General features: G+C 46.8%; 1 pseudogene; it reads right to left on the reverse strand.

Annotated features, from left to right (window-relative positions):
- Positions 1 to 30,294: 30,294 nt before the first annotated feature.
- On the reverse strand, positions 30,295 to 33,553 carry LOC146195824 (uncharacterized; annotated as a pseudogene).
- Positions 33,554 to 72,089: the final 38,536 nt, after the last annotated feature.

Here is a 72,089-nt window from a genome sequence, read left to right on the forward strand (position 1 = left end):
CACGCGCTTGAGACCAATCGCCACTAAAGCTAATGTGGGATAATCACTGCTTTTCTTTTCTTAGTAGCTTCAGCCACCATTTTGTCATTCCTTTTTCCTTCTTGTTTGAGCTCCTTTAACAAAGCATACGGCACATCGCTCTTTCTGCGCGCGTGGTTGGTACCTCCAGCGAACGCTACCATTTCTCAGAGGCATTTCAAGGTCCAAAAATTGCAAACTGTTTTCCTTAGCAAATTCAAAAGTAATATTTAAATACTCTTAGCGGATTACTTGCTTCCCGCACCTGATAAAATATTCTGTCGACAACAGCGAGGTGTATATTTGACAACACCGGAGCGACGCACGACAATTAGGATGCAGATTCCATTCATCAGGATGTAATCTTGACCTCTAAAGTATAACAGGTTGAATACCTCTATACAGGTAATAGAAATTCAGCTGTTAAAGTGTCAAGAAATTGTCAACAGGCACCGGCACTATTGTCGAAAAACACCGGACTGTCAGTTTTACAGCAACTCCTAACAGCCGCCAGTAGCTCGCTCTTTTGGATGGAATAACATATAGTCACAATGTCTAGAGACGACATACGTCCTGCCTACTTTGTGTAACGCAAGCATTCAATAAATTTAAGGATATTGTTACACTCTAAGAAAAAAGAGTGTGCGAAAGGGGTAAAAAGGGCATGGCGTAGAATGGGCGGTTAACCCCTTTAGAAAGCCATGGGGGTAACTTTGCATCTGCTTGAAGGTTCCTTTTCACTTACCTCCTCTTAGAAAACTTGCACCCTACTGTAACTTTACTTACCCTCTCTACCAGCGTTTGTAGCTGTGTGTGCGTTCCTGTCCCTTAATCAGCGGGGTGATTAGTTTGGTTGGTTGGTTGGTTTGTGGGGTTTAACGTCCCAAAGCAACTCAGGCTATGAGAGACGCCGTAGTGGAGGACTCCGGAAATTTCGACCACCTGGGGTTCTTTAACGTGCACTGACATCGCACAGCACACGGACGCCTTGCTTTTCGCCTCCACCGAAAAGCTGCCGCCGAGGCCGGGATTCGATCCCGCGTCCTTGGGAACAGTTTGGGTGCATGTCCCCGCACGGGGCACCTTTTAAAGCAGGTGTTTGTGTGTACTGTGCGACACCACGGACCCCGAGTGCCCACGTCTAGCCGTATGTGGCATCGCCGTGTCTGTGGAAAAGGGGATCCTGGTGGTCGAGCCGATGCCGAGTGTTTGGACTTTTAAGGCCCCTCGGCGGAGGCAACACACCACTTTGGCCCACGCTTCCTATAGACGGCACCTCCGGGCTGACCCACCCGGGGGAAATCGGCAGTCGCCTCTTACTGTCCTCCCCTCCATCTTTAACTTTCCTATCTTCTTTTCTGCACCGTTCATATCCTCTACTCTCTTCTTGGTTCTTGCTTACTTCCCGCGGCAAGGGTTCACCTTGTGTGGAGTAACTACACTATGTTGCCCCATATTATGTTATAAATATGGTGTACAGCTGGCAGAGGCAGGACTTGTTCGCAATTGCCTGTCCCGTCGTCTGGTGGGGCTCCGTAGTGGGCGGCTGGCACCATGACCGAACAGTATACTTTATTATGGCATCCTCAGCAAAACCAAATTATCGCCTTAAAAAAGGTGGACCGATGTAACAGCCGAATTCTTTTCCCCAAAACAAGAAACCTTCCCCAAGTACCATGTAATCCACAGTGAAATCACTGGTAAACGTGCCCGGATAATTTCACTTTTTGTCGTGTCAAAGTTCCTAACATCCTAGGCCCCAGATACAAAGTAAGCAAACTGGCCAGCGGGGATCTCCTGCTCGAACTCCAAAGCAGAGACCAGTACACAAATATTCATAGCCTTGTCATATTTGGGGACATCCCAGTAACAGTTCCTGCCCACAGACCGCTGAACGCTGTTCAAGGTGTGATCTCAGAGAAGGACTTACTGTCTCTCACTGAAGAAGAACTACTAGAAGGCCTTTCCGAGTAAAATGTAATCAGAGTGCACAGGATCAAAATCAGAAAAGACAACCAAGATGTGCCGACAAAGCACATAGTCCTAACTTTCAATTCCAGCAAGCGCCCTGACTCCATAGAAGCATGCTGTATCAAAGTAGACATCCGACCACACATTCCAAACCCTAGGCGTTGCTCCAACTGCCAAAAGTTTGGTCATGGCTCCCAGAGCTGCCATGGCCGAGAAGCATGTGTCAAATTTGCTTCAAATGACCACAAACCCGAGGAGTGTGATGCCACACTACATTGCGCAAACTGTGCTGGTGTACACGCCGCGTACTCGCGGTCATGTCCCTCTTGGAAGAAGGAAAAGGACATAATACCAATAATAAAAGTAAAGGAAAATATAACATTTAAAGAGGCACGTCAGCATTACCTTGTTGCAAGGGCACATTCTTTTTCACTGCTAAACCAAATTATTCCAATGTTGTGGAGTGTGGGGGTGGTGCACAACAACAGGACCTGGCCTCTGCCCAGGCACAGCCTAGGGCAGGACCATCGCTGCTCCAGGCAGGAACAGCAAGAGCGGTCGTGCCATTGCAGAAACAGGGGCCGCAAGCCTCTCAGGCGGTAGCCCACACGGCTTCCCCCAACAGGAGAAGCCAGAACCCCCTCCCCCCTCCCCTTCGCGTCTCATTCGCGCACCTCCATTGCCATACAACCCCACCTGCGCTATTGCTGCAGAGGCGGAAGGCTCTTTCGAACGAAAAAAAAGAGACAAAAATGTAATAACTGGACCAGACAAACCACGAATTTGTTTTCTAATCCAATCATCATAACTTGCTAAACATGGCGTTCCTCATTCAGTGGAACTGTCGTGGATTTCTTAAAAAACTACAGAGACATAGAAGACCTTATAGGCTCACTTTCCCCAGTATCATTATGTATACAGGAGACAAACTTATGATCCCAACAAAAAGGTGTTATGAAAATCTATTCAGTCTTTCGGTGCGACCGAAAGCAGTCAGGAAGGCTCTCTGGAGGCGTTGCAATTGTTATCAGGAGTGATGTTGCAAGTAGCGAAATCACCCTAAAAAGCAAATTCGAAGATATGGCTGTAACCGTCGTTCATTTTAAAACATTAACAATATGCTCTTTGTATCTACCACCACATTTAACCATAACCCTTGCTGACTTGGAAGAACTTCTGCAACAACTTCCAGAACCACATTTAATATCGGTGATTTTAATGCCCACTCACCAATTTTGGGGAAGTGAACAAACCGATACTACAGGTCGTATTTTAGAAGATTTTATTTCATGTAACTTCTGCCTTCTAAACACGGGAAAGAAAACATACTGTTCGGCAAGCTCCGGAAAAATGAGCTGCTTAGACTTGTCATTCTGTTCACCCTGCATTTTTAGCAACTTTAAATGGGATGTTCTAGACAACCCTTATGGGAGCGATCACCTGCCTGTGGTCATTAGCCTTTAATGTTTCCCAACAATCATCTGTACTAAACCACGCCATTGAAAATTGCCCTTGGCGGACTGGTCATTATTTAAATCAGAAGTCGTTTAGAGAAAACATCTTCAGACAGCCTGAATGTCGATGAACTCAATGACATATTTACATCCTGTATTCTCGCTGCCGCGCATCTTGCCATTCCTCAGAGTTCGGGTGTGGTAAGAAAAGATAAATATTGGTACACACAAGAATGCAGGGAAGCAAAGAAAGAACAAAACAAGGCATGGGGCGTCTTTCGTAGATACCCAACACACGAAAATCTAATCATTTATAAAAAAAGCCAGAGCGAAAGCTCAGCATATCCGGCGTAGCACTGAAAAAACATACTGGCAAAATTACATATCCTAAATAAATAGTTCAGTCACATCGAAAAAAATGTGAGGCAGGTAAATGAACTAAATGGCACCTACTCTCCCTTCACACTCCCCCTGCTGACAGCCCCAGGTGTACAAACCAGTATGGAGGAGCAAGCTAATATATTAGGGGAACATTTTTTCACAATTTCAAGTTCCAGAGGCTACACTAAATCCTCCTTACAGCACAAAACAACAGCTGAAAAACATAGACTTCCAACAAGTGGAGGCCAAGACGAGGAGTACAATAGCCTAATCACAATTCAGGAATTAAAAAGTATTTTATCTGCAGGTAAACAAACTGCACCCGGTCCTGAGCGAATACATTATAAAATGCTCGCCAATTTATCCCAATGTTGAAAGGAAGCACTTTTGAAATTTTTAAAGAAAATATGGATTGGCGAAATACTCCCAGAGGCTTGGAAGAAGGCGATAATTGTACTATTCCTAAAGCCAGGAAAACTACCGACATCCCCAAGCAGGTATGGGCCATTGTCTCACCAGCTGCCTAGACAAATCTTTTGAAGCGTTCTCAACATCAGAATAATGTTTACTCTTGAATCCCGTGAACTTTTAGACACCAACCAATGCGGTTTTAGAAAAACATATTCAACAACATACCATCTGGTTCACCTCGACAACACAGTCAGAAAGGCTTTTATACACAATCAGCACTGCCTTGCCGTTTTTTTTTTTGACCTATACATAGCGTACGATACAACCTGTAGGTTCAGGATCCTACGTGACCTAGTAGACTTAGGGATCCGTGGCAGAATACAGAAAGTTCTGAATGATTTTATATTCAAACGCACATTTCAGGTGCGTCTAGGTACTACACTGTCAAAAACCTTTGCCCGAGAAAATGGTGTTGCGCAGGGATGTATTTTAAGCACAACGCTCTTTATAGTTAAAATGACTTCCATTTCCAAAGTAATACCAAATTCTATTATGTACTCGGTCTACGTCGACGATCTTGAAATAGCTTGCGCCTCCTCAAACGTAGCAACATGTGAGAGGCAAGTTCAGCCAACAATTAATGAGCTAGTGACACAGGCAGACAAAAATGGATTTCAGTTTTCTCCACAGAAAACAGTGACAGTTATCTTTTCACTCAGACGTGGAATACAAACTGACCCCACTGTGCAACTGAACGATACCGAATTACCATTTAAAAATGAGCACAAATTCCTGAGGATAACTTTTGACAGAACACTCACTTTTTTATCTCACGTCAATACTGTTAAAAAGAAAGCTACCAAATCCCTAAATATACTCAAGGTCCTTTCAAGAAAACACTGGGGGTCCGATAGAAGATGCCTCTTATGCATTTATCACTCTGTTTTACTGTCTTGTTTGGATTATGGTGGTGTAGTGTACGGGTCTGCAAGAACGTCATACCTAAAACGACTGGACCCTGTGCACAACATGGGCTTGCGTCTCGCATCTGGTTCATATAGAACCAAATGAACCCTCCCTCGAATACAGAAGAACCATGCTTACATTTTCATCTCTCCTCAAAATACGCTCATTACCAAAACATATATCTACCCTCTTGTTACAAAGTGCAGCTCCAGAATGTTGTTCAACAATAGACCGCAGTGAATCAGACCCTTGCTACTCCGGTTCGAGGATAAATGCCAAGATCTAGGAATACTAAATTATCTCCCTGATATTGAATCAAGGCACGATCCACTACCATCATGGTACAGCCCCCCCCCCCCATTTTTTTGTCATTTCACACTGACTCAGTTTTGTAAACAGAAAACACCACATGAACATATTTTGCAAGAATTCCTAGTTCTTAAAGAAAAGCACTCAAACTGCACACAGTGTTATACAGACGGCTGCAAACAATCAAGCATGTTGGAAGTGCAGTACTGCAAGGAAAATGGGAAAAAAATTATAGGACTACCTCAGTGTACGAGCATTTTTACCGCTGATTGTTCTGCACTTGCTATGGCAGTATGAAAAACAGCCAATGGGAACATCACAAACAGTATTATTTACACAGACTCTCTAAGTGTCTTAACAGCCCTTCACCACAAAAACGCAGTTGCTCCACTACTTGGAGACATACATAGTATATCAGCAGCTTCTGCTCAAAGACATAACATTTTGTTGGGTCCCAAGTCATGTCGGCATTGGAGGCAATGAGAGAGCAGACGTTTGCGCTGCTCATGCTCATGACAAACAGATCAAGAACATACATATTCTATACAGAGACTGCATGGCACTAGTGAGCTGTAATGGAAGTCGTCGTGGTGTAGAGAGGTAAATAACAAACTGCAGGTGGTGAAGCCGATTTTGGGGGGATGGAAATCATGTCATCATCAAGAGCGGTTCATAGAAATGATTTTTGCCGACTCCGCATTGGCCATTCACACTTGACGGATATTTTTTTGTTGAGAAAAGAAAACAAACCATTGTGTCAACTAACCATAAACCAAGTTTTATTTTTGTGCACAGGACTTGAAACACAAAGAAAAAAGTATTTTACTACATTTTATGATGAGCACATTCCGTTCCATCCAGCATTGATTTTAGGTGAAAATGGTCGTGCTGATCTGTCATGCGTTATTGGTTTTCTAAACGAAGCAACTGTTTTAAAGAAACTGTAAAATAAATGCTTATACTCCACTAAATTTAAGATACAACCTTGTGCCCGGCGCATGATAGCCTGAGCCGCTTATGCGCTACTAAACCCAATACAATACAATACAATACAATTGTTTGGGCGCATGTCGTGATGGGGCGCTTGGGCAGAATTCTGTCCCATCATGTCTCGATCCCGCACCATCGCTTTCACAGTGGGAGCGCCTTTTGTGCCATCCTCGCCACCGTGTTTCAATAGCGGTGTTTGGGTTCCTCCATGTTTACCCCTCCCCGGTCACAAACTGCAGGCTACAGATGTGTCGGGGTTTCTGTGGGGTGACGTCTTGAGTGCAAAAATGTGTAATAAAATTTTATTGAAACAGCAGATACTTTTGTTGTGCTTGTGGGAGTAACGCTCTGGCAGCGCACAGCCTGTTTCACGCTTTATTATTTATTTATTGGTACCTCAAATGCTCACTAGGAGCGTTACATGAAGAATGGGCTAACAAATCATATAAATAATTTGGTGATGAATGTCTTGAAAATTCGTGGTCAGGATGGGTAAAAGCTTCATCTGGCAGGTCGTTCCAATCTCTTGCAGTCTGGGTAAAGAATGATTTGAGATGTGCAGATGTGGATGCTCGAGGTGTGTGGACGGCGTTCGTGTGACTGGTGCGAAGTTAAAAGCGGTGAGCAGGGGTGATAATGGAAAGACTCAGAGGGGAATGATAAAACCTGTGGAAAAGTGAAAGTCTGGCTATTTTAGGGCGGGGTTAAAGGCTGGGAAGGTTAGCTTTTGCTTTCAATGATGTTACGCTCGTATAATATGAGTAATCCGAATACACAAATCGTATGGCGCGGTTTTGAATGGAATCGGTTGCTTTAGAAAGGTCATTTATTTATTTATTTATTTATTTATTTCCTTTACTATTAAAAAAAAACTGGCCACCCTGTATACGAAGTGCCTGGTGTCATCGACGGTACCGGTGCGGATCAAAAATAGGATTAGCATACTCAAACTTGGGATGCACAAAGTGTTGAAAAGCAAGCTGTTTAATAGGGGGAGGAGCGAGTGAAAGGTTACGGCGTAAATAACCTAGAGCACAATTAGCAGAATTTATTATGTGATTAATATGACAGGTCCAACTTAGGTCACGCGAGATATGCACACCAAGATATCTGAATGATTCGGATGTTCCAATCTGCAGGTTATTAATATTATAATTAGGCGCTACATAATTACGACGACGGTGAATGGACATTAACACGGTTTTAGAAATATTTATTGACATGAGCCATGTTTTACACCAGTCCTGTATGCGAATAAGGTCAGTTTATAATGCGAGATGGGCGGTGGAGTTAGTAATGCTTCGGTAAACGACACAGTCATCGGCAGAGAGTCGGATATGAGAAGAAATGTTACACGGTAGGTCATTAATATATATCAAGAAAAGGAGGGGCCCGAGTACCGTTCCTTGAGGTACCCCTGAGAGCCCAGGTGTTAAGGATGAAGAGTGTGAATTGGCATATACGAACTGCTGACGGTTAGATAAAAACCCTCGAATCCAGTTCGAGTTCGAATCCAGTCATATTGCTGGAGTTCCGAAATAGAGCATGAGTATTCCAGTTTAGGGCGGAAAAGAATCAAATAAGCGGAAAGGTTTACTGCAGCCGGTACTAGACGCAAGTTGCGTTTCAGAAAGCCAAGAACACGGTTAGCATCGTTTGTTATTGTTATAATGCGGGTGTTCCAAGAAAGATTCTGTGTTATGCTGATTTCTAAATATTTATATGTGGATGCAATAGATATCCATGCGCCACAAATATTGACGGTTGAGGTAGGGTAAGACTGACGGCGATGAAATGAGATTATAGTTGTTTTATTAGCGTTTAAAGACATTAGCCAATTAGCGCACCACTTTTCCACAAGTTTTAGGTCGCATTGCAGATGGTCAGCGTCTTTGTTGTTAGTGATGCTCCGGTAAATGACGCGTTCGTCAGCGAACAAACGAACAGTAGAAGATAGAATATTTGGAAGATCATTAATATAGATTAAGAATAGTAGAGAACCTAATACGGTACCTTGCGGCACTCTTGAGGTAACAGGGGACATGGACGATGTGTTGTTGTTAGCCAATACAAACTGTTTGCCGTTAGTCAGAAAGCCGGAAGGCCAATTAAATACCAGTGGGTCAAGGTTTAGGCTAGAAAGTTTGAATAAGAGTCACTGGTGGGCAACTTTGTCGAAAGCTTTTTTAAAATCTAAGAATGCAGCATCTAACGGTGTGTTAGAATCCACGCTAGAACTGATATCGTTAGTAAAGAGAGTTAACTGGGTTGGTAGAGTAGGATAGGTTTTTCAGGAATCCGTGTTGACAGGGGTGAAAAAAGTTGACAGACTGCAAAAAGTTCATGATGTGTGAGTAAATTACGTGATTCATTAATTTAGGGGAAACGCAAGTGAGTGATATGGGTCGGTAATTCTTACTAGACGAGGAAGGGCCTTTTTTGTGCACGGGGATGATTTTTTCCACTTTCCAGTCGCAAGGTACTACACCGGTTTCTAGTGACTGCTTGAAAATATGGCAAAGAAGGGTAGCTACAGCGTGTTTAGTATTCCGGAGAGCTTTTGAGTTAATTTCGTCTATGCAAGCAGATGAAGTTAGTGTCAGGGAATCAATTAACGCTATAATTCCGTCATCGTTAAAATGTATGTCCGGCATAGGGGGTTGATCAAAACAAGGATAGTCAGGAATGTCGTCTTCAGGTTTGATTGTAAAATTAGATGAAAAAGCACAATTTAGTGTTTCGGCCGTATCGCTGTGTGGGATGGGTGAACCATGTATGTCGCATAGTAATATCGGCAAGGATGGTTTGGGATTAATCCCCTTCTAAAATTGTCTGGTGTTTTTATGAAGCATAGCAGGTAATGTAGATGCGAAAAAAGTTTTTTTAGCCTGCTTTGCGTGGAAAAGAAACTTTTTTTCGGCAGCGTGGTACTTTGCCCATACTTGCGCGTTGTTAGAGCATTTCGCATTATGAAACAGCCTTTTCTTTTTGTTAAGCAGCCTTTTTAGTTTTCGGTTGAACTATGGTGATGGTGACCGTATGGTGATGGTTTTAGTGGGGATGTGCGTTCGGATCAGTTCGCACATTTTATTACTGAACAAATACCAGTTAGATTAGACTGAGCGATTTGAAAAGTTTGAAAGAAAAGAGCTATTGAATTCCGTAAGGCTCTTATTCATGGCATCATAGTCCCGTTTGTCGTAGAGTGTCAATATTTTCGTTAATCTTTCAGGACGGGACAGGTTGCTGTGATGTGTGCTGTAGATTATTGAATGATAGCTCAAGCCTGGTAAGTAGATGAGAGGTGAAATGTTCTCAGGATGGGTTGCGAGCACGAGGTCAAGAACGTTAGAAGAATGGCTGTCTTCCCTTGTCGAGTTGGTGACTAGCTGAGAGAAGCCAAATCTGAGGCATGTATTGAGGAAATCACTTTCAGTGGTATGCTTACTTAGTGCCGTTGCCAAGTCTCTCCATAATATGAAAGGGAAATAAAGTCGCCAAGTATAACCAAAGGTGCACGCGTATATGATATGGCTATAGATTGGAGTGAATCGTGAAACTGTATAACAAATGACAAGACGCGTCAGGTGGCCTGTAACACGAGCCGATGATAACGGGGTGGTTGAATGCTTTAGATGCAATGAACGTGATTTCCAAACACGAGGCGACGTTTATAGGGTAGCAAAGTAAGCTTTGATGAGTGGCAATGAGAATGCAGCCGCCACGCCTGTTCTTGCGATTGTGACGAAAAATATAATAAGAGAAGGCTGCAGATAGTTCAGACTTAGAAACAGATGGATGAAGCCAATTTTCCTTTAGTACAACTATTTTACTTTCTGTGGTGTCAATAAGGCTGCGTAATGAATCAGATTTTGGTAAGATGCTTCTAATGTTTGTGTATATGAAAGGTACATGCTTAGAAACGGGTTTGGGGTGCGAGCTGGCCTGTAGCTATGGCTGGTGTGGGACGGGACTATTAAATGGGATTATAGTCTGTGAAGAGTGGTCGAAAATGTACGTGATGTTATCCATGATAAGCTTGTTATAACGCAGTTTATAAATTTAGTTCTCAGATTTGGCGAATTCAAAAAGACGTTTGCGGACTAGTCTTCAGATATTGCGTATGAAGAGCCTTTCAGGTTCTTTGCACGTGACATGAAGGATTCTCTATTCTTGAAGTGAGTAAATTTTACGATTATTGGTCGTTCTTTATTATTTTGTTATTGTCCAAGCCTGTGTGCGTGTTCGATATCGGATGGTTGCATGGTCATGTCAAGGTTTTCTTCGCCAAGTTTAATGACTTGATTTTCAGATTCGTCCAATGTTTCCCCTGGTGTACCTTTTAGGTTGAAGAAAAGCAGTTTTGAACGACGGGCCCTGTCTTCAGCATCGCCGATCCTGGCCATCATGATAGTGATAGGTTGGGCGCTGTCTTCGGCAAGCGTCTTCGTGTCCGCCGCAACAGCCTTTATGGCAACTAAAGCGGAGTAATCTTCAATTTTTGCAAGCCTTTTGTTGATCTCATTGACCGCCTTGTCAGTTTGCGCAAGCTTGGTTTGAATAGTTTTCACTTCATTGAGAAGCGCGTTTTGGCCAGATATAATTTCATTCAATGCGGTCAGTATCTCAGAAGACGCTTGCGTGGGCACGGGTGCCGGGAGGTCCGGGGTTTACTTCGATATCGCCAGATATAGTAAGAAGACTAAAAGAGTATGAGCACAGTCGTGGGCGATAGTTAGGCAGTAGCGTGGGCTCGGCCGCGCTAATACACCACGATAACGAGTACGTGGGGCATATAAGGAAAGCTTGTTATTTACCTGCGTAAGAAGCAGATGACTGGAATTAGCGCGTGCCATCGTGCGCGCGCTGCCAAGCCCACTGAAGGAGGAGGAGGAGGTAAACTTTATTTAAAGAAGAGGTCGTAGGCGCGGGGTGGGTTGACGTTCCCGTCCACGTGGTGGGCTCCTCTTCTAGGCCGGACGCCAGGTGGCCGACCGACGATGTCGTTCGGCGACCTCTTCGGCCCGCTCCGTGACTCGGAGTTGAACCTTCGGGTTGGAGCTGAGCAGCGCGGCCTCCCACTGAGTTTGGGTAGAGAGCTGCAGACTCTGTGATGGCTTGTCTTGATTACATGAGTATATGATGTGTGGTGTGTCTGCCTTTGATGTCCACAGAGAGAACAGACAGGGCTGAACTGCTCTGGGAACCATATGGAGTAAATGTACGGATTAAAGAAAGTCTGTTTGAAGCTGCCGCCAGGTGAGTTGTGTTTTACTTAGAAATCGATGTGGTTCTGGGAAGATTTGTCTTTCTTTCTTGAAGTGGGTAGTAATTTCTTTGTAGGTTGTCATCCGCTCCCTGGCCGACCTGAGCTCAGGGCGGCGCACCTCCCGGTTAACTATAATCCTCGGGCAAATTGGTGCGCTGCTTCGTTCCCAGGATGGTCCGAATGGGCTGGGACCCAGGTCAATGTGATAAGGCGGGTATGGGAGATTTTTTGTAAGATTTTGATGGCTGCGGACTGGGCCCTTCCTTTTGCAAAATTTCGAATTGCGGTTTTAGAGTCGCTAAGGATGTATTTGGCAGTGGTGGAGGTAATGGCTAAAGCTATGGCAGCCTCTTCGGCCTCCTCCGGAAATTTTGTTTTATTGATTGTCGCCGATGCGAGGGGAAAACCTCGATTATCGACAACTGCCAGGGAAAAGGCATCTCTGTCCGCATGTTTTGCCCCGTCCACGTGCGCCGTGTCTTTATGTACTGAAAATATTTCGTGTAATTTTTGTGGCCTAGCCCTTCTTTTGTCCGTATCGTATCCTGGATGCATGTTTTTAGGCAGAGGACGGACTATTAATTGCTCGCGCACGTGTCTTGGAATCGGCAAAGTGTGGGCCCGGGTCCCTTCATATTGTATGCCTGCTTTTTTTAGGATGAAACGTCCCGTTTCAGTGCTTGATAGTCGTTCGTGTTGTGCGGTGAGGTGTGCTTCCATCATTTCCGCTAAGGTGGTATGAATTGCTAACTTTAGTAGTATTTCATTTGGGGTATGACGAGGGAGATTAAGCGCAATTTTATAGGACTGCCTAATTAGTGAATCCAAGTCGTCTCTTTCTCTAAATGTGAGGGTGACGTATGGTGTAGAGTAGATAACTCTGCTAAGAACGAAGGCTTCTACTAGTTTCCTGGTCTCAGCTTCTTTAACTCCTCCACGCCTATTCGCGATTCTTCTGAGAAGGAGGGAAATTTGGTTGACGGTGTTTTTCAGTTTCTTAATTAGTGTGTAGTTTTTTTGGTTTGACTGTATGAGCATTGCCAAGATTCTTAGTGTTTCCGCTTCTTGGATGGCTGCACCTTCAGCGTAGATTTTGATCGCTTTATTTTTTCTTTGATGCTTTGGGTGTAGAATGAGTAACTCATATTTCTGGGGGGGAACACGCGAGTCCCGCGGCTTGCGCCTCCTCTATGACTACGTCTACCGCTTGTTGTAGCGTATCTTGTATCGTGCCAATACTCCCCTTGGTGGTCCAAAGGGTGATATCGTCCGCGTACAAAGAGTGTTCTAGGTCTGGGATTCTTGCGAGTTCGTGTGCCATTTTGATTAGGGTTATATTGAATAAAAAGGGGGAGAGGACCAATCCTTGCGGAGTTCCTCTATCTCCTAAAGTGAAGGTGTCGGATTTGATAGTGCCAATTTGAATTTTAGCCGTCCTATCGGAGAGAAAGTCCTTGATGTAGTTAAACGTTCTTGCGCCTACATTCAGCAGTGAAAGAGATTCTAGGATTGCTTTGTGTTTAACGTTATCAAAGGCTTTGGTTAAATCTAGGACTAGGATTGCCCTGGTACTGCTTTCTTGCTCATGAGATAGGACTTCGTTTGCTAACCTTAGCATCGTGTCCTGTGTTTATAAATGTGGTCTAAAGCCGACCATAGTGTTTGGATATAAATTCTCTTTTTGCATGTGGGACTGGAGTCTGTCTAGTATGACGTGTTCTATCAGTTTTCCTATGCAAGAAGTAAGCGAAATAGGTCTGAGGTTTCCAAGCGCGAGCTTTTTGCCAGGTTTTGGGATGAATTTAACGATGGCGTGTTTCCAAGACGCTGGGAGTTTTCCCTCCCTCCAACACTCGTTCCCAGAGTCCACGAGGGCTGTGATAGAAGCGTCGACTAGATTTCTGAGTGTCTTATTGTTAATGCCATCCTCTCCTGGGGCGGATGTTGTGTGTACCTTAAAGAGTGCTGCTGTTATTTCCGCCATTGTTATGTCAGCATCCAGGATGGAGTTAGGCTCTTTTTTATAATCGGGCAGGGACTTCTTCTCACCGGTTGTGCAGAAGTATTTCTGCTGTAACGTGTCTATGATATCTTGATCCGTGCCTGGGTCTATGTTTAAAATTTTGGTGATTTCCTTTTGAGTGGTAGCTTTGTTGGATTCCTGATCAAGGAGATGCCGCAGAAGATTCCACGTCTCCCTCGTGTTAGATTGCCATTCACATTTTCACAGATATGGTTCCACTGCTGTCTCGCTAGTTCTGTGGTGTGGTGTCGAATTTCTTTCGTGAGTGTGACGATCCTGTTTCTAAGCTTTTTGTTATATTTTTGCTTAAGCCATCTTGTTTCTAGGCTCTGCCTTGCCTCCCACGAAGGTACGAGCATGCTGGTCCTTAAATCGTGATGTGTTGATCTTGCTGTCAGTGGGGCTGACGGTGGACCCAAGAGTGACGATGCCGGATAGCAGGGAGGTTCTTTTGGGGGCGCTGTAGGGCAGAAGTCTTGAGGAGCAGCTGTCGTTCGATTGGCGGTAGATCCATTGCCGTCCACGGGTGGTAGACAGGCACGGATGGGTAGCGATTTAGGAAAGGCGTTATGAGCATGCATGAAGAAACGCCGGAAGTACGGGGATGGCTTTCCGAAGCAAGCATCAGCATGATAACCTGCGTAAGAAGCAGATGGCTGAAATAAGCGCGCGTGCTGCCGAGCCCTCTTAGTGGAGCCGGTCCGACTGAAGAGCGAACTGTCACGGGCCGTTGTGCAAACGTATTTCAAAGCAGTCGAATAATAATATTGTCACGACTGAAGTCAGAGGGTGCCGTGAAAGTACCACGTAGCCAAGGACCCGAGAATGAGGTCGGCTTGTCGTTTCGAACACAGAGTCACAGCGTCCAGCACCAGCGCGTCGCTCGTGCCAACCACCGCTTCGTTGTCGTCGGCACCAAACACGGCTGTCGCGCGGCGCTAGGCACGTGGCATTATTCCCCCCCCCCCCCCCCCCCGTGAAAGAAAACATCGTCCCGATGACAAGGTGAGAGGAGAAAAGAAAGAAAAAAAGATTAGGCGTGAGGTGAACTGTACAATGACGCAAGGTTTCACTTGCAGGGAACGCTCAGTCACGCGAAAAGTACGGCTTTAAGCGCACCACATGCACAATTTCAGGCCGCTGGCGTCGAACACTGACGGTCACAGTTCCATCTGGAATGACTTCGTAATTAACGTTGTTTAAGCGGCGCAGGACTTTATAGGGTCCGAAATAGCGGTGGAGTAGTTTCTCGCTCAAGCCTTTGTGACGCACGGGGGTCCACACCCACACTTGGTCCCTTGGTTCGTAGTGGGCCTCCCTGTGCCGAAGGTTATAGTGTCGAGCGTCGGTGGCATGCTGCTCCTTGATGTGCAAGCGGGCCAGCTGACGGGCTTGCTCGGCCTGTTCTGCGAAATGGGCGGCGTCGGGTTCGACCGCTTCTTCCCCGCACGGGAGCATCGCATCCAACATCGTGCGGGCCTCTCTGCCATATACGAGACGGAACGGCGTAAACTTCGTGGTTTCCTGCGGCGCCGTATTGTAGGCGAGGGTGACATACGGCAGGATCTCGTCCCACATTTTATGCTCAACGTCGATGTACATGAGATCATTTCGGCCAAAGTTTTGTTTAGTCGTTCCGTTAATCCATTTGTCTGGGGGTGATACGCTGTTGTTGTGCGATGCTCGGTATGGCTGAGAGTTAAGGTGTCCCGCAGTAGCCGAGCTGTAAACGCCTTTCCTCGGCCAGTAATGATGGTAGACGGTGCACCGTGTCTGAGCACAATGTCGTTCATAAAGAATCGAGCAACTTCGCCGGCAGTACCTCGGGCAAGGGCCTTCGTTTCAGCGTAGCGTGTTAAGTAGTCTGTGGCGACTACGATCCACTTGTGTCCGTTCGAGGATAAAGGAAATGGGCCTAAAAGGTTGGTTGGTTGGTTGGTTTGTGGGGTTTAACGTCCCAAAGCAACTCAGGCTATGAGAGACGCCGTAGTGGAGGACTCCGGAAATTTCGACCACCTGGGGTTCTTTAACGTGCACTGACATCGCACAGCACACGGACGCCTTGCTTTTCGCCTCCACCGAAAAGCTGCCGCCGAGGCCGGGATTCGATCCCGCGTCCTTGGGAACAGTAGTCGAGCGTCGTAACCACTGCGCCACCCCGGCGGGGTGGGCCTAAAAGGTCCATGCCCACTTGCTCGAAGGGTGTGAGGGGTAGTTCAATAGATTGTAACATACCGGATGGCTTGAGCGTGGGTTTTTTTTCGCCGCTGGCATTGTCGACAAGTCTGTACGTAACGTCTAACGCTCGGAGAAAGATGTGACCAGTAGTAGTTCTGCCGGACTCGGTTTAGGGTGCGTGTAAAGCCAAGACGCCCTGAAGTTGGTTTGTCGTGGCAGGCCAGGAGGATTTCGTGCCTTAGATCAGCCGGTATAACTAGCAGGTATGTTTTCGCACTCGACGTAGAATTCTTCTTATAAAGCACCCCATTGCGGAGGCAATACGACGACAACCCCCGAGCAAGGTACCGGGGTATTGTAGGATGCCCACCTTCAAGATGGTCAATAATCAATCGCAGCTCGTCGTCGGCACGTTGTCTGGAGGCAAGATCGGACGTAGTGACTGCTCCGAGGAAGCTATCGTCGTCGGTGGCATCTGACGAAGGAGGGCCGACGGGCGCGCGGGACAGGCTATCGGCATCGGTGTGCTTCCGGCCAGACTTATAAATAACATCGAAATCGAACTCCTGTAGGCGCAATGCCCAACGTGCTAAGCGGCCACAAGGATCCTTTAAGTTTTTCAGCCAACACAACGAGTGATGGTCAGTGATGACGCGAAACGGTCGGCCATAAAGGTACGGGCGGAACTTGGCAGCGGCCCATACTACCGCCAAACATTCTTTTTCAGTGGTGGAATAGTTACACTCAGCACGGGAAAGTGCACGGCTGGCGTAGGCAATTACTTTCTCGACCCCGTCTTGGTGCTGAACTAGAACGGCACCAAGGCCGACGTTGCTCGCATCCGTGTGTAATTCTGTGTCGGCATCATCGTCGAAATGTGCCAGGATCGGGGGTGACTGGAGCCGGCGTCGTAACTCGTCGAAAGCCATCTGCTGCTCGGCGCCCCAGGAAAATGATGCGTCATCTCGAGTCAGGAGAGTCAGAGGGCTGGCCATCTGTGCAAAGTTTTTGATAAAGCGACGATAATAGGAGCACAGCCCCAAAAACCGTCGGACTGCTTTTTTGTGGGCGGGGACGGGAAAGGCAGCAACGGCAGCAAGTTTCTCAGGGTCAGCTCGGATGCCATCAGCACTCACGATGTGCCCAAGAAACTTCACTTCGGTGACTTCAATTCGGTGAACCCGAAGTGGGCCCCGCCGGGGTGGTGCAGTGGTAAGACGCCCGACTACTGTGCCGGAGTTCCCGGGTTCGAACCCGACCTCGGCGGCTGCGTTTCGATGGAGGCGAAACGAAGTGGCGTCCGTGTGCTGTGCGATGTCAGCGCACGTTAAAGATCCCCAGGTGGTCGAAATTACTCCGTAGCCCTTCACTACGGCTCCTCTTTCTCTCTTTCCACTTTCATTCCCACCTTCCTCCCTTCCCTTACGGCGCGGTTCGGGTGTCCACAGAGCAAGTGTGACAGTTACTGCGCCTTTCCCTTCCTGTGAACCAATTAAATTAAATTAAAAAAACCCGAAGTGGCACTTTTGAGGCTTGAGAGAAAGGTTGGCAGACCGGACAGCTTCGAGAACAGTTCTCAGGCGGCGTAGGTGTTCTGTGAACGTCGGTGAAAAAATTATTACGTCGTCGAGATAAACAAGGCATGTCTGCCACTTAAGACCTGTGAGCACAGTGTCCATCATCCGCTGGAAGGTGGCAGGAGCACAGCAGAGCCCGAATGGGAGGACGCGGAATTCATAGAGCCCATCTGGTGTTACGAAGGCAGTTTTTTCACGGTCCCTCTCATCAACTTCAATTTGCCAATAACCACTCCTGAGGTCAATGGAGGAGAAGTACTTGGCTCGGCGAAGTCGGTCGAGAGAGTCATCAATCCGTGGCAGCGGATAGACGTCCTTCTTTGTCATACTGTTCAGTTTCCGATAGTCAACGCAGAAACGAAGTGTTCCGTCTTTCTTTTTAACGAGGACTACAGGCGAGGACCATGGGCTGCTTGACGGTTGAATGACGCCATCGGCGAGCATCTCCTTGACTTGCTGTTGGATAGCGTCTCTCTCCCGAGGAGACACACGATAGGGCTGCTGATGGATGGGTCGAGTGCCTTCATGCGTGATAATCCGGTGTTTAATGACCGACGTTTGCTGCACCTTAGATGAAGACGTGAAGCACACACGAAACTCCAGCAATAGATCTTGAAGTTGCCTCTTTTCAACGGAGGAAAGGCTAGAATTGATGCCGACAGCGTGTACGGCATCATCCGGTTCAGTGCTAGGCGTAGCTTCCTCTGAAGCAAAACATTCGGCGACTTCGTGCAGATGGTCGACGTAAGCAATGACAGTGCCACGGAACAGATGTCGATGTTCATTGGAGAAATTGGTGACAAGTACCTCCGTCTCTCTTCCACGAATGAAACAAAGATATTAATTAATAAAATATTATATTAATATTTATTAATATTAATATAATTAATAAATAAATTATATTAATATAATATATTATTAATATATTAATATTAATAAAAATATAATTATATTATTAAATATAATATTATATTTTTAGTTATATTATAATTAGTATTATATTATTAATAATATAATATTATATTATAGTTATATTATAATAATATAACTTATATTAATAAAAATAACTGGTTTACAAGAAAGGAAAGGCACAGTATATGTCACAATTCTCGGTGTAAGTGTACTGAACCACACTATAAAGGGAAGCTTGGGAAGCTTCAAAGCAAGGTGGATTGAAAGAAAAAATAGAAAGACGTGCAGTTGTGTTTAGTAACAAAATAATGCACATATTTTGTTTTGAAGCGCATACAGCTCGTTCGGCGGAAGAGGCATCGCCACTGCCGTTGCCGAAAATCTCAACAAGTGAAAAAATATACACTGTGATTTATAATAAAATCGTGATAAAACTGATTCTTTATACAGCTTTCAGGGTGGTGTCACACCCTTTTCGCCTCACATTCAGCATCCATCTGCTAGTCATGTGGAAGGCTGGTTTGCGACAGAGATTGGAACCAACGTCATATGTAAAGCAATAGCTTCCAAAATCTTAACTGACGTTAGTGACGACTACATTATCTGTGATTCTGAGCATCACAGAGGAGTTAACCTGCGAAAAGTCGAAGTGCAAGAAAGGGTTCACCAAGCCCTTGCGTAATCTTGATCTTCTGGCAAGTATTATCCGCACTAAGGCGCAGGAGCACAGAAAAGGAGTTCGTCATGCGCGCGTTAAAGATTTGGGCGGCTCTACCTCCTTTTTTATGGCTTTCATTTTAGAGTTCGGCGTTCACCGAGAAGTGAGACCGGGTGGTGCAGTGGTAAGACGCCCAACGAACCCGACCACGGCGGCTGCGTTTCGATGGAGGCAAAAACGAAGTGGCGTCCGTGTGCTGTGCGATGTCAGCGCACGTTAAAGATAACCAGGTGATCGAAATTACTCCGCAGCCCTCCACTAGGGCTCCCCTTTCTCTCTTTCCACTTTAACTCCCACCTTCATCCCTTCTCCTTCGGCGCGGTTCAGGTGTCCACAGAGCAAGTGTGACAGATACTGCGCTTTTCCCTTCCTGTGAACCAAATATTATTATAATTATTAATATAGAGCACCTTCCGCTCCCCCAAACCAAGAAAACTAAAGGCGTTAATTACATTGCCAAACTGTACGCCTCTTAACGGCAAACATTCGCGGAATGAAAACGCGGTGTTAAAGGCGCAATCCCGTCTACAGCTTTGCTGTCATCCTGGCTTTGAATTATTTATTTTTACAGCTTTAACTAGAAGCAGGCTGATGGGCAGCTGAAAGATGTGACATTCGAGAACACATTTTATCAATGGTTGTTTTCTACTCGTTTTTTGTACATCATCATCATCATCATCATCATCAGCCTGATTATACCCACTGCAGGGCGAAGGCCTCTCCCATATTTCTCCACTTACCCGGTTCTGTGCTAGCTGCATCCACTTGACCCCTGCGAACTTCTTAATCTCATCCGCCCACCTAACTTTCTGCCGCCCCCTGCTACGCTTTCCTTCCCTTGGAATCCAGTTTGTTACCCTCAGCGACCATCGGTTATCCTCTCTTCGCACTACATGTCCTGCCCATGTCCATTTCTTCTTCTTAATTTCAACTAGAATGTCAGTAACTTGAGTTATTTCTCTGACCCACTCTGCACGCTTTCTATCTCTTAATGTTACCCCTACCATTTTTCGTTCCATAGCCCTCTGGGTTGTCCTCAACTTAAGTAGAACTCTCTTGGTTAGCCTCCACGTTTCAGCCCCATAGGTGAGTACAGGCAAGATGCAACTGTTGTATACTTTCCTCTTGAGCGATACCGGTAAGCTGCTAGTCATAATCTGCGAGTGCTTGCCAAATGCGCTCCATCCCAATCTTATTCTTCTTGTTATTTCCTTTTCATGGTCCGGATCTGCGGTTACTACCTGTCCTAAGTAGACATATTCGCCTACTACTTCCAGTATTTCGCTACCTAATGTAAACTGCTGTTCCTTCCCGAGGCTGTTGCACATTACCTTAGTCTTCTGCATATTGATTTTCAAGCCTACCTTTCTACTTTTTCTGTCTAGGTCATCAATCATTATTTGCAGTTCATCCCCCGAGTTGCTTAGCAAGGCAATGTCATCAGCAAATCGCAGATTACTGAGGTATTCTCCATCTACCCTTATCCCTAACTGCTCCCATTCCAAGTCTCTGAATACTTCCTCTAAACAAGCTGTAAATAGTACTGGGGAGATTGTGTCTCCTTGCCTAACACCTTTCTTTATGGGAATTTTGTTACTTTCTTTATGCAGAACTATCGTTGCTGTGCAGTCCCTATATATACCTTCCAGCACTTTCACGTACGGCTCGTCTACCCCCTGATTTCGCAATGCCTGCATCACCGCCGAGGTTTCAACTGAGTCAAATGCTTTTTCGTAATCAATGAATGCTATGTATAAGGGCTGGTTATATTCCGAGCATTTTTCTATCACCTGATTGATGGTATGGATATGATCGATAGTAGAGTACCGTTTCCGAAACCCTGCTCGATCCTTTGCTTGATTGCAGTCTAAGGTTGTCCTGATTCTATTAGTGATTACCTTAGTAAATACCTTATACGTAGCAGACAGTAAGCTGATTTGTCTTTAATTTTTAAGGTCCTTAGAGTCCCCTTTCTTGTGTATGAGGATAATGTTTGCGTTCTTCCATGGTTCTGGTACCGTCGATGACACCAGGCACTGCGTATACAGGGTGGCCAGTTTTTCTAGCACGATATCCCCCCCGTCCTTCAGCAAATCTGTAGTTATCTGATCCTCTCCACCTGATTTCCCCATTTTCATAGTTTCTAGTGCATTCTTGACCTCGTCCTTCGTCACTGATGGAACGTCTGACTGTTTTTCCCTACCGCCAATCTCATTACGGTCCTGACTACTTTGGCTACTGTAGAGATCTGTATAGAACTCCTCGGCTACTTTGACCATCTTGTCCATATTAGTGATGACGTTGCCCGCCTTGTCCCTTATCGCATACATCTGGTTTTTGCCTATGCCCAATTTCTTCTTTACCGCTTTAAGGCTTCCCCCGTTTTTTACAGCATGCTCAATTTTGTGCATGTTATACTTCCTTATATCGGCCACCTTGCGCTTATTGATTAGCTTTGATATCTCGGCCAATTCGATCTGGTCTGTTGGATTGGAAGCTTTCATACTCTGGCGTTTCTTAATCAAATCTTTCGTCTCATTAGACAGCTTACCGGTATCCTCTCTAACTATCCTACCGCCTACCTCTACCGCGCACTCAGTAATGATATTTCTGAAATTATTGTTCCTTGCCTCTAGGGTAATGTCGCCATCCTCAGTTAGAGCTGAATACCTATTCTGTAGCGAGATCCTGAACTCTTCTGCCCTCCCCCTCACCGCTAATTCGTTGATGGGTTTCTTTCTTACTATTCTATTGCGTTCCTTCTTCAGATTTAGGCTAATTCGGGACCTCGCCATCCTGTGGTCACTGCATCGCACTTTCCCGATTACCTCTAAATCCTGCACAATGGCGGGGGTTGAACACATTATGAAGTCGATTTCATTTTTAGTCTCTCCGTTAGGACTTTTCCATGTTCATTTCCGGTTCTTCCGTTTGCTGAAGAAGGTATTCATGATTCGTAAGTTATTGCGCTCTGCAAACTCAACTAGTAACTCCCCCCTGCTATTCCTAGAACCAATGCCATAGTCACCTACTGCCTTGTCTCCAGCCTGTTTTTTCCCTACCTTGGCATTGAAGTCGCCCATTAGTACAGTATACTGCGTTTTTACTTTTTGCATTGCCGATTCTACATCTTCATAGAAGCTTTCAACTGCCTGGTCATCATAACTACATGTAGGTGCATAGGCCTGTACAACCTTCAGTTTATACCGCTTATTAAGTCTAATTACGATGCCTGCAACCCTCTCATTAATAATATAGAATTCATCTATATTACCGGCTATATACTTATTGACAAGGAAACCTACTCCTAGTTGTCGCCTCTCCGGTAAACCTCGATAACACAGTACATGCCCATCCTGCAGTACAGTATATGCCTCATTCGGCCTCCTAACCTCACTAAGCCCTATGATATCCCATTTCATGCCCTCTAGTTCCTCTAACAGCACTGCTAAACTAGCTTCACTAGCTAGGGTTCTAGCATTAAACGTTGCCAGTGTCAGTTTCCAATGGCGGCCTGTCCAGCGGAGCCAGGCTTTCTTAGCACCCCCTGCTGCGTCACAGGTCTGACCGCCGCCGTGGTCAGTTGTTCCGCAGCCGCTGGTGACTGAGCGCCGGGGTTTTATGGAGCTTATCATAGGAGGTTGTGGCCAATTACTGCACCAGGGTGGCCAACTCCTGTTCTGGTGAGGGAGTGCGTTGCCGGAGGTGTTCACTGGCATCAGGTCGCGCCCCAAACCTGTGTAAGCAATTCCATCGACACGCGGATTTTTTTTTTTTTAATCCGGTGGAGAATTGCGCGGCAGCGGGATTTGAGCCCCGGTCTTCTTGCATGCGAGGCAGATGTTCTACCGCTACGCCACCGCTGCGCCATACCGCTACGCCACCGCTGCGTTTTTTGTACAAATGCGCCCAGATACACTGAAAATCCAGATTCGTGCACCCTCATTTATCGTACCGCGGAAAATACGCCAGTCGGACATTCTAGTTTACAAATGGACAAGCACGCACGCACGCACGCACGCACGCACGCACGCACACACACACACACACACACACACACACACACACACACACACACACACACACACACACACACACACAAACACATATATATAATATATATATATATATATATATATATATATATATATATATATATATATATATATATATATATATATATATATCTTGTGAAAGAAGGCCAGGTCCGGACAGCAAGGTCGTGAAGGCAAGGCAAGATATGCCGTGTCAGCGTTTAATCTGATTATTATTATTATTATTATTATTATTATTATTATTATTATTATTATTATTATTATTATTATTATTATTATTATTATTATTATTATTATTATTATTATTATTATTATTATTAATCTGATGGAGAAAACCCAAGCGCGCGCCGGAGCTGGCGCCACGGGACGATGATGATTGTATGTACAAGAAGAAGAAGATCATGGTATGTACAAATGAAAGAAGATCCGTGGAGGGCTCACACAATCTGCCCGGTGGGTCGGAAGCGTCCAGCCTGGCCGCTCCTAACTAACCGATGTACCGCGGCGCACAAACGGCTTCAAGCGAGATACATGAACAATTTCAGTTCCACGGTGGCGTCGGTCAGCTAGGGGATCAACACGTGTGACTTGGTAGTTTACGGGGGAAGTTTGGTTGATTACCTTGTAGGAACCAAGATAGCGGTGCTTAAATTTATCACTAAGGCCAGGGGTGCGCAGTGGTGTATAGAGCAGTACTTCGTCACCAGGACGAAAAGAGACCACGCGATGCTTGAATCGTAGCGACTTTTGCGGTCTTGCTGGCACGCTTCTGTCTTGAGGCGGGCGAGATGACGGCATCTGGCCACACGGGATAAGAACTGGGCTGATAATGATGAGGAGTAGTCGGGCGTAGAGAAGAAGGAAGTGACGAGGATTGTAGTGGGAGGACGGCCGAAAACGAGGAAAAATGGGGAGTAACCGGTAGTCCGCTGTACTGCAGTATTATAGGCGAATGTGACAAATGGTAGAACAGCATCCCAATTTCGATGAACCGGTGTGATGTACATGGATAGCATATCCGATAGGGTGCGGTTAAATCGCTAAGTCAGACCGTTAGTCTGGGGATAGTAGCTTGAGGTTGTCTTATGGAGGGTGGATGACGCACGAAGAACTTCGGATACGACTGTCGATAAGAAGGCCATCCCGCGGTCACTTAGAAGCACCCGAGGAGCGCCGTGATGCAATACAATTGACCGCAAAAAGAAATTAGCTACCTCTTCAGCGGAACCAGTCGGTACAGGGGCCGTCTCAGCATAGCGTGTAAGGTGGTCGAAAGATGTTATAATCCAATGATTACCCCCATTGGAGACAGGTAGGGGACCATATAAGTCGATGCCGACTACGTCGAATGGTGTGGCGGGACAGGGAAGGGGCTGTAGGAGACCAGCGGGGGAAGAAGTCGGCCGCTTGTGACGTTGGCACAGGTGGCAGGAAGCAACGTATTTAGCTACGGTGGTTGACAGGCCAGGTCAAAAGAATCGTCTTTTTACGCAGTCGTATGTTTTGTTAAAACCAAGGTGACCTGCAGTAGCGTCATCGTGGAAAGCCGCTAGTATACGTGGGCGAAGCACATGCGGTACGACTGGGAGCCAGCGAGTTCCATCAGGATAATACACGTAGCGGCGCTTCAAGCTTGAAATTGCGAAGCTGTCGGCGAAGCCTAGCGTTGGGTGGGCTCGAAGCGCCGATAAGGCTGTCGATGATGGGCCGACAGTAGGCATCAGCTAATTGCTGTGAGCGGAGAGCGTGCTTGTTCTCAGAGTCGCCAAAAGAAACTGCAGTGATATGCGTCGGTGGAAGCGATGATCGGCAGTGGTCAGAGGTGGAAATGCATTGTGAAGAAAATCAGCAGGCTGATTCCGAAACCGGGCAGCGAGAAAGAGCGTCGGCGTCTTGGTGTTGGCGGCCCGGTTTATAAACGACGTCGAAATGGTATTTTTGCAGGCGTAGAATCCAACGGCCAAGTCTGCCTGTCAAATTTTCAGTGAAGATAACCAGCAAAGAGCATGGTGATCGGTCACAACTGTGAAATTCCGACTATATAGGTAAGGGCGAAACTTTTGAACAGCCCAGACGACGGCGAGACATTCCTGCTCGGTAATGGTGTAGTTTTTCTCAGCTGGAGTCATGGTCCGACTGGCGAAGGCAATCACGTTCTCACGTGAAGTTGCAATTGCGCTGCAGAAGTACAACGCCAAGACCGTGACCACTGGCATCAGTGTGCAGGATGGTTGGAGCGCTATCACTGAAGTGGCCAAGAACAGGGTCTGATGTGAGGGCGTGCTTCAGATTATTAAAAGCGGCTTCGCACTGTTCAGTCCACACGAAAGGGCTGGGTGCTTTAAGTAGTTCATGAAGTGGAGCAGCAATAGTTGCAAAATGTCTTATAAATCGCCGGAAATAGGATGCCAGGCCGAGGAAACTGCGCAAATCTGTAGTCCGTTGCGGACGAGGAAAGTTGAAGGCCGCGGTTATTTTTTCAGGGTCTGGGCAAATGCCGTCATGGCTAATCAGATGTCCTAATATTTTAATTTCCTTCTCTGCAAAGTGGCACTTCTGGGTGTTGAGCTGAAGGCCCGCTGATGCAAGACACGTGAGGACTTCATTCAGGCGCGTGAGATGGTCGGTAAAAGTTGACGAAAAGATAACAATGTCATCCAAGTAACATAAACAGGTTCTCCATTTGAGGCCACGAAGTACAGTATCGATCATTCTTTCGAATGTTGCGGGTGCATTACAAAGGCCGAAGGGCATAACATTAAACTCGTAAAGTCCCTCGAGAGTTGCGAAAGCGGTTTTTTCTTTCTCGTCCTCATGCATAGGTATTTACCAATAACCTGAGTGGAGGTCCAAGGTCGAGAAATATTCGGCACCTTGGAGAGAGTCAAGGGCGTCATAAATACGCGGCATCGGGTAGACGTCTTTGCGGGTAATTTTAATGAGTGCGCGATAATCAACACAAAATCGTACCGATCAGTCCTTTTCTTTAACTAATACTACTTGGGAGGACCATGGACCCTTGATGGACGAATAATATCGCGACGGTGAATGTCATTGACATTTTCTTCAATTACTTTTCGTTCCGAGAGAGAAACCCGATAAGGTCGTCGGCGTACAATTGAGTTACCTTCGGTAAGGATGCGGTGATGTGCAACACTAGTCCGTCCCAGTGGTGGGGAACTGGCATCAAAAATGGCTTGGTGGGCTTGAAGCAATTGCAGCAATTCTTGACGTTGGTGTGACATGAGGTTCGGATTGATTGTCTTCGACAGCATGGAAAGAGAGACTTGCAATGAATCACGTTGCGGAGGTAGCGGAGCAGTGAGTACCGTCATGAATATAGGGTGAGCATCCACTATGCATTCCAGGGAAGTTCCTTTAGTCAGCACGACGGATTCACTGGAAGTGTTCGTGGCAGCTTGTATTGCTGAGCTGCTGCGGAATCGTACAAGACTTGATGGGAAGGCGATTGCACGTGCAAGATGACGATGAGATGGTGTGATGAGTGCATCCCCGTCACTGATGTGTTCGGAAACAACGGTGATAAGTGTTTCGCACTGTGGAGCCAATACAGTATCAGTTGCGGCAATGAGGAAGTGATGCCGTGCAGAAATGTCAGATGAAAAATCACTGTCTGTCATATGGATGATGCGGTCGCCACAAGAAATTAACGCTGAAGTGGTTGACCAAAAATCTCATCCAAAAATCACCAGATGCGAACACGGTGAAAGCACAGCAAACTGCACATGGTGGCGGACGCCGTCTATAACAACTCGAACTGCACACTTTGATGAAGGGTGCAGAGGGACGCCATTTGCTCCACGAAGTTCAGGTCCATGATATTGTGTCGTTACTTTTCGCAAACGGTGGCACAAATCAGCATGAATAACAGAAAGTGCAGCTCCTGTGTCAATCAAAGCTTCGATCGGTAATCCTTCAGCTAAAACGGAAATCATATACGGGCGATGAGGAGGACTTTTTGTAAGTTCGCAAAGTGCAGTTTCTCCTCCGGAAACTGCATCGCTTAGTTTTCCAAATTACGGACAGGAACAGTTGTTACTGGTCGAAGTGGCGAAATAGAGCGGCGGAATGGGGAAGGGGACCGGCGTCGGGATACATGAGCCCCATTTGGTTCAGACGAGGATACCGGTGGTGGAGAGAACCGACGAGGTTGGCTGGGAATTGGTCATCGCTGATAATATGCAGATATGTCACTTTCGAAGGCGTCATAACCACGTCGCTCATTCTGAATGCGTCGGCGACAAAAGCGAGATATATGGCCTCGAATTCCACAATAATAGCACACTGGGCGAGAGGGGCGCCAAGGTGCGTAATAGGGTGGCGTCAGTTGAGCCGTCGTCATGGCGTTGATGTGGTTGTAGGGTGGTGCTTGGGGTGGGGGAACAAAAGGAGGAGGGGATGCAGCGACGTGAGCGTAAGTCGGTGCTGGGCGAGGTGCAGGAGGATCAGGTATGACAGGGTGGTTGATAGTGGCCGACTCTTCTTTAATGATGTGGCGGAGGCCGGCGTCGTTAGAAGGAGGAGACGTATGATCGCACCCGTGCCGGCAGAAAGGGCTGAAGGCTTGGAGCTCCTCGCGGATTATCGCTCGAATCATGGCTCGTAGACCGAGGTCAATAGAGTTCGGGGCAGTAGTGAAGCCGGGCTGCAACCGGGAGGACTGTAGCTGGTCGAGGTGTTGGCAGGTCGTTATAATGGAATCAACACTTGATGGATTTTGGGCAACTAGGGTGTTATAAGTCATTGAATTGATTCCCTTCAAGACAAGGTGTACACGTTCAGATTTCGGCATGGTGGGACTGATACGCCGAGAGAGTGCCAGCACGGCCTCTATGTATGACGCATAGGACTCATCGGGACCTCGACGGCGGGTAGCGAGCTTGTTCCTTGTGATCTCCGTCCGAACAGCCGGGTCGGCGAAGTACTGTCGGAACTGCTGCTTGAAGGTGGGCCAGTTTGTGGTGTGGGGCTCGCGGTTAATAAACCAATTTCTGGCGACCTCAATAAGGTAGAAAGGTACGTTCAGAAATTTCAAAGCATCATCCCACCGGTTGTAGGCACTGCAGCATTCATAAGTGTCAAGCCAGTCATAGACGCCTTCGTCGCGACGACCAGCGAACAGCGGCGGGTCGCGTTGTCGTGTGGGCACCATCGTAGGCGACGGTGTAGCCGAGGTAGAGGGTCCGGCCTGGTCGGGACTGCTCTCGGTTGACATGACGATGGTAGTTGTTAAACGGCGACCGGAACGTAGCTCCAGCGAGAGGCAGGGCACAAGGCAGCAAGGGGATCGAATTTCACCTCCACCACTTGCCTTGTCAGATGGAAGGAAGGATGCACTAGGTGCGATACTCCTGTGAGGGTACAGACCTCAACCTGCGACCATCATCATCTTACGGCTACCCAAGGCAAGGCCTCCCGCACCATAAGGTTTGGTTTTTTTTTTGTTTCGGGCAGCGGGCTTTTCCCAGCCAAGGGGCTCATGCAATCCGGCCTGTTCCCACCGGGGCGGAGTCGCAGTGCATATGCACCACGTCCGCACCACCCCGGTGGGTCGAAGCCTGACGCGAGCAAGTCTTCTTATATCTCACTTCGAGTTTTCCGTTTTCTTCTTTGAAGATCACCATGGGGTGTCCCCATTCTTCAAAAAACTTCTTTCTCCCTAAGTGGCGTCTCTCTCTTTCTAGGTGGAAGCATAGTTGTTTTCTGATTTTGGCCTTCACTTCATGGAGGCTCGGAGTCTTGTTCAAGTAGGCCGCTTTGCAGCGAGCCAACCACACCTGATAGTTGACCTCTGCCAGTGTCAAAGCAAAATGCTTGCGCCGCCGGCACCGTGGGACGATGATGATGGTATGTGCAAGAGGAAGAAGAAGATCATGGTATGTACAAATGAAAGAAGATCCGTGGAGGGCTCACAATATATATATATATATATATATATATATATATATATATATATATATATATATATATATATATATATATATATATATATATATATATATATATATATATATATATATATATATATATATATATACACCTCGTCCTGTAGTTTTTTTTTCCAAAATGATGACATGCTCGAATGTAGGCACCTTTATTTTTTCATAACGTTGCTCCTGCTGCAATGAACTCCCAGCTAAAACGTGGAATCCTCGCAGCTCAGATATCCAGCATATATGGCATTTTGTCGTTAGCATGGTTTTTGCCTGATTCGATCAGAAGTCGGATGTTCCCATCATACGCGGTAGCTATGCTAGTGCTATCGCTGAGGCAGCGCCGCCGCCGCATATAATGGGAACATCCAACTTTTAATTGAATCAGACAAGTACCCCAAACAACTGTAGTATTAAAATTAATAACGAAATGCAATTTCTGTGCGAAATTTGAGATGCGAGGATTTTGCGGTTTAGCTCGGAGTAGTAATCTACAGCACGCCGGTAACTGTGCAACACCATGTATATTCCTAGGTTTCCCCCTTTTAGAGAGTTTTTATGCTGCTGCAAATGAATTTAAGGCACCTGCCTCTCTGTCGTATATAGGCACTTTTCTACAGGCCATCGGAATGCGGTACATAACAAGTCTTGCCTTGACCAAGGGTTTCGTTTGCTTGATTTTACTGTTCTACACACATGCTCCCTTCTTCATTCCCTTTTTTTCAATTTTCAAGGATAGGCTAATCAGTTGGGAAGCTGAAGAAAGCAGAATGCTTAAACCGTGTCGCCATGGTCTTTATTGATGTAGCAGGAGACATTATTTTGGTATGACATCATTCATAGTTTTTTTCCTTGCTCCAATTTCAGCAGGTTCTTTTATACCCGTCCTTTGCTGCTTTTGTTTCAGCTGGTACCTCATTGCGTTAGAACTTCAAGGTGGCCAAACTGCCCCAAAAGCTAGTACTATTGTTTCTAGTGTAATAGGGCTCTTTTTTTTCGCAGTGCTTCGGCGTGTTTCGTACTTGCTATGCCACGCTGTGTCCCAGCGTCCAACAACGAACAAGCAGCGTGGAAGCAAGAAGAGCGTTTATTCGAGATTGCATGCTGGTATTTATAGCCTACAAGCGGCTGCATGATAACGGCCAGAGCGCATGCGCGACTGACACATCTTCCTCGGTGTAATCTTTAAAAGTCTGACAGCACAATACGCGACACTTGTTAGAAATTCTGGTCGTAGTGAAGACGATTGGGCTGTCTCTTTTGCCGGGTGGATCGCCTTGGCACAAATTGAGGGGGCTGTATTTTAGACTGCGACGCTTCCACGTTTTCCTGGGAAATGTCTTCGCTGCCAGAGTCATCTTCCGTTAAGTCGCTTCGGAATGGCCCACGTGTGGCTAGAAGATGTTGTCGGTTGCGTCGAAGCACTTTGTTGTCCTTTGTAAGGACGCGATAGGACCTTGGTGCTACCAGGCCCATGACTCGAGCCTTGCAGTCCCATGCATTCCCTCGTACTCTTACAACTGCATCTTTTTTTTTTTAGTTCAGGCAGATTTTTTCCTTTTGAGGGCCTTTGCTGGCGTGGTTGACGCCGGGATTCTGTTGACTGGAGCATGACACGAAGTCTGGTAGCCGAGTGCGTAACTTTCTGCCTTGAAGAAGCTCTCCAGGGGACCGGCCTTCGGCTAGTGGAGTCGAGTGATAACCGAGAAGGCCCAACCAGAAGTCCACGTTGAGTTCGCCAGCCTTCGTCATTATTCTTTTGACAATTTGGACTCCTTTCTCGGCGAGGCCATTGGACCGTGGGAATCGTGGACTGGACGTGACATGCTTGAAGTCGTATCTAGAGGAACAAAGTGAAGAACGTAATCGTATCTTAGCAAGCGCAGGAAAAATCGTTGCAGGCTTGGTGGCATGACACCAATGGCTTTCGAAGCAATTGCTATCAACGGTCTGTGGTCTGTTTCGATGGCGAACTTGCGGCCGTAAACGAAATTAAAAGAATTTTTCACAGCCGAAAGTGATGGCCATTGCTTCTTTATCGATTTGCGCGTATCTTTGTTCTGCCTCCGTCATTGTGCGTCATGCATAGGCGACCGGCCGCCAACTACCACCGTAGTTCTGAAGAAGGGCAGCACCAATCCCATTTTTCGAAGCATCAGCAACGACCTTGGTCTCTTTAGCAGAATCGAAATGGCTAGCAAAGGAGGACCACTCAGTGCGTCACAGACAGCTTGCCATTCCTTACAGCGGTTTGCAGACCATTCAAAAATAGCGTCCTTTTTAATGAGGCTTCGTAGAAGCGTCGTTCTTTCCGCTAGATGCGTGATATACTTTCCGACGTAGTTCACTACCCCGAGCATTCTGTGAACGCCGGCTTTGTCCTTTGGCTGAGGCATTTCACTTAATGGTTCGATCAGTGCGGGGTTAGGTCTTATTCCGTTTTTGTTTATGATGTCACCCAAAAAGTCAATTTCCGTGACACCGAATTTGCATTTCGCCGCATTGAGCGCCAGGCCGGCCTTTTTGGCTAGTTGCAAGGCGGTGCGGAGGCGAGTATCGTGCTCTTCCCCTATATCAATATGTCATCGACATAGATTCGGACCCGTGGAGACTGGTCGAATATTTCATTCATAGTTATCTGGAAAACCTCGGGCGCCGAAGCAATGACGAAGGGAAGTCACAAGAAACGGTAGCGTCTGAAGGGTGTTCCGATTGTGCATACCTTTGATGTAGCTTCATCTAAGGGGATTTGGTGGAACCCCGAATGCGCGTCGATGCGAGAGAAAAAGGAGGCCCCGGCAAGCTCAGCCTCAATGTCATCTCGCTTAGGCATTTGATAATGTTCTCGCTTTAGGCACTCGTTAATTCGTCTGGGGTCAATACATATGCGCAGTTTCCCATCCTTTTTTTCTTGCTGCAACAAACGGACCCACCCAATCAGTGGGTTCAGTGACTTTGGCCACGATGCCAGCCCGCTCCATCCGATCCAACTCTTCTCGCAGGGGCTCCAGCAACGCCAAGGGAACCCGTCGCATCGGCTGGACTACCTGTGTTGCATCCTCGCGCAGAATCATGTGGTAAGGGCGTGCTAGGCAGCCGATGCTCTGAAACAACTCGGGAAATTCCTTAACCACTTGGTCAGTGCTGTTCATGTGCACAGTGTTCGCAGAATGCGACAACAGACCTAACGCTTCACTTGCAGACAGTCCCAACATGGCCTGGTTGCCCCTTTTTTACAATAAAGTCGAAGTACCCACTTTGGTCGTTCACAACCACTTGGAGCGTAGCCACGCCGATGTGCTTTATAACGTCACCGGTGTATGAGCGGAGGACGGAGGGGCTTGCTCTTAAACCAGACTTCGCTTTGAGCCTTTGAAAAAGGGAGTAAGGCAATAAATTCGCTTGCGAGCCTGTGTCTACTTTCAGAGACACTACTTGGGAAGCCACTCTCGCGTGAATGACCCAATCAGCTATGTTGCCTAAGCAGACGTCGAGTATTTCAAAACCTTCCTGCTCGCCGCGTACTTCGCTTACTTGACACGTTTTTGCAACAGGCCGAAAAATGGTTAGCGCCACGGCACCGGAAGCATGTTTTGCCGAACGCTGGGCATCGGCCGCGTTCGTGGACACGGTGGACATTGGAGCATTTGAACTGCCGGCGTGTTTTTATACGAGCAACTTCCTGTTCTCGCTGAGCCTCATCCTGCTCTGAACATTCTCCACACTGTTCACAGGCTGAAAAGTTGCCTTGCTGGCGAGTTTCAATTCGTGTTACTTGCTGCTCCGCTTGAGCCCTTGTATTGTTTTGCTCGGCGCATACCTCTTCAGCCTTGCAAATTTCCTCCGCCCTCAGCAAAGTAAGGTCCTTAACTTTCAGCATCTTTTCGCGCAATTTCGGATTATCTGTGCCAAAGACAACCTGGTCCCTGACCATGGAGTCACTCAAGGTTCCAAAATTGCAGCTTCGTGCAAGTCTCTTAAAGTCCCGTGAAAAGCGTTCGAAGGGTTCGCCCTCAGCTTGCGTTCTTGAACGAAAAACATAGCGTTCGTACACTTCGTTTTCCTGCTCTTTACAGTATTCCCCGAACTTCTTTGTAACAGTTTGATAATCTTCCTTGCTTTCGTTCTCTGAAAACAAAAAGTTGCTGAATACCTCTAGGGCGTCTTCCCCGGCTACGGTGAGCAGCAGTGCGGTTTTGGCTCCTTCCGTCCGTGGTTCTCTCGTCGACTCAGTGGCCTGCAGGAACAGCTCGAACCGCTGCTTGAAGATGCTCCAGTTCTTCGCGGTGCTACCAGACAGCACCAGCGGCTGCGGTGGCTTCACTAAATCCATCGTGCAGTGCACAGTGACACCACTGCTTCGATCAGCACGTTACTGCATACGTGAACGCTATCCCACTTCTGACATCATATTCTAGCGTCGAACAACGAACAAGCAGCGTGGAAGCAAGAAGAAAAAGAGCGTTTATTCGAGATTGCATGCTGGTATTTATAGCCTACAAGCAGCTGCATGATAACGGCGAGAGCGTATGAGCGACTGATACATTACACGATGTTGGGTGAGTGCGAGCGCAGCTTCTCGGGCGCTGTTTTGATGAAACACGGCGCATGCATGTTTTCCGCCCCGCCGCACACCATGCACTTCGCGTTTTTCAATGCAGCACACACGTGTTTGCAGCAGCATTGTGCGACACGATGCCTTCGAGTATAAGGTGAGTGGAAAACTTACAAAAGACCAGCCAGCTGGCTACCTGCGGAGCCACGTACAGCACGGAATACTTGCACGCGGTCACTTATCTTTTCTAGTTCCGAGATTCCTTCGCTCGCCGTATGACACAGCGCAAAGGTGATAACAATTAAGCAAGGCCCAGGGAGCCCAAAATACATGCCTCTTTTCGACGCTGAGCACAGGGTGGCGCTGGACACACTCCTCTCAAGGCTCCGTGGGATCACGACTCACGAGTCATTCCAGCAGAAGTGATGTCCTGTTCGGACGCGGAAACCTCAAGTGGTCTGAAATTCTTATAACTGCACTGCCTTTGAGTGGTAAATATGTGTATAATACTCAACATGCAAATAGATGTGTGCGAACAAAATCCTTCGTTGTCACTGCCGTGAACTACCTCCTATAGAGACGTAACATTAGGTTACCTGACGCGGCAGAATTCTGTTAAGGGTACAGCTCACGACGACTATGCAATCAGCGACGTGGTGGAGATAAAGCAAGAGGTACGCGTCTTCTAGTTCTGCAACAGTCTTGGACTGCCCAAAAGCAGCGGCGGAGGAGAGGGCACGGTAGCAGATTCTCTGGCCCAGCGGTGAGAACAAGTATGGGCTTGAAAGCTTACTGCTACGATGGCGGCGTGTCACAAAATCCAGCTGCGGACTCCATGACGCATGCCAATGATGGGCGACGGCAGCAGGTGCGGCGGCAGCGGTAAGTTTCATTTTGTAAGTTTCATTTTTCAAATTTCTTGCGGCCCTTATCGTGGGTTTAAGACGGTACTCATTTAATAAGCATGCGTCCCAATAGTGAGCATAGTGTTGAGTCCGAGTTTTGAGTTGTCCCAATCTCTATGATCAGCAGGCGTGACTGCCTTTCAGTCACCACCCATACGTATACCATGTGTTTCAACGAAGGTGAACCTTGGGACGTTAAACCCCACAAACCAATCAACGAAGGTGAACCAGAAGTTTTTAAAATGCTTTTGGTGATATTGAGATGGTTTCAAATTGCAATTGTAGTGTTGGTTTACATCAGGATAAAGGTGAATCACGCTAATATGGCGGTTAACTAAACTCGTAACGTTTTACTTCCAACTGCATTTACATAATCAATATTCGTGGTTACCTAAGTTTGCAATGGCGAGATGCCGGACTTGTCGGTATTGCATTCTTAAAGAACAGCACAAGGAACAACACGGAAACACACAGAATGGATGGACACTGGCGCTGACTATACGTCCTCTCACAAGATGTTTGCAGCTCTGCGAAAGGTAGAGGCACCATGGTCCAATCTGGATCACACGCAATAGGCAATTGTGCTTCTGCGCGGCTCTCGAACCCCAAATTGGCGGGGGTGACAGTAGGCGGAAAATTTTCTTTTATAGTGAACTGGGGAGAAAGGCACTTCCGCGCACAATTGCACGGGCTGCTCTGTCTTTTACAGTGCTGCAGATAACTTGTGAGATGAAGTATAACAACTGAAATTCCCTTACCGAGCAAAACATATACTATAAGCATGCATAAAGGGATAGAACCAGAATGATTACTAGACGGTCTTTAGTGATCGCACAGCATCACCTTTGCTTCACACCTTTCATCATCATCATCATAAGCCTGTCTATACCCACTGCAGGGCAAAGGCCTCTCGCATATTTCTCAACTTAACCCGGTTCTGTGCTAGCTGCATCCACTTGACCCCTGCGAACTTCTTAACCTCATCCGCCCACCTACCTTTCTGCCGCCCCCTGCTATGCAAAGGTAATAGCGCAAAAAGATTATTAACCCATAAAAATTCATTTCATCAGCCTTGTAAATTAGCCGCTTTGGTCGGTGTGAAAAAACAAATCATCCCTTTCAAGTTACCAATTCAATGGATACAGAGCGTACGAAAATATGATAACAATAACCAAAGATGTCAATCACAGGATGGAACACATCATATCTAGCAAGCGTTTAGCACAGACCCAAATACCTGCATATTTCTTAATGAATAAAAAATATTTATAATCATGAGGCAGCAGCAGCAGCAGCAGCAGCAGCCTGATTATACCCACTGCAGGGCAAAGGCCTCTCGCATATTTCTCAACTTAACCCGGTTCTGTGCTAGCTGCATCCACTTGACCCCTGCGAACTTCTTAACCTCATCCGCCTTTCTGCCGCCCCCTGCTACGCTTTCCTTCCATTGGAATCCAGTTTGTTACCCTAAGCGACCATCGGTTATCCTCTCTTCGCACTACATGTCCTGACCATGCCCATTTCTTCTTCTTAATGTCCACTAGAATGTCGGTAACTTGATTTATTTCTCTGACCCACTCTGCACGCTTCCTATCTCTTAATGTTACCCCTACCATTTTTCGTTCCATAGCCCTCTGGGTTGTCCTCAACTTAAGTAGAACTCTCTTGGTTATCCTCCACGTTTCAGCAGCCCCATAAGTGAGTACAGGTAAGATGCAACTGTTGTATACTTTCCTCTTGAGCGATACCGATAGGCTGCTAGTCATAATCCACGAGTGCTTGCCAAATGCGCTTCATCCCAATCTTATTCGTCTTGTTATTTCCATTTCATGGTCCGGATCTGCAGTTACTACATTTCCTAAGTGGATATATTCGCCTACTACTTCCAGTACTTCGCTACCTAATGTAAACTTCACACCTTTATGGATCATTATATATGCTGTGCTCCGAAATAATATTTTGTTGTTAGTGAGCACCGGTGCCCGTCCATTCTTCTGTGTGTTTCCTTGTTTTTCCTAGTGCTGTTATTCAGGCATTCCTAAGTTTGGTCTAGTTTTGGGACATTTCATGCAAGAGTTATTTGGCGTTGGGAGCTTGCCTTGTTGATTACTGTGGCATATGTTTTCTCCTACAGTAGACCCGTTTAACAAAACATGCTCACAGCTTTGCACTTTAGGCCAGTTTGCGCAGCTTAATTTTATATCTCATAATGGACATTTTGCAGTAGCTTCCTGGGATTGGACAAAGACCCCTCACCCACCAGTTTTAATGAACATGCTTGCGAGAATGAAGGAGTTTTCTGGGCTATATTTTCCACGAACGTCCCCACAGTTATCAACGCCGTGGCCTGCTGCACAGTAATGGACCTTTTCTCTGTGGCGCACTCCTCTTGTGACCGCCAGGTGAAGTACCCTTCACGGGACGGCTTACTGAAGTTTCCACGCATATGTCCAGGAGGAATTCGTTCACAATTGTTGAGTGGGCTTTTTTCCGAGCAATAGTTGAATGCAGCGCTGGTCTCGCTAGGCTGCCCATGAGACGCGTGAGTCATCTGTAGACACGCTCTCCAATCCTCTGTAATCCATGACAATAGTACACTGGCGGGCCTGGCCGTATCTTCTCGTTTGAGGCGAGCTAGGGGAAGCCGGGATAATACAATGCATGCATATCGAACGCATAGAAGACGCTAGCACTGCACACAATGATTGTGCAGCCGTTCACGGAGTCAATGAAGCTAGGGACGTCGTTTCGCTGCAAAGCTCCTTCCGAAAGCGAACTCCTTCGCCAAAATGGCTGTTGAGGTGGCTTTGCGCATGCGCAGTAGCGATACTTGAAAAAGGTTCATTTCGTGTATTTTGGCATCTTATAGGCCCTCGAAAATGCCCGCACGTATCACTGCCTACCCTCTCATCAAATGAGAAGGTGCAGCCAGGTACTGAAGGGTTCTTTGTCATGAATGAAGTAGGTCAAGAGCAGGAAAAGGTGTATCAGGGAGTGTTCACAGATGACCCAAGCGTTACTACACATGCTAGCTTAAAGTAGCCCCATACTAAACAATACCGCTTGGAAAACGAGCCCGCACCACTACTGCGAAAGAATTTGTGCAGAACAATAGGAGCGATCCTCGGTAGCCTACCCCGTCAGACGTTCTTCGCTTGATGGCCACGAGAGGGATGTAGTGCTGGAAAAATGTTTCCCATCCAAGAGAAAGCGCTTGCTGTATCTGCAGCCGCGACATGGTTCCATCACGTTTCCAAGTTTTTTTTGCCTCTTCGGCGCAGTTTAGTCGCCGAGGTCTTTCCTTCGCCTGCATGTGAAATATATTTCAATTATGTGTGTTTTTCCTATCACATCTCATTTTTCTCTCGTTTTTGTCGCACACAGGTTCCCTCGGAGTACGGATTGAACCACGACAATGAGAAAAGACTGCTCAGTCATCCTGCCATTTTAAAACGCAATAAAAAGTAAGTAAAGCCTGCCTTCTGTCCTCATGTACTAATATCGGTGTGTAAACTGCACCTTCAATGGCTACACTGCCCGTACACATATATCGCTCTAGCACGAAGAAATCAACATTGCGGAAGTGATGGCGTCTGTGACCGGCTAATATATACATCATACACAGTTCCAGCAAACGTTTTTCTTCCTTATAGGGCGTATGTTAATGCTGTCTATTGTGGCAGCGGAGGCAGCATTGCCACACATTCCCAACGGAGTAGCTTGTGTTGCCAATAAAGTAAATGTGTGTCTTGTATTGCACCGACAGCGACGTCTTCTGACTGACTGCACAATCAGTCAAATTGAGGTAGTTTTCAAATTACGAGTGTACTAGTGTGCGCCTAGAGTATATTGCTACGGGCTTGAACATACCCTTCGAAAGAAAAGAATATTACCAAACAGGGTTTGAAAACACACTATGTAATGAATTTAGTTTATTCCTCAGGGTGGTCATATTACCCTTCCAAACGAAGCATGAATATGAACGTAGAAGGGCAAAGTTACACCCATTCATGGAGTGCAAAGGTGCACTTATGGGGTGCTGTAGTAAGCCCATTACCCTGGCTCAAGTGCAGGCCCTGTGAGGGTAAGTTTATGGCTTAGGATTAAGAATAAGCTTATTCCAGCTGGGGCAAACTTGCACCAAATGTTTGAGCATTTTTCGAACTTTTATGGCCTGACCGTTAGTCCATTTGAGAGAGGGCAAAGTTACTTACCAGAAGCATATACTTGCACTTTACTATATGACAAAACGTTAGCCTCATTGCAACCTAAATTTTACACCACACACACTTAAGCCCCCGTCGAGGGTGTAACTCTGCACCCAAAGGGGCTCTCCAGTGCGTCAGTGGACTTACACCACTAAAGGGGTGAGATTACACCTTTTTTTCTTAGAGTGTGAGAGTAAAACATTCCCCTTAACCAGTGTGTTATAAACTTTTTGAAGAAACTGGATAACCAGGGTTAGCGAGACTCACTTTTCGTGCTATTTACCCGATCATATATTGATCTTACAGCAGTTAAGTCGCACTTGGTGTCCCAAATAAATCAGTTGCAAAGCGCGCCCCATCCCGCCATTCTTACATTTTGTGCCGTCTCTGTTGCGCCTATGTAATCTCAACGGCCAAACGACTAAAGGAGATGGCAAGAAATTACAGGCCATTGAGGCCGCTTTGCTATTAGAAGAGAAGCAACGCACCCATAAACACCGCAATGGCAGTACGAGTAAAACAATCCGATGTGCTAGATGTTTTCAGTGCACTTCACGACGGCGTCAGCAATAGCCTGCGTTCTTTTGGCATGGTAATACCTGGAAAGAAATGCGAGTCATAGCGGCAGCCCCCTCTCACTTGAAGCAGGCCTTCTTGCATATAATTTTACTCAACGGTTTCAAAGGCACTAAAACATTTAACGTGTTAAAGAATGCTGAACAAAAATATCGTTAGTATCAGAAACGAAGAGAAGGGGATGCAGAAAGCTAGAAGTTTGCTTTCTGCGCGCGTTTGTATTTCGAGTTTACTTTGCCGCGCTTCACTAAAACTCGCAGAACATCTTGAAATCAGGCCATACGAAACGAGCATTTATCTGCCGCGTACAATGCAGCATTACTATTTGTCCGTCACCACTTCTTGCGTCGTATGTAGCTTCGTCCCAGTGACCTAAATAACACAGGTGTACTCAATGCATCCCCTTCATGGATCACTGCCTTGTCGTGGCGGAGGGGCTTGCGAAACTCGATGAAGTCGTGAGCTCTGCTGTGTAGGGCCACCCAAGATAGACAGGTCACGGCAGAGAGTTCTGACAAAATGTGATTCACTGGAGAAGGTAATGGCAACCCACTCCAGTATTTCCTGCCAAGAAAACCCTATGGCCAATCACAATACCATTAATGATATGGCGCCGGAAGATGAGCCCCCCAGGATGGAAGGCGTCCCACATGAGACGCCTGCTTCTGGGAAAGAGAGCAATGGTTAGCCTTCACCGCCTAGTAAAGAGCAGAGACATTAGTCTGCCAACCAAGATCCGTATAACTCGTGCTATGGTCTTTCCAGTTGTGATGTATGGATGCGAGAGTTGGACTGTGAAAAAGGCTGACCGCCGAAGAATTGACGCGTTTGAATTGTAGTGCTGGCGAAGACTCTTGAGAGTTCCTTAGACTGCCAGAAGATCAAATCAGTCAATATTGTCGACCATAAACCCTGACTGCTCATTGGAGGGTCAAATTCTAAAGTTAAAGCTCAGCTACTTTGGTCATCTGATGAGAAGAGAGGAGTCGCTGGAGAAAGATTTGATGTTGGGAAAGGTTGAGGGTTGCCGGAGAAGGGGTAGGCAGCGAACGCGATGGTTAGATGGCATCCTCGAGGCACTGCAGATGAAGTTATGTGATGTTAGGAAGATAGTGAGAGACCGGAAAGCGTGGCGTGACGTGGTCAATAGGGTCACGAAGAGTCGGACACGACTGAACGACTGAACTGGACTCAATGCATCCTTTCTTCGATTCGTGTGTGCTATGTCATTTAGGTCCTTGGAAGCATCATTTCGATGACAGTAAAACGCTCCAGCTGTATTTATGTTTAATAGTACATTCTCGTATACTAAAATGTTTCCGGAAGAATTTTTACAAGTACTTTCTCATGCCTAAACAGTGGTGAAGTAATTTTGTCCGTCTGGAAGCTTGATTTTCAAACAGCTCTCCAAGAACATATATCATCCGTGATATCTTGATCGCAGGAAAACAACTTCGCCTTCGAAGTATCCCCGCAACAGTTTCTCGGAAAGTCAATGGCGGGAGATGGGTGCCCTTACCTAGGCTGTCTCCATGGAGTGGCATATAGAATATTTCTGAAATAGACTGCAGAGACTTGCATTAAAATTATTTCGGTAAGCGCTTCACATACGTGCCACTTCTCAAGCTCTCACTGCGCCACATTTGAATTAATCGGAGTCCTTATCTATGACGTTGTCTATGCTCGGGGGCGCAATTAATTTAAAATTTTAGTCACGTCTTGCTAGTAATGGAGGATCAGTCGTCGTAAGTGCTTGGCATTGTGGGGTAGCAATATTGGCGAATATCACGTGACATTGAATACCGTCCTCTATCATACCTATTAAAAAATGCAGTGCAACTGTGACACACTGTGCCAGTGCCATACCTGATTATCGGACCAGTGTGGCACTGGGTACTACGACACGGGACTGACATTGCACTGGCTGACATGTGTGCTGGCACAGTGGCACACTGGAAGAAGCTTGCAAGCATACAAGACCAGACGGGATACTAGCGTGTAAGACAGACTACGCCCTGCACAAAGGAAGCGGGTGGTGCCGCGTACAATGGCTTCCCCTATTCCCATGGACTGTAACATGGGAATAGGGATGATGCCCTATTCCCATGGACTGTAACATAGAGCTTTGCATAATTTATGCCCTTTATTTTCACACATTAGCTTCTGACGGCCCACGCGACTGCCTTCTGCAAGAATATCACCAGTGACCTTTCGGTCCGAAATTCTATTCGCAGTCGACACGTCACTTGGGTTTTCTGTGACCGCTTTTTGTACTAAATGTAAAAAAGAGAATATGTGCACAATTTAAATGGCAGAAAAATGTTGTTTCAAATACTATAGACACCTCATTTTTGGGTTTGTGTATTATCACTTGTAAGGATGCCCAGGACATTTACTTTACAGGGATCACAACGTCACATTCGCCTACTTCTGCGGAATAATTTATAATAGAATTTCTTTTCTCACATGCTTCGCTTTCAAGCGCCGAGCGATGGCTGTGACGTCACAGTCAAGTCTAGTCTCGAAGGCCCCGGCCTCCGTCCCATAGGCCTGCGTGCCGGGGGCGGGGAGTAGGGGGTCTCCTACATCGGTGGAAAAATAAAGTTCATAACAACAACAACACCATAGGGCACGTGAAGGATGAAAATACAGCAATATAATTATTGCTGTGTCATTTTAATTCACTACAATGATAAATCGAGCCAGCCCTAAAAACAGGAATCATGACAAGTGAATATTGAGTGATTATATCGCTGTTTTTTCATTGCATGTATCAAGACAAGATTGTGGCATCACAGCGGATATCGAAACCGAAACTGGTGAGCGAAGAAAGTTTAGTTATTAACTATTTAGTGGTCGTAAGCGAAAACGGCGTGAGATTGATGTACAGGAATGACATATGCATCATTAACAAGCAGATTATTGTCACCAAAATTTGGTGTCTATAGTCCTTCAGGTTCATGGTTGAGAATTACACTCTGTTTATCTGCCATTATTAGTTTTAACATTCATTTAAGCAACAAGCATATAACGAAACTGTCACAATTGCCGTCACTTTCTCAGGGGTTGCTAGCATCTTTGGAACACTGCCTGCAGTCCTTCTGCATTGTTACCCCGTGAAATTTCTCTCTCTCAACTCCGCAGATGTCCAGAAATGCCGTCACTATTTCCCTCTCCATTTTGCCTCATTTTTTTGCTTGTGATAAAATAAGTTCTCCCTCGTCGATGTGCAGGTTCGACCTCCAGTGAAGCGGCAAACACAAAATTGGCACACATAAAATACGTGGAGAAAAAGAGGGTGGAGAAAAGAGGCACGGTCATCCATAATGAACATTTGCAACACTAAGGTGCTTTCAAAAAGTACTGCAGTGGTTGTTTATGTGGTTGAATGTCACAAAGTGACTCAGGCTATAAGAGGTGGCGCAGTGGAGGGCTCCAGGAGTTTATACTACCCAAGGTTTTTTTCACATACAAGGCATTGCACAGCGCAGGGACGTCTTGCTTTTTACCAACTTCGAAAAGCGCCCACTGCAGCCGGAATTCAATCCTATATATTTGGGTTCAGTAGTCTAGAAGCTGAACCACTGAGTCTCTACAATAGGGCTACTTCAGCATTCAATCACATTATTCTAAAATGGTTGCTTTAAACAGTAACCGCGCGAGGCGACAATTCGCGCTGACACGCCATGCGAAAGCGTCGGGCAGTGGGCTGAAGGCAACCAACCAATGCCACCGATTACTGTCGCTCAGGTTCTGGCTTTTTGAAGCGAAAGGCTTACCAACGAGGGTCGGAGCCGGGCTTCGCGTAAGCCGTATGCCATGACAGAGTGACGTCACAGCCAAGGCCAGCTGCGCAGGCCCCTCGCCAAGCTCTGCCGGCGTTGCCTAGCAACGCTTAAGTGGTGTGCGACTCCTCCGCATTAAAAAAAATTTGTCTCCATCCGCAATGAACCTCCATCCCTTGGATCCACAGCCGAAGACTACCACTGTGCCAAGCCCTGGGTCGTCAAACGCTCTTCATAATTCCGCTTGTAAATCACCCAATTAGGGTGACATCAAGGATGGGACGTCACCCATCTGCCATCAGCTATGAGGACCAAGCCGGAACAAGTGTGCTCCAACGCCAACGGCCGGCGCTTCTTGCCGTACGCGAGTTGACATATGCTGCGCCTTTCCTTTCTTGTAAACGATATTTTCAACACCACTGAGCTTAGATGCGCTGAGACATGGAAGCCAAGAAGAGTCAAGCTGCTGGCGAACGGCACAGAAGACTCGAGACATTAACTTCTTCTGATCTCGAAGTAGTCACTGCGTTTTGCTACGTATATCCAGACATAGCAGAGCTATGGCATCTTGCATATTAGTAAATTTTGCATGTTGCCCGGAAGCAGATCATGAGGCAGCCAATCGCAGAAGGCATTGGGGTATTCAACTTCCATTCTGGCTTTTTTTTTTCAAGTAATGTTTGTTTTCCTATAATCCGGTTCGGACTAAGGAGAATCTTGCAGACGATCACTCCATTTCATCCATGCATATACAAGGGCATCGAGTCAGTTGATTAGCAGGGTAATAAAAAAAATTAAGGCTATAGAGTGACTAGAAATTGTTGACTTTCGAAATGAGCAGGAGGAAGTCATTGGTTGCAATTGAAGTCTGCATCGATGCGTAGGACCGCACTACACCCGAACGTGGTGTTATCATTAGAAACCTGATGTGGTATATGAAATTTCATCAGTGTTATATCGTAGGTGGTGCTGTTGAGACTTACAAATGCCGTATTGGCCTAACTGTACTTCGATAGAGCGAACGACGAGGCAGCAGTAACAGAGCAATGCTGAAAACGCGCCACTCTGTTGCAGACTCCCATAGTTTGTGCGGTGTGCACCAGGGGCAACGAGATACCTTAGCGTAGTCATGGCACGACGCATTGCCAAAGGTTGTCGCTTCATGTGGTTACGACTTATATGTTAGATCCTATATATGGCTTAATGTTAGCACATTAACATTCTCCATTCAGCTTCAGCAACTCAACTCACCCAGCTTTTTAGCTCCTTGCATGCAGTGAGGTGACCGACAAAGAAGAAATGAGACAAGACAATACAGTGGATATTTGCTGGACACACATATGCATACACATGACAGCTGAGTAAAAATGGCCAAACTTTTTTTCGCTACCTATTTTTGGCATTGACTAGTTATGGGAGCTGTTTTATTTACAATTCTATGCTGGCCGTGTTCCTGGTGGAAGTGTGCACAGGCCGAAATTTTCATCCCGAGCCCGGCCCGACCCGATGCTTAGATTTAAGGCTCGGGACTGGCCCGTTATGCTATAACTGCAGTTGAAGCGATGAAAAAGAAGAAACATATTTCACAATGCTAAGGTGTCACATTTGAAATGACATATTTCTGAATATGTGGCACAGGACATACGTAGAATTAACTTAGTGCACAAAAATAAAGGGCACTGCAGAATCTACATTGGAGTAATGAGAAAGCAAGGATGCTGCTGTTGGTTGCTTCTAGTAGCTTAATTCATTTCTTGCTTACCCATTTTAGTTTTTAGTAACGCGATGGTTAGATGGCATTCTCGAGGCATTGCAGATGAAGCTATGTGATGTTAAGAAGATAGTGAGAGACCGGAAAGCGTGGCGTGACATGGTCCATAGGGTCACGAAGAGTCGGACACGACTGAACGCCTGAACTGAACTGAACCTTCAAAGTGCGCGCCAATCACTTCCTATGCCCTATTTCGGTTCTACTTCCGGTTCCATGACGTCGAATCCTTGACGTCAGAATTATTTACTTCTTGTTTACCCATTTTAGTCCTCGGTACTTTCCAATTGTACGCCGATCCCTTTCTACGTGCTTTTTCGGCTCTTCTGCCTCTTGCCTGATGTCACATTCTTCACGTCACCGTAATTGACTGCCTTAATTTACTACTTTGCTCTTTAGTACATTCAAATAGCGCGCCGAACTCTTCCTATGTCCTTTCTTGGCTCGAATTCAGTTTGCGCAGCTTCACGTCTTTGACGTCACCATAATTGACTGATTTACTTAACTATTTAGTATTTCATACATTCAAATGAGGCGACAAGCCATTCACTAATATGACCATTTTGGCCTTTACTGTTTCGATTTTTGCCTCTAATTGTTACATAATTTACCTATTGGCTTAAATATGTTTTCGCGCACATTACATCCTCCTCTCACGATTGACACCACTCATTAACCTCTACGACTTCTCAATACTCACAACTGCTGCGGACGCTGTTTGGCCTATTTTGACTCTAACTGTGCACCTATTTATTCTATTGGCCTAATATTAAGTTCGGACACAACATTACGTCACCCTGTATCGATGGACACCACTCATTAACCTCTATCACTTCTCAATTACTGACAACTGCTGCGGACAATTTTTACATTTTTTTCTGCAATTAATTATCTGAATCTAAATCTCTAGCCCTTCTGAATTACTCGCAAAACGATTTTGCGGACGCGGCCTGCAGACACGGTGTGCGGAAAGAAAGCTGTGAATATAGCGGAGCGCATCGAGGCATTTGCGGCGCTCCTGGATATTGAACCAGGTGGCGCGTAAGTTTCTTTTGGTGCTACAACGTGTGGCTGGAAAGACTAACACGTTCCTTGATAGGAAAACAAGTTTTCGGTAAGCAGCTTGTTTGCTTCTTCGAAAATGTACTAGGTCTAAACCAAAAAAAGGGGTTGATTTTGTGGCCGAATTCTCGGTCAGCCCGCCTTGCTCACCATGTGCCTTTCACGTGAACTTTTCGCAGCAACGGAAACAAGAAAAAACGCTTGCAACGCAAATGCTTTGATCTATGAGCCGCTTCAAATGAGGCCATGTCGAGGCTGGAGTCACGATAGGGATGTGTCATAGGCGACAGCATGGCGCTAATTTTGAAACGGATACCTAAACATCAGCGCTGGTTTCACCAAAGCTGAGAAGCAAACTCGAAACTAAATAGCCCACAAGAAGCCCCTCTGCTCAATTACTGACAGCTACCGAAGATCTGTTCGCGGCGAGGAGGCGAGGAGGAAAGGCGGGTCGACGCAGAGAAAGAACACTGAAGCTGTCGCGTGGGAACGGCGCGGGAAAATGGTGTGAATTCTATACCCTTACCGCACTACGGCCCTATTCGCACTTTCGCAGATGTTGCAGGTATTCGTGATCAGGGTGTCCGGCCCGGCCCCCAAGAGATAAGTATACCTTGGCCCGGACCTAGCCCGACGCCGATGGAAAAGGCTTCCGAGCGGTGGCCGGGCTTTCAGGATGGCCCTAGCCCGTGCAATGCTCTAGTTCCTGCCTTAAATACAAAGAAGGCTTGGGGATGCGGGCTATCTGCGAATTTTTCTCATTGGGAGGGGGGGGGGGGGGGCAGTGATCGTTACACAGCAATGCGCAGTGTCTCCGAGTGGTTCGCCATTCCTATCGTCGACGCTTGTTAAGCTGATAAGGAGTCAACAGAAGGCATAGGCAAATCCACATCCATAGCATAGTCTTTATTCTCCATGCCATTGGTCGGTTTGCTCAATCAGCGGTTGCCCGCCGGGGTGGCGCAGTGGTTACGGCGCTGGACTACTGTTCCCAAGGACGCGGGATCGAATCCCGGCCTCGGCGGCCACTTTTTGATGGAGGCGAAAAGCAAGCACCCGTGTGCTGTGCGATGTCAGTGCACGTTAAAGAACCCCAGGTGGTCGAAATTTCCGGAGTCCTCCACTACGGCGTCTCTCATAGCCTGAGTTGCTTCGGGACGTTAAACCCCACAAACCAACCAACCAATCAGCGGTTGTTAGGCCTTTTGGCAGCTGCTGTTTCAACACCCAATTGACCCATATTTGCACTTATGGCCTTTGTTTCGGTGCCATGAGTGCAACTCGGTGGCAGTCTTTCACAGCGAAAAAACAGATAAAAGTTGAAGGCCTCGCCTTCAAAAAAACGGGTCCGCGAGCCATGGTCTCGCCCGACGAGTGACAAATCCAGTCTCTTAAAAACACCGGTTTATTTCGCATTAACGAAAAAGCAAAGCAAAGAAACATAAGGCGCTACTGCGCTCAGAACAGGCTGTTCATGTGCGCGATAATAGAATACCAACGGAAAGCGGGAAGAATGCCAGGGCTTTACCGCGGCGAACTAAGAACACACTGCGGAGCGAATAAAACGAGCAATAGGGCCAAAGCGCTAACGTCGGCACAAAAAAAAATTACCGACGATTACGTTACTTCCTAATGCGAAATTTGAGCGCAGCAAATAAGGTGTTTCACCTTTTCGTTAGATTGAGGCAAAGAAGTCGAGCAACACATGTATGCGCTATCACAGAATTTTTTTTTATTTTTCACACGTATTCCTTTAACAAAGACTCCACTAACAGTTCTTGACAGTCATGAAAAAAGCTTTGTGGTCGGAGAAATAGACTGATATATGTTCGACTTGGTCCCTCTGCTCTGGCAGCTCGTTCAGCAGCAGCAGCAGCAGCAGCAGCAGCAGCAGCAGCAGCAGCAGCAGCAGCAGCAGCAGCAGCAGCAGCAGCAGCAGCAGCAGCAGCAGCAGCAGCAGCAGCAGCAGCAGCAGCAGCAGCAGCAGCAGCAGCAGCAGCAGCAGCAGCAGCAGCAGCAGCAGCAGCAGCAGCAGCAGCAGCAGCAGCAGCAGCAGCAGCAGCAGCAGCAGCAGCAGCAGCAGCAGCAGCAGCAGCAGCAGCAGCAGCAGCAGCAGCAGCAGCAGCAGCAGCAGCAGCAGCAGCAGCAGCAGCAGCAGCAGCAGCAGCAGCAGCAGCAGCAGCAGCAGCAGCAGCAGCAGCAGCAGCAGCAGCAGCAGCAGCAGCAGCAGCAGCAGCAGCAGCAGCAGCAGCAGCAGCAGCAGCAGCAGCAGCAGCAGCAGCAGCAGCAGCAGCAGCAGCAGCAGCAGCAGCAGCAGCAGCAGCAGCAGCAGCAGCAGCAGCAGCAGCAGCAGCAGCAGCAGCAGCAGCAGCAGCAGCAGCAGCAGCAGCAGCAGCAGCAGCAGCAGCAGCAGCAGCAGCAGCAGCAGCAGCAGCAGCAGCAGCAGCAGCAGCAGCAGCAGCAGCAGCAGCAGCAGCAGCAGCAGCAGCAGCAGCAGCAGCAGCAGCAGCAGCAGCAGCAGCAGCAGCAGCAGCAGCAGCAGCAGCAGCAGCAGCAGCAGCAGCAGCAGCAGCAGCAGCAGCAGCAGCAGCAGCAGCAGCAGCAGCAGCAGCAGCAGCAGCAGCAGCAGCAGCAGCAGCAGCAGCAGCAGCAGCAGCAGCAGCAGCAGCAGCAGCAGCAGCAGCAGCAGCAGCAGCAGCAGCAGCAGCAGCAGCAGCAGCAGCAGCAGCAGCAGCAGCAGCAGCAGCAGCAGCAGCAGCAGCAGCAGCAGCAGCAGCAGCAGCAGCAGCAGCAGCAGCAGCAGCAGCAGCAGCAGCAGCAGCAGCAGCAGCAGCAGCAGCAGCAGCAGCAGCAGCAGCAGCAGCAGCAGCAGCAGCAGCAGCAGCAGCAGCAGCAGCAGCAGCAGCAGCAGCAGCAGCAGCAGCAGCAGCAGCAGCAGCAGCAGCAGCAGCAGCAGCAGCAGCAGCAGCAGCAGCAGCAGCAGCAGCAGCAGCAGCAGCAGCAGCAGCAGCAGCAGCAGCAGCAGCAGCAGCAGCAGCAGCAGCAGCAGCAGCAGCAGCAGCAGCAGCAGCAGCAGCAGCAGCAGCAGCAGCAGCAGCAGCAGCAGCAGCAGCAGCAGCAGCAGCAGCAGCAGCAGCAGCAGCAGCAGCAGCAGCAGCAGCAGCAGCAGCAGCAGCAGCAGCAGCAGCAGCAGCAGCAGCAGCAGCAGCAGCAGCAGCAGCAGCAGCAGCAGCAGCAGCAGCAGCAGCAGCAGCAGCAGCAGCAGCAGCAGCAGCAGCAGCAGCAGCAGCAGCAGCAGCAGCAGCAGCAGCAGCAGCAGCAGCAGCAGCAGCAGCAGCAGCAGCAGCAGCAGCAGCAGCAGCAGCAGCAGCAGCAGCAGCAGCAGCAGCAGCAGCAGCAGCAGCAGCAGCAGCAGCAGCAGCAGCAGCAGCAGCAGCAGCAGCAGCAGCAGCAGCAGCAGCAGCAGCAGCAGCAGCAGCAGCAGCAGCAGCAGCAGCAGCAGCAGCAGCAGCAGCAGCAGCAGCAGCAGCAGCAGCAGCAGCAGCAGCAGCAGCAGCAGCAGCAGCAGCAGCAGCAGCAGCAGCAGCAGCAGCAGCAGCAGCAGCAGCAGCAGCAGCAGCAGCAGCAGCAGCAGCAGCAGCAGCAGCAGCAGCAGCAGCAGCAGCAGCAGCAGCAGCAGCAGCAGCAGCAGCAGCAGCAGCAGCAGCAGCAGCAGCAGCAGCAGCAGCAGCAGCAGCAGCAGCAGCAGCAGCAGCAGCAGCAGCAGCAGCAGCAGCAGCAGCAGCAGCAGCAGCAGCAGCGGCGGCAGCGGCGGCGGCAGCGGCGGCGGCGGCGGCAGCAGCAGCAGCAGCAGCAGCAGCAGCAGCAGCAGCAGCAGACGACTTCCACCGGTCGTCTCGCGCGTGGCTCAGAAAGAACTCGCAGATAATTTCGCAGTGGCGAACGGCAGCGGCAATTTCGGCTCGGGCGGTGCACATATACAGATCCGCCGCCACCGATCTGGCTCTCTGATTGCCACCGCACAGGGGTTAAATTGAAGGTGGAGCGAAGAAAGAAATTAAATTCGACCCGGCGCTTTTACAACTGGAGACTCGCAGGAAGAGGGGGGAGGGGGGCGGCGTGTACCCCCAGTGGCAAACGATGGGGGCAGAAGCGCGCGCAGCAAGCGCACAACGCGATAAAGGGAGGAGGGAAGAGATAGCAGCGACTGACTGATGCTGCTGACGCCGAAAGTGAGTTAACCCCATCTGCGGAGTTGGTTTCAGGGACAACGCCGCCGATGCTTACGCAAACAATATGATACCATCGCTTCCGCAGCGCCAAGAACCAGGTCTAGCCGTGCGAAGGTGGTCAATTATTCGTCGACGTGCCGGGGTCTACGTGAAATAACCGGCGCGTCGGCAACTGAAGAGCACCCTATCCGCCACACAGGAACAGGGCGGGGGGGGGGGGGGGAACCCTCCCCTCCTCTTTCTGCATGGCGGCGACGGTGTTCTATGCAGTCACGTTATCTTGACTCTAGCGGCGTCAGCGGCATCCAGCGGTAGCAGTCGGTCGCTGCTAGCGCTGGGGGGATGAAAGGGGGGCGGAGCTGGTTACGAGGCCGACGACGACGCCGACGCGAAACCCAGGAACGGACGCCAAAGAGCTGCGCTCTAAAACATTTCTCCTCGTGTGACAGCAACTCAAGAATACGCCTAGGCCGTTTCTGCAGGCACTGCTTCCATTTTCGTGTCGGCGATCTTCTTTCAGTCGTCCGTGCACACCCTGCTGGCCCATGACGCTCACCGCGCCCCCGCGCCGGCATTTCCGCCGGGGCAAAAAAGGCCCCGCGCCTTGCTTCCGACGCGCTTATCTACCCTCGTCTGTCGCCACTGACTTCACGCCCCCCAAGATTATCTGCTCGCTCATGCGCACTCGCGCTGCCCGTGCAAACACAAATAGGAAGACGGGCGCGCGGTTGAAAACACTTAAAGGGGCTGCGGAGCCCCACAAAGTTAAAGACCAGATTTTTTTGCCCTCACGCTCAGGCTGGTAGCGCGCTCCTCTCGACACCAGGCAACATCTTTCAGGGGCGCGTGGACAGGGGACTGCAAGACTGTGGGCCATGCGGGTGCTTCGCGTTGAATAAGTGTTTGTGAAGATCGTTCTTCAATGCTGTCGCTAACGCGCTATACCACTTATGCATGTAGGTGTATGCTTTGCCTCGCTACTCATATTTGTCCCTGTTCAGGAGAGTACTACAGCATTTAAAGTGCACTGTTCTTTCGTTGACACATATACCTACGAAGATAGTCGACAATGCAAGTTGCGAACTGTAAATCGCCGCTTATGCTCAGCGGTGGCGATTTTTTCTGGGACTGCCCTTCGCATGTTATAAATGCACACGTTTCGGTTTTAATCTTTTTGATTTTGGGCAACAGAATGTGGATTTTTGGATCAGACTCTATGATATCTGATGCAATCGGATCGACGCGCTTCACGCTGGAGGTTTCTGGCAAAACGCATGTTTTGGGCCACCAGTGGTTCGTACCTTGCTTTAGTTTGCCATTTCTTAACAGGAGTGTAAGTCCGACTATAACAGACGCCTAGGCGAGTTGGTAATGCATGACTAAAGACAGCGCAAAAAAAGACTGGTGCCTAAGTTAGCGTTACTTTTTTTGGCGCTTTCTGCAATACGACTATAAGCAATACAGAGTGTTATTTCCTTATTTCAGAGTGAAATCGCATGCAAAATGGTTGATGTTAGTTCCTGCCTGAGAGGCAACACCATTACATGCTATGACCTGGCCTGATCAGCTAAACAGCTCTTTCACACAGAGACAGCATCAAAATAGAATATACTTGTATTCAGCCGCTACTGTGTTAATATTTGCTCAAAACGTTAAGAAATCGAGAACCTCTGCTGTGTCCTAGAGCGGCGGTTCTGTGGATAGGGCTCTTCACAGCTGAGCCACAAGACATGGGTTCGATCACGGAAGCAATGGCCGCTCTTCGATGAATATGAAGGCACTTGTGTCTCGTGCGATGTCAGTGCACGTTGAAGAACCCCAGATATTTGATAAATTTCCGGAGCTTTCACTATGGCGTGCCCATAGCCTCCTTTATACACTTTGTGCCTAGCAACTCCACGCTCCGCGGCCGTCGCCGCCGCTCTTCCTCCGTTGAGAAGTTACGCCGCTTGCTGCCGAGAGATGGCGACAGCGACGCAGGGTCACCCTCGCCCGGTGCGTGTCAGGTGCGCCGTGTTGAAGAGCGGTCCGGATAGCCACGTGCTGCCGCTTTCTCGCTGTTTCGTGGACTGTTTTCCAGTGTGCAAGGTCATGCTTCTACTTTTCTCTGCCTTTGGGTGCTGCAGGGATACAGCATTGCACTAAGTGGTAATTGCTAGCTTTGCTTGGTCCTTCCGGCGATCGCTGCGTAGTGTTCAGCTGCTTTGAGGCTTGTAAAAAATAGTGACAACACCAAAAACTGTGTTTATTAAGCGTCAATACTGCAATAGTAATGTTAGATGTGCACGCGTGCTTTCTGGACTGAAATGCTAATTGCTTCCCTGCCTAGTTCGTCTGCGTAGTGTGTTGGATGTGCTTCTGCGAAGTTTTTTTTTGTATTATACGCTAATTACAAAATTTTGTGTTAAAATAGATAAACAAGATTTACCTATTGTGAGGATGACTATTTTAAAGTGTGTTAAACCGAATCGTGCAAAACCTAATTTAGTTTTCCTTGTCAACATAAATCGCTGTCCAGCATCGGAAACCGCAAAACTCGTACTCAATCGCATTAAGGCCTGTGAAAAATAATGACAGAACCAGAAGTGTGTTTAATACCCGTCAGTAAGGTGATAATAATAATAAATGTGCACGTGTATTTTCTGGACTATGATGCTAACTTCCTCCCTGGGTAGCTCGTCTGTGGGGTATGTTACATGTGCTCCAGCGCAGTATTTTTTGTTTCGCTAACTGCGTAATTCTGTGAAAAAATAAAAACACAAGCTTTGCCTATGTGACAATTACTTTGAAGTGAGCGAAACAAAAAGATACAAAGCGTATACTTGTCTTTCCTTGTTTTTCAAGTTAAAAAAAAGCGTTTCTACGATACGCTGAATCATTGAAAGAGATGATACCAAAATTGTTCTCCTTACAGATCTCAATGGCATACTGCGATGCAGTTGTTCCAACCATCTGTAAATCAACTGGCTTCTGAAGTGCTATCAATGACAGCAGTCCCCGTTAACATTTTTTCCTACTTGTGGCTACTATTCACACCACTTCTACATGGTACTCTTGTAGCACAACTGCTGTTGTGAAATGTGTAAATAAATGCTGGTGCCTCACTTCTTAAATTTTGTATCACTACAGCTAGACTAGCATTGTAATTTTTTTATTACTATTGGCGCTAGCGGAGCAGTCATGCAGTTTTTCGAGCCATGAGCAATTTCTTGAACTGCCTCACATAAAATGTCATATAGCGTTGGTGTTATTGCCTAACAAGTATCATGATCACTTGTTATGCTTAGAGGATGTCGGCCTTACACGTAAATATGCTGAATATGCGCGATTCAGGCTTACGGACAGTTATCCCGTGAGCGAATAGCAGCCAGCGAATAACAGCGCTCCCGCCCAGCACCGACATTCGTACCCGTGCGCCTCGACACCTACGTCAGTGGCGCCCTCAGCGACGGGAGCGGCAGCACCCCGCAACTTTACCCGACGGTGCCGCTCTATTGTTCGCACGGCGCGTTGACAGGCACAGAGAGTAGAAAGGAAGCTATCGCGTACCATATGGTCAATGCCATTTATGAACTCTAAACTACATGTACCCCTTCATACCTGAGTTGTCATGCTCCAGCTAGCATTTATTTGCTGCTGTTTCTTCCTTTTGGCATATACGGCAATGTACGTGCAGAATTTAAAAAGAATGTATCATGCTTGAAATCCAGGTGGTACTGTTTGATAGGCACTAGATTTTACAAGGATAAAATGACAAAGTCCCAATGTGGAAGTATTTATAAAGCATCACAAAAGTTGCCTGCAGTTAGCTTGTCGACTCAGATGCGCATACCACGATAATTTATTGGTGTTAATGGTCGACACCATGCAAAGACCACCCATCCCAATTGGTGAGTTTCGAAATTACTGGCATGAAGGAAGAAGAGCGCACTGGAAATGTAATTATATAAAAGTCGTATGCTAGAGTAAGGCTTGCAATTCGGCAGATATTTTCTCGCCAGTAAGGCGCCGAAACGGCAGCATTATATCGCAGTTGCATGCGGAGAGCCAAACATAGTTAACGTGAATGTTAAAAAACTAAATCCCACTAATAACCAGTCGATTTTAACTCTACGACAATGCAAAACAACTCGCTCCAACACTATAGTGCCGTGAAAATATTTTTGACAATATTGTCTAGCACCCGAATGCTAGCAAAACGTGGGTACCAGACAAGCGCGGCCCCGCAGTCCCCAAGAAAAGCCCGTGTGGCGGCGCAGCCATCGGCAAAAAATGGCCGCGTCTGGGAGCGGCTAATAAGTGCGGTGTATAGCCACTGCCAAAGAACACCTGTAACACGGCAATAACTGCAACAAAGCTGCAGCAAAACAAAATGACGTTGAAGAGTTGTGCATTCGCGAGTAGAGGAAGAAAAAAGAATCTTGAAACAATTAATCGGTACAGGTAAGCGTTTCGTGGCCCAAAGACTGATTCCCCTCCCCCCCCCCCTCCATTCTCGAAACACAGCTTGCCAAGTTTATTGAGAAGCAGATGAGCAGGGGCCACGTTGTTTCGACAGAGATCGCTCCAATGGTAGCCCTGAAGCTGGCCCGGGAAATGAAAGTTTCCCACGTGTTTCGTGCAAGCTACGGATGGCTTCAGTGCTTTATGACACGACATGAAGTTATGATGCGACGGCGAACAACAATGTGTCAATGGCTTCCTGATGCTTACGAGGAAACATTGTTGAGCTTTCGACGATATGTCATTGGACTTGAGAAGGAACATAGCTATTTGCTCTCTCAGGTACGAAAAGCAGATCACACCCCGGAGTACTTTGAGATGCCGATGGACATGACTATTGAAAAAAAAAAATAGCTTCCAAATTATTCAGCGTGCTGGCAGGTGAAAATACGAAGTCGCGCACACAGTGATGTTATGTGCTTTGGCTGACGGAACGAAACTCTGCCGGTATGTAATATTCAAGTTCAAGATGCTACCTAGGTCACCACGGCCCCCAGGAATTGTGCGCACGGAAGAAAATTCCTGGGTGATTTGTGGCCTGGTCAGTGACTGGATCCGAGTAATCAGGGAGCAAAGACTAGGTTCCTTGCTAGCACGTTGGCTGATGCTCGTGCTAGATTCCTTCCGAAGCCACAGCACTGATGCGGTGAAGTCTCACCTCACTGAGACCAGCACTGACCTCATTGTGATACTTGGTGGCATGAAGGCCAAGCTACAGCCACTGAAAGTATATCTGAACAAGCCATTCAAGGCACACGCGAAGCGCCTATGTCCCCAGTGGATAGCCGACAGCCTTTTACGCCCTGACTCCGACAGGATGCACGCGAGGCCATTCGACTGCTCTGCCAATGGATCGCGGAAGCGTGGAAAGCGATACCGGTAGACTTTGTGCATGAGAGCCTAAACAATGTGCCATCAGTAACATCTTGGTTGGTTGCGAAGATGACAACATCTTTGAGAGTGGCAATGATGACTTAGATGGTTACAGTGGCAGCGCAACGATTGAGAACCGGATTCTAAAAACGATGTGATCACTGAGTGCGCAGTTGTACCTTTCTTGTGCTCAATATGTTTCTTTTCACAGGAACATGTGAGTTATACGTGAGAACTATTTTTTCGCGAATTTCGAAGTTAGGGGTGTGGGTTATATGCAGGGGCAAGATTTACATGCATGAATGAGGCACTTCCAACTAGGCAGCACCTCTTGGATTCGATTACTTTATTCACTATATGCTGAAGTGTACCTTTCTTGGGGAAAAATTTACTAAAACGATTTCGTTGTTAGAACAGAGAATAGAAATGCAGGAATACAAATAGGATTTGTAGGAATTTTAAGAGCAGCAAAATCCTAATTTTTGAAGTAGTAATATCCATATTTGGAGCATGTCAACGATAAAGAAAACTGCCCTTTGAAGTAGCTTGAATTGAAATTTTCGAGCCTATAAACAGAGAAGAAACCTTACCCTCGGCACAAAAAAAAAATGAAAATGTGGAAGTCTACAGTATGAATGTGATCCAAATCAAATCTAGAAAGCGCCACCTGTCACCGGCCCTTAGTATATTTCCTTTAGAAATCCGGCGTGTACCTGTTTTTGTAAATAAGCATTTTGTATTGCAAGGTGTTCTATTTCACTAAAAAGAAGACGCGAAGACGCGACGCCGCCGCTCCACGCGGCCCACATGGAAAGGAAGACTGAGCGGCTTCTCGCGCAGCGCCTTATGAGCGGCACCGGTGGCATTTGGCCTAGGAGACCATTAAAGCTTCCTCTTTGAAGTGCACCCCCCTTTGGCAGCTTCCTACAGATTCTGCGATGACATGTGCTCTTGTGAAAAACGTAACGCCGTCGCAGACCCGGCATTGTCGGATGATCTTCGCTGTCGCACGGGCCCGGACGCTTCAAAGGTGACTCAGACACACACTGAGGAAACAATCAAATGCTAACGCACTAAACGGATTGATGTCTCTAATAAAAATCCCAGTAGGTGAGCAGAACTGAAGCCGGACACAACCAGGCCAAATTAAGCGTGGTCTTCATTTATAACGAACTTTGACACGGGCAGTGCAATCTACCTAAATTAGAATTTGTACAGCATCGTCCGCAGATTTCTACTTTTAAATCGCCCTCAGTCTTAGTCGCCAGGTATTGCAACTGCTTTTTTTTTCAAGGACGCAGGCTCGATTATAGCTGCTGCGGCCACAGTTCCCAAGAATGAGAAATACAGGGCGCCCGTATGCTTTAAAGTGTGAATGAGTGGTAAAGAGCCTGGTCTTCCGTTACAGTACCTCACGTGGTTGATCACATTAAGGGCTTAAACAAAAGCAAGCTGCGTACCTCCATGCAGATGTACAACGTTTTTCAGTTTATATATTTGTTAATTTCATTTATTTTCTTATGCACAGCGCAGTCGTAACGAAGGAGCTATTGCTGGACTGGTACATGAAGCAAATGAAAATACAAAAGTACAAGGAAAAGCAGCACATGATGAAGCATCTAAATCAAAATCATGTTAGAGAAGGCAAAAACAATTAGGGCATTCATTAACGTCTTCCTGACATCACTTGGGTAGGCTTGTAATCTTTATTCTATTAAATGATGTATGTATGAAAGATAGGTTAGTGTTTGTAATATTTCTATACGAGGAAAAAATGTCTCCATTCAAACATTTTCCATTCATGCTAATAATATAGATTTTCGTAGCAATTGATTCCAGCGGGAACGGTTCCAATAAGAGAGAATTTTCTGCTTACAGGCTGAAAACAATACGCCTTTATCCCAGCACGATTGTTCAAGCGAAAGATCAAAAAAATTCGAAAAATTAACGAAAGCTTAGTGCCGACTGTCTAAGTTCTAATAAGACGAAAACTTCTCTAAAAGCTGAACACTTTTTCAATTGGAAGGAGCATAGCGGATGCAGACATTTTTCATCAAATCTACATTTTAACGAATCTTTGTTTTTCTTGCGAAGAAAAAAAAACTCATGTTATGTTTACCTTCATAAAAAGCAAACATTTTTCTAGTATTTAAATACAATGAAGGTTTCTGTCTGAATGGGCTATGAATATCGTTGAATTACTAAAGATGGCTTGCTACTTCTTAAAATTAGGCCTGCTAATATTCTGACACTTTCTAAATTTAGCCTTCTATCACTGTGATTTATGGAGTAACAAAAGACTACGAATCGTCTGCCTAAGTTAAACAGTTGCACGGCGTCCTACAGAAATATGTACCTGTATAGGAATCTTCCGTAGAGCTTTCTGAGGACAATGGACACATGTAATTATATTCTTCTCAAGTGTCGATTGAAAAAAAAATTTAAAACTTCTGCAACTAAGTTTTATTACTGTCAGAAGTTTTATTGCTGTAATATTGCGCTAAGGGAATAAGGGAATAAAGTAATATCCAGACCTATTTCGGCTCTTCCCGTATTTTCGCTACATTACGCAAGAAGCTTAAAACTATCTGATGTAACCTGCTTTATTATATACCCCGCCGTGGTGGAGCAGTGGTTACGGCGCTGGACTACTGTTCCCAAGGACGCGGGATCGAATCTCGGCCTCGGCGGTCGGTTTTCGATGGAGGCGAAACGCAAGGCGCCCGTGTGCTGTGCGATGTCAGTGCACGTTAAAAAACCCTAGGTAGTCGAAATTTCCGGAGTCCTCCACTACAGGGTTTCTCATAGCCTGAGTCGCTTTGGGACGTTAAACCCTACAAAACCAAACCAAACCTGCTTTATTATAATGGCGTTAACCGTTTTCTTGCTGAAGAATTGCCCTGTGATGAAACTAGGCCAATAGTAAGATCATAGAGAGTGGCACAGAGTTTGCTTTCTTTCCTGATGCGTTAGGGCATCATGAGAATTTGGTACAAGTAAAATAATTAACGCAGCACATCTGCTTTCTTGAACCTACCTCGAAGAGCTACAGAGACTACAATTGCTAAAAGGCAAATGTTGGTTGGTTGGTTGGTTCATAGTAAGGGAAAGGCGCAGTATCTGTCACACTTGCTCTGTGGACACCTGAACCGCGCCGTAAGGGAAGGGATGAAGGTGGGAGTGAAAGTGGATAGAGAGAAAGGGGGATCGTAGTGGAGGGCTACGGAGTAATTTCGACCACCTGGAATTATGATTTCTTGTCGTCCTTGCGGCATATGAAATTCTTTTGGTGATAACTCTAAAGCCTCACATTCGCATATAGTCGAAGAAATCTGCCTAGTGAGAGAACAGCCCACTGGTAGTAACTCCAGTTTTTTTGTTTTCGGCTTCACGGCGTTGTGCTTTGCAATGTGGTGCGCTTTTAAAATCCCTCATTGGGATGATATATATATACATTCTTGCTCAAAAGCATAGCATGGCGCATTTCTGTGCTCTCGCATGTTGCTTGATTTTCATGAACGTTTTGTATATAACATCGTACAATGTCTACTAGATATAAAATACAAATAAAGAAAAAATCGGCTGTGCTATGAAGCATGCCTCTTGTTCTGCCTATCTGCAGTTCAACAACAGGCTCCACGACGGCTTTTAGTCTTTGTCAGAAGAAACCAGGCTGCATGTTTTGCTTCTAACTTGTATTATAACGCTAATAACCATTTCTAGGCAATCACAGCTCGTTAAGGAGTGAGAACAGATGCCGGCCTTTTGTTTTCGCATATATAAAGCTTCTAGTGTGGCATGAATTTACTACCACATAGCCGAGAAGCATACTCTGCAGCGTGGTTACCTTTAACAAAGACAGTACATAACACAGAATGAGTGAAAGTAGCATACAAAAATACCGAGATTAAGTCAAATTATGTTCACGTGTGTGCACCCTGCGCGTTCTGCTTTGTAATTTTGAGCCTAACAAGCTAAAAAGTGTACGACGACAGGTGTTCATAAAGGCATCAAAGCAACCTCAAAATCCTGTTATCAAGTCTTACTTAGTATCTGTCTACATAATAACCAGGAGCCATCTGCAATACAAGTTCTTGCTACGCCAGTGGTATGTATTTGGTTTCCAGTATTATCTATCCAAAATAAAGGCTGCCATAAGGCAAGCTGGCGTTCTGGAAGCAAACGTTCCCTTTCTATCGAGTGCATTAAACTAAAACATGGTATTATGTGTACTTTGTTCATGGCAAGAAATGTTTTCGGTTCTGGATTGTAAGAAGATATGAAAATGGCGACTTTTGAGGAACCACCTCAATGACTCAGTGGTTAGGGACCTCTACTGCTGTATCAGAGGACGCAGGCACAGTCACGGATGGCCGTGGCCGCTGGGATGTAGCCTAAGGAAAGCACCAAGATACACTATTAAAGAGATATGAGGGTAAGATACTAATGACTAATTTAAAGCTATACTAAGAGCGCGGAATGTTTACTATACAAAGACAATTTCATGTTGCATATTTGGCTTGCTAAAAGAAAATTTGGTAATTCCCCATATCTTTATCATTCCCTAAGCGAAACTCAAAATGTGAAAGTATAATTGTCATTTTCCTTATTGAAACTTTCTTTCTCGAAACCTCAGTCACACATTCCTAGTGGTGTTAAACCGGAGTCTCTGACGGCGGCAATCAGCGTCTTCAGCGGAATCACCTGGATATATGTCGTCAAGTGAAATGCGTTTACACAAATGTCCCTTCCGGACGCAATTACAACATCCGGATTTGCAATCAATAAAAGGTCAGTACTTATCATTACCGTACTGAAATAGGCACATCTAAACAAGGCGTGCACTGGCGATGAGTGGCTTATAACCTGTACTATGAGAATGAATAATACGAGATGCACGTGCAAGTAAAATCGATCCCATTTGTCTACGATGTGCTGCAAATTGTCGACCACTGTTACTGCGGCGTCAAAAAATTCCTGCTTTGTTGCACACCTTCTTTCGAAGAGTAAAACTCGCATCCACCAAAAGGAGGCTAATATGGCCAATTTTCAGTATCAAGTATTTGGATTTACCGCTCCAATGCTATTCAGGCTATAATCTGAGACGTAGGTTAGTGTTCAGAAAATTTAAATCACGTGGTGTTTTTATAGCGTGCTACCATCACATACAACAAAAGTACCATGCTCTATCGGGAAGTGGTCTTATGGATAGAATCGAACCCGCGTCCAACGTATGAGCAGTTAAGCTATAAACTGAGCCAGCGTATAAATGAACATTTATGAATGTATTACGCGACCACATAATCAGAATGTTCGCTAATGTCTAGCCCGCGCTGGAGGAGTCTATCTTGAATGTGGTTGATTTCAGTGCACGTCCCTTACCACCTAAAATGGCTCGGGGATTTTATTTGTTAATTATCAAAAACAAGAATCTCCTGCAAAGTGACAAGAACAGCGGTCTTAAAGTTAGTCAAAAGTGGTCAGAAAGAAGGTCAGAAGTGGTGCATTATCAGGTGAGATGAACTGTAAGCGTCTTGTTGAAACGGTATTTGGGCGCCAATAAAAAGCCGCGCAGGGTCCACTTGCGATTAGAGAGGCCAAAGATGAACGATCAGCACACTGTTTGTCTGTCCTCTCCCTGATGAGTTTTAGCTACCATATCTAATTAGAGTGGCATTACTTTTCTCCCTTACACGCCAAACACGCAGCTTAGAAAAGCAGCTCTGCTCTCCGTGACGTGACTCTCGAGTTCACCGGGTGAAGGGGACGATTTTGAGCTTTTTACTAGGGCGCACTTCGCCTCCTCTTTAGGCCTCTGAGTTGGGATAAGGATATTTTTCTCTAGGCTATATGCACCATGCAAAGCGACGGCCACGCCACTGGTTGCGGAGTTGAAAGTAAATCCGGGAGCGGCGCCGGCCACGTCGTCTGCTAGCCGTTCATTTGTGTGCAGTCCTCGCGTCAATAATTGGTTTTCCCGCGTCGCTTGCATCTATATATAAACAGCATCGGCTGCCAATTCTGTGTGAAACGAACTACTGGGCGTCTCCAGCGATAATGTTGCCTTGGTTAAATGTTCGAAAGGGTTTAAAGAATGCGCTGGAGATTGTATTTAGTAATTACACCTCGGCAAGCAATACGTCCCAGAGCACTGTTCGAGTTCGCTTCTCATAACGAAATCGCTTGTCATTCTTGTCTCATAATTTTGTAAAAGAATTTAAATAATATCGGCGCATCATGGTGAATTTTCTAAACGTCTCAAATATTCAGCAGAAAAAATATAATATGTTGGTTACTGAGTAAGCCTTTATTAGTTCACGTATTTAGCGCAGGGCTGAATATTTTTATGGCACTTATTGTTTGAAGCCATTAATAGGTCCTGAGCGCAAAGTAAAAATGAATACGATGAGCGTTCGGTACGAAATTTAATAAATTGAACACTGTGCTCTTAGCACATACTGCGTGCATTTAGTGGCTTATAAGCGGTGCGTGTTAAGAGTAGCACGTCTAAATAGTTTGTACATTTATAAAAGCGCATAAGGTTTACGAAGCTAGGATTGTAAGCCCACGCTTTGTCGCCTTCCACCTATTTCCGTCTGTATTCGCTATAAAACATGTAATTGCCGCAATCCAATCCATAGTTATGGCTAAGCCCATTTTGCCCATTTTATTTCTCCTCTGGAACAATTAAAAACATAAGAAAGTAAAGGAGCCGTACCAGAAAAAGCATTACCGGGCTTGAAACCAACTAGGAATAATTAAAAGGGAGCACGAGCTCGCGAATAAAAAAAAATAAATTTTTTAATGAGTAAAAATAATAACAATAAAAAAATAAGAAAGCGACGTCCTAATCGCAAGGTTGTCTATGCTGGCCTGAAAAAAAAAAAAAGAAAACCTCCAAAAGGTAGCATTCAGACCGCCAGAAAGGACTAAAATGAGGAAACAGAACCGGAGAAGCAATGAACAGCAGCAAAACAACGGATATACGAATTGCCGACAGAGACCGCAAGACTAATTCCACCTGTATAGTCAGCAACAACCTCAACCTCTCAGCCTCAACGGATATACAAAACTCACAAATAAAGTGCGGGGAAAGAGACAGACATACAGCACACGAAAACGGGGAAAAAAAGAGTCGACTAAAATAGTAAGCAGGATAGTCCACAGCAAATAGATATGAAATAGAGACAAAATGGCGTAAAAAATGGAGCTTGGCAGTCTACACATCATTGTAATGGTAGGTTCACAAAAATATAGAAATAGAACAAAGACAATTAAGGAGCTGAAGAATGAAACAGAAGAATGAGAGAAAGTGCTTATAACCCAAACACAAGAAAAAAAGGAAGAGAAAGGAAGGTATAGTCTATACCAAACAAAAGAAAAAGAAATCTAGAGAACCTAGAGAACCTGGACCTAGACTGCGGTTATATTATTACCGTAAAGACTCAGTAAGAGAAATACTGGAAGCTGCCTAAAACGTACTGTACCACTATACTGGACAAGCCTGACAACAGCAGCCTAAGAGGCAAAAAGTATTACATCACAGAGTATAGTGAAAAAAAAAATCGGACCTGGCTCCCGTGAGCGATGCTTTAAACATGAGAGCGCTTTTTAAGCATCACCTTCTGATATGAGAACGCGATTGCGTTTTTGGACACCATTCGCATCGCTAATTCAGCAAGTGTACTTTTAGTCAGGTTGAACGAACGAGTCTTCGCGATCTATGAGCGTGTGTCCGTCTCGCAACACGGAAGTCGTGGTTTCCACTTAGACACCCACTCAAAGTTGACTCCGTTTTCATTTCCGCTCAACTGTTTTCCTTCTATCTAATTTCAGTTCGGCGTGGCTGGTTCATGACCCTCTATGGAACGGAAGAGCACAAAAACTGCACAATCCACCGAGAAGAGCAGAAAAGACAAGGACAGGCGCGAACCAACATCTACTTTATTCTTCATGGCAACAACGCATATATAGACCTGAGGCAACCCTTGTGCAAGCATTTCCTTCAATTACGGAACTTCCTTGAGACATCTAACGTTAATCTGAACATTTCAAACTGCTTCTGAGTATTCCATAGAGAGGTTCGCGATTGTCAGCGACACTGCATTAAAGTTTTGTGAATTCGGCCGAGTAAGCGGTATGCCTATAAGAGAGCGGTGCTGGCACGGTGTAACGGCGAGTGGCGCTGAATGTCTCATACATTGGATCCAGGCGCGGCACCATGAGCACATATTGCAAAAGCTTGCAAAGAGGTTAAGTAAAAAAACATGCAGGCAGTAGTCTGTTAAAGCAATTTATCAGTGGATGCAGCAGAGCTGCAGAAACGCAGGGCTCCAAAATGCAGCTGGTAATTTAGCGCCTATTTGTACTAGGCGCCTGGCGCGCGTACGAATTAGATTCTCTCAGATGGCTGCCGCATCATCAATGTTTTCTTCTCTATAGACAGGTTAACCTTTATGCTTCAGGCCGCCATAAAAAAATCGATAGGACATAAGAAAAATCTTCCCCATGAACATCGCCAATCCTAACAGCGAGCATGACCAGCCGCAACTCGTATCCCGGAAATACTTTTGCAAATGACCGCTAGGCGGATATCAGTGGCCCTCCTATAGGCGGTGCACGGGGCGCATACCTCCTCCAGCCCCCCCCCCCCCCCCCCCCCTAAGCCTCTCCCTAGGAATAAAAATACTCGAGCAAAATCTTGAAATATTTCGCATGTCATCACAACACCTTCAATGCCTCGCAAAGTCACGATAAGAATTATTAGTTTTGGAGGCGATTTAGTGAGCCTACGTGGAGTGATTTCACATTAAAACTATTGCCGGGGCCCAACCCGGCTGAGACCATAGTTTGACAAGCGGAAGCTGGAATAAGCGTTCTCAGAAAGGGTTTGCAGTGCTTTAATTCATCTGTGGGTGTTTAGAAGCCGTCTAGGACACCACAGCCGGGTATAGACGACAAGAAGGTATCGAGGGTGTTTTGAAGCGGGGTCTCAGGAGGCGAGCCAGATGGGCAGCAGTAGCTGTGGAGGGAAAGGGTGTGCAGCCAGCTTGCCAGTGACGTTCTCACTAGCAGGAGTGACCACGCTATCACTAACGGGCGGCATATTGAGAATCATTGCACCGAAGGCAGTACCGACCGGTTCAAAATGCGGGCAGTGGTTTGAGGGAGGAGCGCTGCTATCCCTCAAGCCCGCTAGCTTGCGTGAACAGGTCCACGCAGTGCAGACGACGGCTCCAGAAAGAGCTCTGACTACAGCGTTGATATGCATTTAAGCGCCGCAACAATGAAGGTGTCGATGGGGCGCGCATCGAAAAGTGAAATGACGGAGTTGGTTGGAGGTCAGGACACTCAAGCGATTCTTACAGAAAAGTCGAGCCACCTTATACACATCTGGATCTCCAAGATTTCAATGCTCATGTTTGCCGCTTTCTCCAAAAATTCGAAGTGTGTGTGGTCGCTGTAGGGCGTTAGAAGGAAATATTCCGGGGATCTTTCTGGGAGATAGGCGACATGGACGCACACGGTTCGGCAGGCGGATCGTATTAGGTAATGGGACCATATGATATGGATGAGCTCGCAGGATGTACCATCTCGCGTCCTTAGTTTGATATAAAAGGGTGGATAGGATTTCACACCTCACGAAAACTTCATTTCCTCTGCAGACAAACTAATCGTAAGCGTCGCACGCGCGTTCACTGAACTTGGATGAACCGGCTCTTTACCTTTTACCCGATTGGACGTAAATTAATGCGACTTTAATTATTTTTCAACTAATTAAGTAAACCAAAAACATTTTGGCTCAGTCATGCCTACTTCTCAAGTGTTAATAGCAGGCCTGTGCCTCCCGAAGCCGCCGACTTCAACTATTCAAATGCGTCCTATCCAGCGTAAACGCCGTGATGCCATGTAAAAACTTACACATTTGTATTCAATGAAAAATCGACAATTTATCGATGACTATAATTTCTATTCATAAAGGTTTTCGTGGATTTATTCACACGTACTCGTTATACTGCTTGCGTGGACATATTCGCTTTGAAATGAGTTTCGAACAAAATATGGTTTCCCGTAAAGTAAAAAGATATTACGCTATAGCGATTGGTTTGTAAAATGTTAAATTTAACAACGCAATAAAAGCTAGAATTAGGTGCAGATGTTTAGGAGGCAACAATTTTAAGTTTTCTACAAGTCCAACTCTCATAAATACGCAGATTTAAGAACACGAATGCGCTAAACGTAGCGATATAATGTGGAAATTTTGAAATATCAGTTTTCGAAATGGTCATCCCGGGGTGCCGTTTATTTTAGTTTCATAAACAGTCCTCTATATTTCAGAGTGAAAGAAAGTTTATTGAGAATGAAAATAAAGAAATAAATTACATTTAATAAATTTGAGGCAAGTATATAATTATTTCATAAACCAATAAAAATAATTAAGGTCAAAATTCAAAGCAACAAAGCGGAGAGAGAATAGGTTTTGATGGTTTGGTTTGGTTTGGTTTAGCTTGTGGGGTTTAAAATTCCAAAGCGACTCAGGCTACGAGAGACGCCATAGTAGAGTACTCCAGAAATTTAGACTACCTGGGGTTCTTTAACGTGCGCTGACATCGCAAAGCGCACGGGCGCCTTGCGTTTCACCGCCATCGAAAAGCGGCCGCCGATGCCGTGATTCAATCCCGCAACCTTGGAAACAGTAGTCGGACGCCGTTACCACTGCGCCGCCCCGGCGGGGCAAGAGAGTACGATTTGAGAAGGTTTTGTAAGTACCACTAGATTGTTTTGTTTTCTTTTTACGTTTTTTTTAATTCACTGGTCAGAATTAATGGAGATAAGAGAAACAGCATTGAGTTGCGTGATGTTTTCTCTCATGCACAATATACAACATCGAGCACTTCATTTCTTAAGAGAGCTTATTGTGGGAGGTGCAGCAAATATAAACCAAAAACCGCGTTAGATTGCTATTGTAAGATTTTATAAGCGTGGATTCAATGAAGTCGTTTTTTTTTTTTTTTTTTTACTGAATGGCATGCTTCTTGCTCTAACACCTGCAGTTCTTTGCACCAGCCTTCATCGATCAAAAAACTTTGTGGAAGAATGTGAGCCTGACGTTATCAGCGACCTTTTGATGCAGCCCATTCTGTCAGCCATTAGTGCTTTGCAGCGTGAATCATGTTACTTTATAACAAACCTGACATCGCCAGTTATGAGGTGCTGCTGCTTTTTTTTTTTTCCTGTCGTGTTTGCTTTATCATTGGTAAAACTGATTTACATGATCTTTTTTCTCATTTATTCTTATGTTATGTGGAGGTTGATAAAATGAGAAGAAATATAAAGGCAGAACTCCGAAAAATAAAGATCGATATTAGGCAATTTTGGAAGACGGGTCAAGCCTGACTGTTTAGTAACATTGCCTTTGGAGTAGTTGAGCGCCCTAACACCTTTGCCACCCCGGCGTAGATAAAGGAAATGCGGTAGCACAATATCTGCTATTTCTTTCCCCCAATATGAAGTATTTGAAGTTTCCAGGACATAAATCTGACAGCGATATTTTTTGTCTTCAGTAAAGGCATCTCGGCCAGTGGTGGAGAAGGGCGCAGAGAATCCGGAAGATGCGGTTATTGTGGCCGCCGCGACCATGGGTGTCCGAGGCTTGCCAGGATGGTTGTGATGGCCAGTCTGGCCACTGCGACGCTTAGTTTGCTTCCGCCGTTTTTATAACTGCAGTGTTTCAAACGCCAGGCTTGATGTCAGAAATATTTTGTTACATATTGTCGCGCCTAATTGCACACGGAGACCAAACTCCTGAAATAGGCTTGTATTTTACACAAGTATCTGTATGATATCCTTTCAACTGTCCATGACAGGACAATATCGGATGTTTTCAGGAGAAGGTTTGGTCTTGTTCTCTTTCGTGTCCCAGAAGGGAATAGAGCGGATTATTCAAAACATTGGTTATAATGCAATGCAAGCATAGCTGTGTCTTCAAATTTTGCCCGGAATCTCGTAACCAAAGTAGAGTTCTGGGCTAGTTGGTTCTGGGACATGATTACTGGGAGGCTTAGCGCGGAACAGACAAGGACAAGAGAGGCACAGACAAGGACAAGAGAGGCACAAAGGACGAAATCATAAAGCTGTATATTAAAAATCCCGCCATCCACATGAGCTTGCTCATACTTTTCCGATTGTGTACAGCAAACTGAGTAATCCGCAGATAACGATCGAAATGGATTCTATGAACGAATCTTATTCGTCATGTATTCACGCAGTACCACCGCTGCTAAATTTCTAAGGTTGCTTGGCAAACATCGGAATTTCAACTCCATCTTACCATTCTAGGACCAGATTTTATTTTGCACAAAAAGAGTGTCTCTGACTCTCCATCTAAAAAAAATTTGTCTTAAAATTACACAAGATGGTACCTCTCATACTTGGCTTCGGGCGTGAGCGAGGCGACCACATCCACTGAAAACTTGTCAGCCTTTCATTATTAGAACTAAGTTATGTATTTGTGATGGATATCTTATATCTCGAATGAATGGATGGCTGTTATTGAATTTCTTTAAAAAAACCCTAAATCAGTGTACAGTTATTCAATCAAACGCCGCAGTTCTGATAGTTAACATGTAAATTTGCGCTTACTGTAAAGTGTGCTATTTGCTTCTACGGCAGTTTTTCCGCACTTGTCTATCTTCCCTGCACTTCTGTCGTTATGATATTATGCGAGAAAAGAACAATATAAAAGAGAAGTTGATAAGGCTAGAGATATTAACTCTGGAAACAAGCGTTTATTTTGAAACCGAGTTCATTTAGAGTACTACTTGATCAGCACTTCTGTTGCGGTTATTAAAACGTTGAGCCAGAACGACTGAGCTCGCGGAAAACGTGCATTTGGCCTGGGTTGTTAATGATACCTGAAAAGCCCTTGGAAACGTTTTTTGCTTCCCAAGAGGTGCACTGAGAATTTGCGCGGCGATCTACAAGCCGGAGTTGAAAAAAAAAAATTGGGGATGCACAAGCTTCGCATTAGGAGTATACCTGAAGCACCTTATACATTAGAACAACTCAGCCGCTTACATTATTACAATAGAACTCCAAAACTCCAAGAACGCTTTTATGTTCTGTTGCGAACGCAACATACACAAATTGCGGTGCCATTTCGCGGAGCACTGGAAAGGTAAAGCTGCGCATGTATCGGGTTATGTCACATGGATCACAGCTGGTGCTCCGGGGACGCCACCATGCGCTCTCCATCGCCCCGTCTACTGTCAGCCTCTCTCTTTTCACCTCTGATGCGGAGTAGCGATTGCGCATCGCCATCGAGTAGTCTGTTGTATGTACAGGTGCTGGAAGCACAGGTGACTAACTTCACCAACGAACCCCGGAATCTTTTTCGTGCTACTGCCATCGCGTTTGCTGACTCCTTAGCGGATGTTTCTGAATGTTTTGCGTTTGGGGCTGTTAGCACTGTGCAGCCCCCACTTGACCGTCTTGATATTAGTCCGGATCTCTCGGACACACAGAATCGTGAGCTATGTGCCCTCCTACTAGAGTTCAGCTCTTGCTTTGCGTCCTCATCGAAAGTACGGCAAAAACCTCTCGTGAAGCACCGCATCATTACTCCTGACGACGCCCGCCCTATCCGCCAGCAGCCGTACCGTATCTCAACGACTGAACGTGAAGCGATTCAGACACAAGTTCAGGAGATCCTTTGTGATGGTGTCATACAACCATCCAACAGCACGTGGTCATCCCCTGTCGGGCTGGTAAAGAAAAAAGATGGGACCCTTCGCTTCTGTGTCGATTATCGAAAGCTGAATGCCATCACTAAAAAAGACGTCTACCCGCTGCCCCGTATCGACGATTCGCTCGACAAGCTTCGTCGCGCCCAGTACTTCTCCTCCATTGACTTGAAGAGTGGGTACTGGCAGATTGAGGTTGATGAGCGGGACCGCGAAAAAAACAGCTTTTGTCACCCCAGATGGACTGTACGAGTTCAAAGTGCTGCCTTTTGGCCTATGTTCAGCGCCGGCAACTTTTCAGCGCATGATGGACACCGTCATCGCCGGCCTCAAATGGCAAATCTGCTTAGTCTATCTCGACGACGTTGTCGTATTCTCTGAAACCTTTGAAGAACACCTCGAACGCCTGCGCGCAGTATTAGATGCCCTCCGGTCAGCTGACTTGACGCTCAAGCCCGAGATGTGCCACTTTGGCTACAAACAGTTGAAGTTTCTTGGTCACCTTGTGAGTGCCGCAGGCGTTAGGCCAGACCCCGACAAGACTGCTGCTGTCGCCAAATTTCCCGTTCCTGCAAACAAGAGAAGTTTGAAACGCTTCCTGGGTCTCTGCACGTACTACCGCCGCTTCATCGCCGATTTTTCCAAAGTTGCCGCCCCCCTGACTCGCCTCACGCGCGATGATACACAGTTCGTGTGGGGCGCCGAGCAACATGAGGCTTTTGCGGAGCTGCGCAGCCGACTGCAAACAAGCCCTGTTATTGCGCACTTTCATGAAGACGCTGACACCGAAGTCCACACCGACGCCAGCAATATCGGCCTTGGCGCTGTACTCGTTCAACACCAAGCTGGCGTCGAAAAGGTAATAGCGTATGCCAGCCGCACGCTCTCCCGCGCCGAGACAAACTACTCCACTACGGAAAAGGAATGCCTTGCGGTTGTGTGGGCAACCATGAAATTTAGGCCTTACCTCTACGGCCGCCATTTAAAGTTGTCACCGATCATCATTCCTTGTGCTGGCTGGCTAACCTCCGCGACCCATCCGGGCGCCTAGCACGATGGAATCTTCGCCTCCAAGAATTTGAGTACACCATTGTGTATAAATCTGGCCAGAAGCACGAAGATGCTGACGCGCTGTCGCGCGCACCCGTCGGTTTAGTCGATGAGGGCACGGACGACGAGAGCGGTTTTCTTGGACTGGTGAGTGCTTCAGACATAATGACCCTACAGCGAGCTGACCCGGACCTTCGACCTGTCATTGACCACCTGCAGGGTCGCGCTGCTGATATCCCTCGGCAATTTGCTCGAAACCTGTCTGCTTTCTGTGTCCGGAATGGCGTTCTATACAAACAGAACTCCAGCAGTGTTGACCGAGCGTTCCTCCTCGTAGTGCCAGCCGACCTCCGTGCAGATATCCTTTTTGCCTGCCATGATGAGCCCACCTCCGGCCACTTGGGCTTTACACGCACACTCGCCCGAGTTCGTCAAGCCTATTATTGGCCTAAACTCGCTGACGCCGTTCATCGCTACGTCAGAGGCTGTCGTGAATGCCAACGTCGAAAGGCGCCACCTCTCAAGCCAGCGGGTTTGCTCCAACCTATTGCGCCTCCCCGAACACCGTTTGACCAAATCGGCATCGACCTTCTGGGCCCATTTCCGCTGACAACGGTCGGTAACAAATGGATTATAGTCGCGACCGACTATCTCACACGGTATGCGGAAACCAAGGCGGTGAAGCGTGGCACGTCATCTGAGATCGCCCAGTTTTTTATGCAGCAGATCGTGTTGCGCCATGACGCACCGTCCCAAGTAATCACCGATCGAGGCACGGCGTTTACGGCACAACTTATGCACGACGTATTTGAGCTGAGTCACACGAGCCATCGCAAAACCACTGCTTATCACCCACAGACGCATGGTCTCACGGAGAGACTCAATAAAACGATCGCCGACATGATTGCAATGTACATAGACTCCCAGCACAAGACCTGGGACGAGATTCTCCCGTACGTCACATATGCCTACAACACTGCCATCCAAGAGACTACGCGTTTTACGCCATTTCGCCTGCTCTATGGACGCGACGTTCAGACGATGTTAGATGCCATGCTTCCGTGCTGCACGGATAATCCTCTCATCCCAGACGCTGAGCAGTTTGCTCAGTGCGCCGAGGAAGCACGTCAACTTGCCCGCATCCACATTCAGCAACAGCAGGGAAAGGATACGCGTCGCTACAACCTCCGTCATCGACGCGTCACATACCAACCAGGAGAGCAAGTTTGGGTGTGGACACCGGTGCGCCGGCCCGGCTTGTCTGAAAAACAGATGTCGCGATACTTTGGACCTTACAAGGTTCTGCGCCGTGTCACAGAAGTGACATACGAAGTCCTTCCAGCGGGTACTGTGCAGACCTCGCGTCGGCAACCACGCTCCTAGGTGGTGCACGTTGTCCGCATGAAACCGTATTTCACGCAGTAATGTGCGGTGTCACGGCCGCTCAATGGAGGTGCACTTGGGTGCGGCCCGTCGCGTCGCCCAAAAGAGCCGTATTGCGCCTAGTTCTTATCGCCACCGCTGCGGCGCCACCGCTCCTGGACAAGTCCGGGCGGAGAGCTGCGCGCAGCGGCCGTGGCTGTGCTTTCGTTTCGGCGTCCGCGTGGTCGGCGCTTGCTCAATTTAGGATTATGAGCGGCGTTA

Source organism: Amblyomma maculatum, chromosome 3 (genome assembly GCF_055883805.1).
Source record: "Amblyomma maculatum isolate TAMU_Amacu chromosome 3, ASM5588380v1, whole genome shotgun sequence".
NCBI lineage: Eukaryota > Metazoa > Arthropoda > Arachnida > Ixodida > Ixodidae > Amblyomma > Amblyomma maculatum.